At 41.6% G+C, this 70,856-nt stretch overlaps 1 protein-coding gene across 1 annotated transcript; it reads right to left on the minus strand.

Annotated features, from left to right (window-relative positions):
- Positions 1-3,031: 3,031 nt before the first annotated feature.
- LOC137090005 (uncharacterized) lies at positions 3,032-58,704 on the minus strand. The gene is made up of 6 exons (XM_067453652.1): positions 58,562-58,704; positions 57,501-57,601; positions 40,566-44,215; positions 6,480-6,507; positions 5,151-5,180; positions 3,032-4,944 (listed from the first exon to the last, which is right to left on the minus strand). Exons 2-6 carry the CDS (start codon positions 57,598-57,600, stop codon positions 4,409-4,411), a joined length of 4,344 nt encoding a protein of 1,447 aa, XP_067309753.1. The 5' UTR covers position 57,601; positions 58,562-58,704; the 3' UTR covers positions 3,032-4,408.
- Between the last annotated feature and the right edge of the window lie 12,152 nt (positions 58,705-70,856).

Below are 70,856 nucleotides of genomic sequence, written 5' to 3' on the forward strand. Positions count from 1 at the left end.
AGGCCATGTGTGAGAGGTTCGGCCCAGTGGAAGTGGACCTGTTTGCGTCTCGAGAGACGTCCGACTGTCCACTGTGGTTTTCCCTCACGCATCCAGCCCCGCTGGGGTTGGATGCCATGGTGCAGACGTGGCCGAGGCTGCGTCTGTACGCATTTCCCCCGATCACTCTGCTGCCGGGAGTCCTGGAGAGGATTCGTCAACAGGGGGTCAGCCTACTTCTGGTGGCGCCCCGTTGGCCGACTCGAGTTTGGTTCTTGGATATCATAGCTCTGCTGGCAGGTCACCCATGGCAGATTCCTCTGAGGAGAGATCTCCTGTCTCAGGCGGCGGGCACAATATTCACCCCCGGCCAGAGATTTGGAACCTTTGGGTCTGGCCCCTGAGGGGGGGGGCCAGGTACCTAGAGGCAGGCCTGTTGGCAGAAGTGGTAGAGACCTTACTCAGTTCCAGGGCTCCATCTACAAGGAGACTGTGCAGGGAGCGTGAGGTGAACCCAGTTAACTGCCCAGTGGCTTCAGTGCTGGAGTTCCTCCAAGATCGCTTCTCTGCGGGTCTAACCTCGTCCACACTCAAGGTGTACGTGGCTGCCATTGCGGCTTTCCACACACCTTTGGGTGATGGGCCTTTGGGTAGGCACCAGCTGGTTGTACAGTTCCTCCGTGGGGTTCGGAGGATGAGGCCTGTGGCTCAGTCCAGGGTTCCAACCTGGGATGTGGCAGTGGTTCTCGGAGGGCTGGCTGAGGCCCCCTTTGAGCCACTGGAGCTGGCGGAACCAAGGAACCTGACCCTTAAGGTGGCTTTTCTCCTCGCCATTACTTCTCTTAGGAGAGTGGGAGATCTCCATGGCTTGGCGGTAACGCCAACCTGCCTGGAGTTTGCCCCGAGTGGAGTGAAAGCCATCTTACATCCTAGGCCGGGCTACGTGCCTAAGGTCCCAACAAGGGTGGTCAGGTCACTGGTTCTGCAGGCATTTCATCCTCCGCCTCACGTGACCGCGGAAGAAGGGAGACTTCACCTACTCTGCCCGGTTAGGGCACTTAGAGTCTATTTGGAGAAGTCTGCACAATGGAGGAGATCTCAGCAGCTGTTAGTGTGTTTCAGCTCACCCAAGAAAGGGTTGCCTGCTTCTACTCAGACAATCAGTAATTGGATTGTCCAGGCAATAACCATGGCCTATCGGGTGCGCAGTTTGCCTTCACCCTTGGCCGTGAGGGCTCATTACACCAGAGGCATGGCCTCTTCAGTGGCCCTCCTTTCTGGGGTCCCCTTGCAGGATATCTGTGAGGCGGCTGGGTGGGCCACCCTGCACACCTTTATCAGATTTTACAGCCTGGATCTTCCTGCGACGCCTGGCGCTAGGGTGCTCCAGTCCTAGTTGTGCCCGGTCTCCGGCTTCACACTAGGGCAGGCGCTACCCTCGGTGTGGCCTAGTGGGTACTCATCCCCATTTCGTCGTTCCGACGCAGTGGGAAGTTCCCTCGATAAAGGGAACGGCTTGGGTTATGTATATAACCCTTGTTCCCTGAGAGGGAACGAGCACTGCGTCGCGCCGCCACACCTCGGCACGCCTGGAGCGCATGCTTCAGAGCAATAGCTGCCGCCATTACGCGCCGGCTGCCCTTTTATACTTCCGGGTACGCCGTCACAATGACGTCATCACGCACGCCAATCGGATTGTTCTAGTTTCTATTCAGACTTCAGAGTCGCTGATGCTTAGGGAGCATCCCCATTTCGTCGTTCCGACGCAGTGCTCGTTCCCTCTCAGGGAACAAGGGTTATATACATAACCCGAGCCGTTCTCCTCTGGCCTATTAACACACGGTGGAGGATTATTATTCTGGACACATTACAGCTCAGAAATCATATTAGATCGGAAAATTCACAATTTCAGGGTATCACGGAAGAGACGGTTTATTGAGGATGGCGTGCCGGGGAGGCAAATTCAGAGGAGAATTCAATCACCTTCAGCTTTCTGCCAAAGTCAACCCCATGGTCAGATTTAGATAAGAGACGAAACCATGGACGAAACAATGGATGAAGACGCAGCAGGTCCATCCTGTATGTGCCGACCCGTGATGTTCTGGAGTATGCGGCGTGTTTAACACAGTCAGGTTCAAATGTGGCTGCAAAAAATCCATTAAAACTCTAGCAGGGGTTTGTCAGAGCGTTGCCATTGTGCTATTGCCTTGTGGGAAAGTGAGAAATGTTAAATAAAGCAACATGGTAAAAAGATGACAATGACTTGATTTCACTCTCAATTCCCTTTTCATTCTCCAAGACATTAACATTTTTCATAACTCCATGCAGGACGTTTCTGTACATAAATGTAAGCACTGTGGCAGAAGTAATGCAATATTAAAATATGTATTCTTGTACTCTTGACACTCAAGTACTTTTAAAAGCAAGTACTTTAGTATTTTACTTAAGTAGACATCTGACTGTAGTACTTGTACTTGAGTAAAATTTAGCAAGCGGTATCTGTACTTTTACTCAAGTAATGAAGCTGTGTACTCTGTCCGCCTCTGGATATGGCCCAAGTAACCCCCCAAACAAAAGTCAAATGTTACATTGTTACGCTCGTCACTGTCAGATTGAGTGAGATGACCGATCAGATCAAAGAAGGCAGGCCGTACCGTAATTCCTACGCCTCACTTTAGCAGTGAAAGAGTGCGTCGTGAGAGGAAATAGCTAAACATTTAATATGCCAGCTGTCAAATATTGCTGATCATGAGCTGCTCGCACTTCACTACATCTTTTCCTTTCGAATCGTTTCGTTTAAAAGTGGACATTTCAAGCGTTCTATACACAGATTTCTTATGTGTGTGAGGAGAGTAGCTGCTGAGTTTGGGTTTATTTATGAGACACGCTCCAGTTCATGAGCAATGAAAGCGTGTCATGTCATGATTATAGTCTGCTATCTGCTTCTTATTTATTAAATCCAGACAATTGACCCAAGAAAGCTTTATTAAAATTAAGATACAATTAATACAAAACATTATATCAATCAATCAATCAATCAATCATCTTTATTGATATCGCTCTTCTCCAACACCGATTGTGTCAGAGCAGCTTCAGTGTTAAACAGGACAATACTGCAGCAGAATTAGATTTGGCAGATCAGGATTATAGTTTATAGGATTAAATTAGACCGTAGAAAATTAGAAGTTAATAATTAATTAATTTGATTTGTGTATTTAGTTGAATAACTTGGATCATAATTTTATTGTCCCCAGCTGAGCAAGCCAAAGGCGACATTATACTTAAAACGATGAATCTGTTGGTTTATGTTGGTTTCCAAATGGTGTTATATGGCACTAAAGTGGTTCTTTGGCTGGTAATCATAGGGGAACCACTTTAGGTGCCATATAGCACCTCAGTCATTTAAAGAACCACTGAAGCTCCAAGATTTGGTGCTATATGGCACTTAAAGTGGTTCCTCTATGATTAAGAGCACAGCAATAGTGTGTTACTGAATGATTCAGTGTTTGAATGAATCGGTTGAATCAAAGATTCAGTGACCTGTTCGTAAACGACTGCCTCATTCATGAACGAATCAGCCGTTTGAACGAACCAATGACTCAATGACTCACTCATTAAGACCTGCCGCCACCTGCTGGTGGTTTAGTTTCATGTTTAAACATTCTTTACAACGTTTCTTATTTGTGTTATATATATATATATTTAAAACAATCTCATAACATTATTTAATGCAGTTGTAATTTGTGTAAATTATTTAATTTGATTAGTATCAACCCTATAGCGTTATTCTAATTTAATGTATTGATCAAATTTAAGAATATAAAAGGAAAGCTGAAGCATGCTATATTTCAGATTAATCCTCATAAATATGAAGATTTAAACACATCAAAGCTGATGGAAATGTTCTTCTGGATATTGATATGTAACTCTGCAGATCGTCCTGATATTGTGAGTCAGAATGTAAACTGGGCAGCAGATGATAATCACGATTAGCCGACATTAACCCTAAACTAACTGAATTAAAACGCCACAGCCCATACTGCTTTCTTCTTTTTCATTATCAGAATATAGACATTAAGAGAATAAACTGTTATACAAGTACTTTTACTGTTAATACTTAAAGTACATTTCAAATCAAGTTGTCGTAGTTCTTCTACTTTCACTAAAGTAAATATGGCTCTGGTTATTTGAGCTTTTACTGAAGGGCTGAGATCCAGTCCTTCCTCCACCACTGCTGATATCCATAAACACAAACGGATACATTGATAAAAGCACATATACACACTTGCTATTGTCTATATGAGCATGACATGTTGTTTCAGTGACAGAAGTGAGCGGTAGTATTAATGTAATGAGGAGACTATAACATCTCACTGTCACTGATTATCATGAGCTCACAGCATTATGGGTAGAATCTCTCCTCAGCCTATCACAGCAGTTTCACTGATGATCCAGAATCAAACACAAACCCAAACCCAGCATAGAGCGGCTCAGTGAATGTGGCCTGGGCTGAGTGCATGAGGATCAGTGAGTCTCCAGAGACGCTGTAGAAGGACAGAGTTCCTGCTTCGAGATCCACATACACTCCTACTCTATTACCTCTACGGCTGAACACCTTTACAGGGAGACGAGTCTTTGCGTTATTGTGCCAGAATGAGTATCTGGAGGGAGAGCACTCCAAACTCCAGGACTGAGCATTAACTCCAAACTCACACTCATCACCCCATTCCTTCCTGCTGATGCTTTGATATGACACTGATATAGACACATATCCACTCCACTCCACCTCCCAGTAAGAGCGCTCACTCACTCTCTCTCTACTCAACACCTGAGAACAAAACTCAAATCTGTCCGGATGATCGGGATACGGCTGATCTGTGTCAGTGTAAGTAATCTCTCTGTTCCCCTCAGACAGAATGATCTCTTTATACGCTGTGTTCGGATCCAGAGTCAGCCGTTGGGAATCTGATGGAGAGAAACACACATCAGCATCAGGAATAATGACTCTGATCTCTTACAGCAGCTGAACTCTTCATAATCAGTATATCAGCAGCTCAGCTTAATCCTCCTTCACATCATCAGCTCTACAACTCTTCCGTCATGTTTCCTCTTCTCCAGGAAGAGCATGAACACACTCAGGAGATTATCTGCTGGAGATCTCAGTGACTTACATTGGAGGAGGTCGCTCCTGGTCACGGGATCTGTGGAAATCAACAGACATGAAGAGTGAGATTATCATATCAGAGAAAATGATCCTGCATCCATTGCTAACACACGTCCTCCAACACTGAAGATATTTAGAGAAATGTTCCTGCTGTTCTCAGAGCCCAGATCCTGACTCAAGCACTACTGAGGGTTTGACACTATTGACATGTCACCATATTTGATCTGGCTTCTGTGGACATCAACTGATCACAGATTGGACTGAAGAGAGAACACGACTCAGATTTCACTTTATTTATCATAAAGTCCTCGAATCGCTTCATAAGACTTTGATTAAACATCTAGAGATGACTTTATGTGTAAGCAGCGATACAGTATGCAATTATAATTACGGCTTTAAATGATGAGCGGCACAGTAGAAGCCAGGAGAGCCATAATCACATTTAGTGTGTGTGTGTGTGATGGGTAGGTTTAGGGGCAGTGTGTGTGTGTGTGTGTGTGTGTGTGTGTGTGTGTGTGTGTGTGTGTGTGTGTGTGTGTGTGTGTGTGTGTCTGTCTGTCTGTGTGTGTGTGTGTGTGTGTGTGTCTGTCTGTGTGTGTGTGTGTGTGTGTGTGTGTGTGTGTACAGTGGGGTTGATTAGCGTGACTGAGGAGCAGCCATAGACGTAAAGGATGCAAACAGAAATGGGGAAAGAAAAGGGCTAACATTAGCATTTCTATTCTGAAACAAGTCACGTTATATAGCCTATATAAGCTGCCATTTTTTCTGTTTAACTTTTATTAGACTCCAGGTTAAAATAAACGAAAAGGGCGTTTTTACACTGAGCACGTTTGCTGCAGTCCAAGTCCGAGCGCGATAGTGGTCCGTGTATTTTTTGATAGTTTGTTTTCCAATTTGAAATGAAATAAACAGAAACGAGAATTTTTTTTAAAAAACAGAAAAACAAGGTCTGACCAGGTTAAAAGTATAGTTTTGAAGGCTGAGTTTGTGAATATGAGCCTGATGCTTAATGTACTGGGAAATGAGCTCTGACCAGGACAGCGATATCTGCTTAAATGAAACCCTTCCAATTTCTAAAAGGAAACGAAACACTTTATTTTATTCCTTTCTAATTGATATTAAAATATTAATAGTGGCAGTTAGAGGCCCATCCAGATATATAGTTCGCTAAAGACCCGAATATATAATAATGATTGGCAAAACATTAATGCATTTAAGGATTATGTGCTAGAAAAAGTATAAAGCATTATTTATTTATTTTTTAGAAAACATAAGGTATAATATTTAACATTATACTGTTGGTGATAAAATAATTCAGAAAAAGTATATGACTCACCTTTATCTGCTCGGTTCCCTGTACTTTTCTGAAAGACAAATTTGATTCTAATTAACACCTAACATGGGTAATAATGGCATAAGTGTATAAAGCTGGGATGCACCGAATATTCAGCCACCGAAAATTTTCGGCTGAAAATGGCCCAAAAGGGCATTTTCGGTTTTTGGCCGAAATACTATTATCACTGAAACAATACGGCAGAAATGTTGTGATGACGCAAACAGAAACCTCGACCTGCACGTGCTTGTCTGAAGCAACATGTCTGCGATGTGGATGTATTTCAGTATATCTGAGAAAGTCCCACTGATAGCGATTTGCAAAATATGTAGTGCCAAAATTTCAAGAGGGGATGCATCTGCAAAGACTTTCTCCACGTCGGTTTAATTTATCACCTGAAATCCAAACATTCCAATCTATATATATATATCTATCAATACTGCTATCTCAAACATAGAGAGGCTTCTTCGTGATCTCAACTAACAGATCCTGCAAAAAAGCGAAAAATCACCCATTTTGATAAAAAACTCGCTTTTTTCTCATTTTGCTCGAAAGTAGTGCTGCCGACTTGTGTCCCTGGTTTCCGTGACGAGTTACATATGACAGAAGTGATAGAAGAGAGCCAGCTGAAGGGAATACAGTGCTTGGCCCACACACTACATCTGGCTGCGAAAGAGGGACTGTTGTCTCAACGCAGCGTAAAGTTCCCCTCTTGTTTCATGTAGTTACAGGGTAAGTGTGAATCTGCTGCTGTAAATTAAAGTGGTGTTTGTTCTCCTCTTGTTTCATGTAGTTACAGGGTAAGTATGAATCTGGGGCTGTAAATTAAAGTGGTGTTTGTTCTCCTCTTGTTTCATGTAGTTACAGGGTAAGTGTGAATCTGTGGCTGTAAATTAAAGTGGTGTTTGTTCTCCTCTTGTTTCATGTAGTTACAGGGTAAGTGTGAATCTGCTGCTGTAAATTAAAGTGGTGTTTGTTCTCCTCTTGTTTCATGTAGTTACAGGGTAAGTGTGAATCTGCTGCTGTAAATTAAAGTGGTGTTTGTTCTCCTCTTGTTTCATGTAGATACAGGGTAAGTGTGAATCTGCTGCTGTAAATTAAAGTGGTGTTTGTTCTCCTCTTGTTTCATGTAGTTACAGGGTAAGTGTGAATCTGCTGCTGTAAATTAAAGTGGTGTTTGTTCTCCTCTTGTTTCATGTAGTTACAGGGTAAGTGTGAATCTGGGGCTGTAAATTAAAGTGGTGTTTGTTCTCCTCTTGTTTCATGTAGATACAGGGTAAGTGTGAATCTGCTGCTGTAAATTAAAGTGGTGTTTGTTCTCCTCTTGTTTCATGTAGTTACAGGGTAAGTGTGAATCTGCTGCTGTAAATTAAAGTGGTGTTTGTTCTCCTCTTGTTTCATGTAGTTACAGGGTAAGTGTGAATCTGGGGCTGTAAATTAAAGTGGTGTTTGTTCTCCTCTTGTTTCATGTAGTTACAGGGTAAGTGTGAATCTGGGGCTGTAAATTAAAGTGGTGTTTGTTCTCCTCTTGTTTCATGTAGTTACAGGGTAAGTGTGAATCTGCTGCTGTAAATTAAAGTGGTGTTTGTTCCCCTCTTGTTTCATGTAGTTACAGGGTAAGTGTGAATCTGCGGCTGTAAATTAAAGTGGTGTTTGTTCCCCTCTTGTTTCATGTAGTTACAGGGTAAGTGTGAATCTGGGGCTGTAAATTAAAGTGGTGGTTGTGCTCCTCTTGTTTCATGTAGTTACAGGGTAAGTGTGAATCTGCTGCTGTAAATTAAAGTGGTGTTTGTTCTCCTCTTGTTTCATGTAGTTACAGGGTAAGTATGAATCTGCTGCTGTAAATTAAAGTGGTGTTTGTTCTCCTCTTGTTTCATGTAGTTACAGGGTAAGTGTGAATCTGCGGCTGTAAATTAAAGTGGTGTTTGTTCCCCTCTTGTTTCATGTAGCTACAGGGTAAGTGTGAATCTGCTGCTGTAAATTAAAGTGGTGTTTGTTCTCCTCTTGTTTCATGTAGTTACAGGGTAAGTGTGAATCTGTGGCTGTAAATTAAAGTGGTGTTTGTTCCCCTCTTGTTTCATGTAGTTACAGGGTAAGTGTAAATCTGGGGCTGTAAATTAAAGTGGTGTTTGTTCTCCTCTTGTTTCATGTAGTTACAGGGTAAGTGTGAATCTGGGGCTGTAAATTAAAGTGGTGTTTGTTCTCCTCTTGTTTCATGTAGTTACAGGGTAAGTGTGAATCTGGGTCTGTAAATTAAAGTGGTGTTTGTTCTCCTCTTGTTTCATGTAGTTACAGGGTAAGTGTGAATCTGCTGCTGTAAATTAAAGTGGTGTTTGTTCCCCTCTTGTTTCATGTAGTTACAGGGTAAGTGTGAATCTGGGGCTGTAAATTAAAGTGGTGTTTGTTCTCCTCTTGTTTCATGTAGTTACAGGGTAAGTGTGAATCTGGGGCTGTAAATTAAAGTGGTGTTTGTTCTCCTCTTGTTTCATGTAGTTAGAGGGTAAGTGTGAATCTGGGGCTGTAAATTAAAGTGGTGTTTGTTCTCCTCTTGTTTCATGTAGTTACAGGGTAAGTGTGAATCTGGGGCTGTAAATTAAAGTGGTGTTTGTTCTCCTCTTGTTTCATGTAGTTACAGGGTAAGTGTGAATCTGGGTCTGTAAATTAAAGTGGTGTTTGTTCCCCTCTTGTTTCATGTAGTTACAGGGTAAGTGTGAATCTGGGCTGTAAATTAAAGTGGTGTTTGTTCTCCTCTTGTTTCATGTAGTTACAGGGTAAGTGTGAATCTGCGGCTGTAAATGAAAGTGGTGTTTGTTCCCCTCTTGTTTCATGTAGTTACAGGGTAAGTGTGAATCTGCTGCTGTAAATTAAAGTGGTGTTTGTTCTCCTCTTGTTTCATGTAGTTACAGGGTAAGTGTGAATCTGGGGCTGTAAATTAAAGTGGTGTTTGTTCTCCTCTTGTTTCATGTAGTTACAGGGTAAGTGTGAATCTGCTGCTGTAAATTAAAGTGGTGTTTGTTCCCCTCTTGTTTCATGTAGTTACAGGGTAAGTGTGAATCTGCTGGCTGTAAATTAAAGTGGTGTTTTTTTCCCCTCTTGTTTCATGTAGTTACAGGGTAAGTGTGAATCTGGGCTGTAAATTAAAGTGGTGTTTGTTCTCCTCTTGTTTCATGTAGTTACAGGGTAAGTGTGAATCTGCTGCTGTAAATTAAAGTGGTGTTTGTTCCCCTCTTGTTTCATGTAGTTACAGGGTAAGTGTGAATCTGGGGCTGTAAATTAAAGTGGTGTTTGTTCTCCTCTTGTTTCATGTAGTTACAGGGTAAGTGTGAATCTGCTGCTGTAAATTAAAGTGGTGTGTGTTCTCCTCTTGTTTCATGTAGTTACAGGGTAAGTGTGAATCTGCTGCTGTAAATTAAAGTGGTGTGTGTTCTCCTCTTGTTTCATGTAGTTACAGGGTAAGTGTGAATCTGGGGCTGTAAATTAAAGTGGTGTTTGTTCTCCTCTTGTTTCATGTAGTTACAGGGTAAGTGAGAATCTGGGGCTGTAAATTAAAGTGGTGTTTGTTCCCCTCTTGTTTCATGTAGTTACAGGGTAAGTGAGAATCTGGGGCTGTAAATTAAAGTGGTGTTTGTTCTCCTCTTGTTTCATGTAGTTACAGGGTAAGTGTGAATCTGCTGCTCTAAATTAAAGTGGTGTTTGTTCTCCTCTTGTTTCATGTAGCTACAGGGTAAGTGTGAATCTGCTGCTGTAAATTAAAGTGGTGTTTGTTCTCCTCTTGTTTCATGTAGCTACAGGGTAAGTGTGAATCTGCTGCTGTAAATTAAAGTGGTGTTTGTTCCCCTCTTGTTTCATGTAGTTACAGGGTAAGTGTGAATCTGCTGCTGTAAATTAAAGTGGTGTTTGTTCCCCTCTTGTTTCATGTAGTTACAGGGTAAGTGTGAATCTGCTGCTGTAAATTAAAGTGGTGTTTGTTCTCCTCTTGTTTCATGTAGTTACAGGGTAAGTGTGAATCTGGGGCTGTAAATTAAAGTGGTGTTTGTTCCCCTCTTGTTTCATGTAGTTACAGGGTAAGTGTGAATCTGCTGCTGTAAATTAAAGTGGTGATTATTCTCCTCTTGTTTCATGTAGTTACAGGGTAAGTGTGAATCTGTGGCTGTAAATTAAAGTGGTGTTTGTTCCCATCTTGTTTCATGTAGTTACAGGGTAAGTGTGAATCTGGGGCTGTAAATTAAAGTGGTGTTTGTTCCCCTCTTGTTTCATGTAGTTACAGGGTAAGTGTGAATCTGGGGCTGTAAATTAAAGTGGTGTTTGTTCCCCTCTTGTTTCATGTAGTTACAGGGTAAGTGTGAATCTGCGGCTGTAAATTAAAGTGGTGTTTGTTCTCCTCTTGTTTCATGTAGTTACAGGGTAAGTGTGAATCTGCTGCTGTAAATTAAAGTGGTGTTTGTTCTCCTCTTGTTTCATGTAGTTACAGGGTAAGTGTGAATCTGCTGCTGTAAATTAAAGTGGTGTTTGTTCTCCTCTTGTTACATGTAGTTACAGGGTAAGTGTGAATCTGCCGCTATAAATTAAAGTGGTGTTTGTTCCCCTCTTGTTTCATGTAGTTACAGGGTAAGTGTGAATCTGGGGCTGTAAATTAAAGTGGTGTTTGTTCTCCTCTTGTTTCATGTAGCTACAGGGTAAGTGTGAATCTGCTGCTGTAAATTAAAGTGGTGTTTGTTCTCCTCTTGTTTCATGTAGTTACAGGGTAAGTGTGAATCTGTGGCTGTAAATTAAAGTGGTGTTTGTTCTCCTCTTGTTTCATGTAGTTACAGGGTAAGTGTGAATCTGCGGCTGTAAATTAAAGTGGTGTTTGTTCTCCTCTTGTTTCATGTAGTTACAGGGTAAGTGTGAATCTGCTGCTGTAAATTAAAGTGGTGTTTGTTCTCCTCTTGTTTCATGTAGATACAGGGTAAGTGTGAATCTGCTGCTGTAAATTAAAGTGGTGTTTGTTCTCCTCTTGTTTCATGTAGTTACAGGGTAAGTGTGAATCTGCTGCTGTAAATTAAAGTGGTGTTTGTTCTCCTCTTGTTTCATGTAGTTACAGGGTAAGTGTGAATCTGGGGCTGTAAATTAAAGTGGTGTTTGTTCTCCTCTTGTTTCATGTAGATACAGGGTAAGTGTGAATCTGGGGCTGTAAATTAAAGTGGTGTTTGTTCTCCTCTTGTTTCATGTAGTTACAGGGTAAGTGTGAATCTGGGGCTGTAAATTAAAGTGGTGTTTGTTCTCCTCTTGTTTCATGTAGTTACAGGGTAAGTGTGAATCTGGGGCTGTAAATTAAAGTGGTGTTTGTTCCCCTCTTGTTTCATGTAGTTACAGGGTAAGTGTGAATCTGCTGCTGTAAATTAAAGTGGTGTTTGTTCCCCTCTTGTTTCATGTAGTTACAGGGTAAGTGTGAATCTGCGGCTGTAAATTAAAGTGGTGTTTGTTCCCCTCTTGTTTCATGTAGTTACAGGGTAAGTGTGAATCTGGGGCTGTAAATTAAAGTGGTGGTTGTGCTCCTCTTGTTTCATGTAGTTACAGGGTAAGTGTGAATCTGCTGCTGTAAATTAAAGTGGTGTTTGTTCTCCTCTTGTTTCATGTAGTTACAGGGTAAGTATGAATCTGCTGCTGTAAATTAAAGTGGTGTTTGTTCTCCTCTTGTTTCATGTAGTTACAGGGTAAGTGTGAATCTGCGGCTGTAAATTAAAGTGGTGTTTGTTCCCCTCTTGTTTCATGTAGCTACAGGGTAAGTGTGAATCTGCTGCTGTAAATTAAAGTGGTGTTTGTTCTCCTCTTGTTTCATGTAGTTACAGGGTAAGTGTGAATCTGTGGCTGTAAATTAAAGTGGTGTTTGTTCCCCTCTTGTTTCATGTAGTTACAGGGTAAGTGTGAATCTGGGGCTGTAAATTAAAGTGGTGTTTGTTCTCCTCTTGTTTCATGTAGTTACAGGGTAAGTGTGAATCTGCTGCTGTAAATTAAAGTGGTGTTTGTTCCCCTCTTGTTTCATGTAGTTACAGGGTAAGTGTGAATCTGGGGCTGTAAATTAAAGTGGTGTTTGTTCTCCTCTTGTTTCATGTAGTTACAGGGTAAGTGTGAATCTGGGTCTGTAAATTAAAGTGGTGTTTGTTCCCCTCTTGTTTCATGTAGTTACAGGGTAAGTGTGAATCTGGGCTGTAAATTAAAGTGGTGTTTGTTCTCCTCTTGTTTCATGTAGTTACAGGGTAAGTGTGAATCTGCGGCTGTAAATGAAAGTGGTGTTTGTTCCCCTCTTGTTTCATGTAGTTACAGGGTAAGTGTGAATCTGCTGCTGTAAATTAAAGTGGTGTTTGTTCTCCTCTTGTTTCATGTAGTTACAGGGTAAGTGTGAATCTGGGGCTGTAAATTAAAGTGGTGTTTGTTCTCCTCTTGTTTCATGTAGTTACAGGGTAAGTGTGAATCTGCTGCTGTAAATTAAAGTGGTGTTTGTTCCCCTCTTGTTTCATGTAGTTACAGGGTAGGTGTGAATCTGCTGGCTGTAAATTAAAGTGGTGTTTTTTTCCCCTCTTGTTTCATGTAGTTACAGGGTAAGTGTGAATCTGTGGCTGTAAATTAAAGTGGTGTTTGTTCTCCTCTTGTTTCATGTAGTTACAGGGTAAGTGTGAATCTGCTGCTGTAAATTAAAGTGGTGTTTGTTCCCCTCTTGTTTCATGTAGTTACAGGGTAGGTGTGAATCTGCTGGCTGTAAATTAAAGTGGTGTTTTTTTCCCCTCTTGTTTCATGTAGTTACAGGGTAAGTGTGAATCTGGGGCTGTAAATTAAAGTGGTGTTTGTTCCCCTCTTGTTTCATGTAGTTACAGGGTAAGTGTGAATCTGGGCTGTAAATTAAAGTGGTGTTTGTTCTCCTCTTGTTTCATGTAGTTACAGGGTAAGTGTGAATCTGTGGCTGTAAATTAAAGTGGTGTTTGTTCTCCTCTTGTTTCATGTAGTTACAGGGTAAGTGTGAATCTGTGGCTGTAAATTAAAGTGGTGTTTGTTCTCCTCTTGTTTCATGTAGTTACAGGGTAAGTGTGAATCTGGGCTGTAAATTAAAGTGGTGTTTGTTCCCCTCTTGTTTCATGTAGTTACAGGGTAAGTGTGAATCTGCTGCTGTAAATTAAAGTGGTGTTTGTTCTCCTCTTGTTTCATGTAGTTACAGGGTAAGTGTGAATCTGGGGCTGTAAATTAAAGTGGTGTTTGTTCTCCTCTTGTTTCATGTAGTTACAGGGTAAGTGTGAATCTGCTGCTGTAAATTAAAGTGGTGTTTGTTCTCCTCTTGTTTCATGTAGTTACAGGGTAAGTGTGAATCTGGGGCTGTAAATTAAAGTGGTGTTTGTTCTCCTCTTGTTTCATGTAGTTACAGGGTAAGTGTGAATCTGCTGCTGTAAATTAAAGTGGTGTGTGTTCTCCTCTTGTTTCATGTAGTTACAGGGTAAGTGTGAATCTGCTGCTGTAAATTAAAGTGGTGTTTGTTCCCCTCTTGTTTCATGTAGTTACAGGGTAAGTGTGAATCTGGGGCTGTAAATTAAAGTGGTGTTTGTTCTCCTCTTGTTTCATGTAGTTACAGGGTAAGTGAGAATCTGGGGCTGTAAATTAAAGTGGTGTTTGTTCCCCTCTTGTTTCATGTAGTTACAGGGTAAGTGTGAATCTGGGGCTGTAAATTAAAGTGGTGTTTGTTCTCCTCTTGTTTCATGTAGTTACAGGGTAAGTGTGAATCTGCTGCTCTAAATTAAAGTGGTGTTTGTTCTCCTCTTGTTTCATGTAGCTACAGGGTAAGTGTGAATCTGCTGCTGTAAATTAAAGTGGTGTTTGTTCTCCTCTTGTTTCATGTAGTTACAGGGTAAGTGTGAATCTGCTGCTGTAAATTAAAGTGGTGTTTGTTCCCCTCTTGTTTCATGTAGTTACAGGGTAAGTGTGAATCTGCTGCTGTAAATTAAAGTGGTGTTTGTTCTCCTCTTGTTTCATGTAGTTACAGGGTAAGTGTGAATCTGGGGCTGTAAATTAAAGTGGTGTTTGTTCCCCTCTTGTTTCATGTAGTTACAGGGTAAGTGTGAATCTGCTGCTGTAAATTAAAGTGGTGATTATTCTCCTCTTGTTTCATGTAGTTACAGGGTAAGTGTGAATCTGTGGCTGTAAATTAAAGTGGTGTTTGTTCCCATCTTGTTTCATGTAGTTACAGGGTAAGTGTGAATCTGGGGCTGTAAATTAAAGTGGTGTTTGTTCCCCTCTTGTTTCATGTAGTTACAGGGTAAGTGTGAATCTGGGGCTGTAAATTAAAGTGGTGTTTGTTCCCCTCTTGTTTCATGTAGTTACAGGGTAAGTGTGAATCTGCGGCTGTAAATTAAAGTGGTGTTTGTTCTCCTCTTGTTTCATGTAGTTACAGGGTAAGTGTGAATCTGCTGCTGTAAATTAAAGTGGTGTTTGTTCTCCTCTTGTTTCATGTAGTTACAGGGTAAGTGTGAATCTGCTGCTGTAAATTAAAGTGGTGTTTGTTCTCCTCTTGTTACATGTAGTTACAGGGTAAGTGTGAATCTGGGGCTGTAAATTAAAGTGGTGTTTGTTCCCCTCTTGTTTCATGTAGTTAGAGGGTAAGTGTGAATCTGCTGCTGTAAATTAAAGTGGTGTTTGTTCCCCTCTTGTTTCATGTAGTTACAGGGTAAGTGTGAATCTGCTGCTGTAAATTAAAGTGGTGTTTGTTCTCCTCTTGTTTCATGTAGTTACAGGGTAAGTATGAATCTGCTGCTGTAAATTAAAGTGGCGTTTGTTCTCCTCTTGTTTCATGTAGTTACAGGGTAAGTGTGAATCTGGGGCTGTAAATTAAAGTGGTGTTTGTTCTCCTCTTGTTTCATGTAGTTACAGGGTAAGTGTGAATCTGCTGCTGTAAATTAAAGTGGTGTTTGTTCTCCTCTTGTTTCATGTAGTTACAGGGTAAGTGTGAATCTGCTGCTGTAAATTAAAGTGGTGTTTGTTCTCCTCTTGTTACATGTAGTTACAGGGTAAGTGTGAATCTGGGGCTGTAAATTAAAGTGGTGTTTGTTCTCCTCTTGTTTCATGTAGTTACAGGGTAAGTGTGAATCTGCTGCTGTAAATTAAAGTGGTGTTTGTTCTCCTCTTGTTTCATGTAGTTAGAGGGTAAGTGTGAATCTGCTGCTGTAAATTAAAGTGGTGTTTGTTCTCCTCTTGTTTCATGTAGTTACAGGGTAAGTGTGAATCTGCTGCTGTAAATTAAAGTGGTGTTTGTTCTCCTCTTGTTTCTTGTAGTTACAGGGTAAGTGTGAATCTGGGGCTGTAAATTAAAGTGGTGTTTGTTCCCCTCTTGTTTCATGTAGTTACAGGGTAAGTGTGAATCTGCTGCTGTAAATTAAAGTGGTGTTTGTTCCCCTCTTGTTTCATGTAGTTACAGGGTAAGTGTGAATCTGGGGCTGTAAATTAAAGTGGTGTTTGTTCCCCTCTTGTTTCATGTAGTTACAGGGTAAGTGTGAATCTGCTGCTGTAAATTAAAGTGGTGATTATTCTCCTCTTGTTTCATGTAGTTACAGGGTAAGTGTGAATCTGCGGCTGTAAATTAAAGTGGTGTTTGTTCCCATCTTGTTTCATGTAGTTACAGGGTAAGTGTGAATCTGGGGCTGTAAATTAAAGTGGTGTTTGTTCCCCTCTTGTTTCATGTAGTTACAGGGTAAGTGTGAATCTGGGGCTGTAAATTAAAGTGGTGTTTGTTCCCATCTTGTTTCATGTAGTTACAGGGTAAGTGTGAATCTGGGGCTGTAAATTAAAGTGGTGTTTGTTCCCCTCTTGTTTCATGTAGTTACAGGGTAAGTGTGAATCTGGGGCTGTAAATTAAAGTGGTGTTTGTTCTCCTCTTGTTTCATGTAGTTACAGGGTAAGTGTGAATCTGCTGCTGTAAATTAAAGTGGTGTTTGTTCTCCTCTTGTTTCATGTAGTTACAGGGTAAGTATGAATCTGCTGCTGTAAATTAAAGTGGTGTTTGTTCTCCTCTTGTTTCATGTAGTTACAGGGTAAGTGTGAATCTGGGGCTGTAAATTAAAGTGGTGTTTGTTCTCCTCTTGTTTCATGTAGTTACAGGGTAAGTGTGAATCTGGGGCTGTAAATTAAAGTGGTGTTTGTTCTCCTCTTGTTTCATGTAGTTACAGGGTAAGTGTGAATCTGCTGCTGTAAATTAAAGTGGTGTTTGTTCTCCTCTTGTTTCATGTAGTTACAGGGTAAGTATGAATCTGCTGCTGTAAATTAAAGTGGTGTTTGTTCTCCTCTTGTTTCATGTAGTTACAGGGTAAGTGTGAATCTGGGGCTGTAAATTAAAGTGGTGTTTGTTCTCCTCTTGTTTCATGTAGTTACAGGGTAAGTGTGAATCTGGGGCTGTAAATTAAAGTGGTGTTTGTTCCCATCTTGTTTCATGTAGTTACAGGGTAAGTATGAATCTGCTGCTGTAAATTAAAGTGGTGTTTGTTCTCCTCTTGTTTCATGTAGTTACAGGGTAAGTGTGAATCTGGGGCTGTAAATTAAAGTGGTGTTTGTTCTCCTCTTGTTTCATGTAGTTACAGGGTAAGTATGAATCTGCTGCTGTAAATTAAAGTGGTGTTTGTTCTCCTCTTGTTTCATGTAGTTACAGGGTAAGTGTGAATCTGTGGCTGTAAATTAAAGTGGTGTTTGTTCCCATCTTGTTTCATGTAGTTACAGGGTAAGTGTGAATCTGTGGCTGTAAATTAAAGTGGTGTTTGTTCCCATCTTGTTTCATGTAGTTACAGGGTAAGTGTGAATCTGCGGCTGTAAATTAAAGTGGTGTTTGTTCTCCTCTTGTTTCATGTAGTTACAGGGTAAGTGTGAATCTGCAGCTGTAAATTAAAGTGGTGTTTGTTCCCATCTTGTTTCATGTAGTTACAGGGTAAGTGTGAATCTGCTGCTGTAAATTAAAGTGGTGTTTGTTCTCCTCTTGTTTCATGTAGTTACAGGGTAAGTGTGAATCTGCTGCTGTAAATTAAAGTGGTGTTTGTTCTCCTCTTGTTTCATGTAGTCACAGGGTAAGTGTGAATCTGCTGCTGTAAATTAAAGTGGTGTTTGTTCTCCTCTTGTTTCATGTAGTTACAGGGTAAGTGTGAATCTGTGGCTGTAAATTAAAGTGGTGTTTGTTCCCCTCTTGTTTCATGTAGTTACAGGGTAAGTGTGAATCTGGGGCTGTAAATTAAAGTGGTGTTTGTTCTCCTCTTGTTTCATGTAGTTACAGGGTAAGTGTGAATCTGCTGCTGTAAATTAAAGTGGTGTTTGTTCTCCTCTTGTTTCATGTAGTTACAGGGTAAGTGTGAATCTGGGGCTGTAAATTAAAGTGGTGTTTGTTCTCCTCTTGTTTCATGTAGTTACAGGGTAAGTGTGAATCTGGGGCTGTAAATTAAAGTGGTGTTTGTTCTCCTCTTGTTTCATATAGTTACAGGGTAAGTGTGAATCTGGGGCTGTAAATTAAAGTGGTGTTTGTTCTCCTCTTGTTTCATGTAGTTACAGGGTAAGTGTGAATCTGGGGCTGTAAATTAAAGTGGTGTTTGTTCTCCTCTTGTTTCATGTAGTTACAGGGTAAGTGAGAATCTGGGGCTGTAAATTAAAGTGGTGTTTGTTCTCCTCTTGTTTCATGTAGTTACAGGGTAAGTGTGAATCTGGGGCTGTAAATTAAAGTGGTGTTTGTTCTCCTCTTGTTTCATGTAGTTACAGGGTAAGTGTGAATCTGCAGCTGTAAATTAAAGTGGTGTTTGTTCTCCTCTTGTTTCATGTAGTTACAGGGTAAGTGTGAATCTGGGGCTGTAAATTAAAGTGGTGTTTGTTCTCCTCTTGTTTCATGTAGTTAGAGGGTAAGTGTGAATCTGTGGCTGTAAATTAAAGTGGTGTTTGTTCTCCTCTTGTTTCATGTAGTTACAGGGTAAGTGTGAATCTGTGGCTGTAAATTAAAGTGGTGTTTGTTCTCCTCTTGTTTCATGTAGTTACAGGGTAAGTGTGAATCTGTGGCTGTAAATTAAAGTGGTGTTTGTTCCCCTCTTGTTTCATGTAGTTACAGGGTAAGTGTGAATCTGGGGCTGTAAATTAAAGTGGTGTTTGTTCTCCTCTTGTTTCATGTAGTTACAGGGTAAGTGTGAATCTGCTGCTGTAAATTAAAGTGGTGTTTGTTCTCCTCTTGTTTCATGTAGTTACAGGGTAAGTGTGAATCTGCTGCTGTAAATTAAAGTGGTGTTTGTTCTCCTCTTGTTTCATGTAGTTACAGGGTAAGTGTGAATCTGCTGCTGTAAATTAAAGTGGTGTTTGTTCTCCTCTTGTTTCATGTAGTTACAGGGTAAGTGTGAATCTGTGGCTGTAAATTAAAGTGGTGTTTGTTCTCCTCTTGTTTCATGTAGATACAGGGTAAGTGTGAATCTGGGGCTGTAAATTAAAGTGGTGTTTGTTCTCCTCTTGTTTCATGTAGTTACAGGGTAAGTGAGAATCTGGGGCTGTAAATTAAAGTGGTGTTTGTTCTCCTCTTGTTTCATGTAGTTACAGGGTAAGTGTGAATCTGCTGCTGTAAATTAAAGTGGTGTTTGTTCTCCTCTTGTTTCATGTAGTTACAGGGTAAGTGTGAATCTGCTGCTGTAAATTAAAGTGGTGTTTGTTCTCCTCTTGTTTCATGTGGTACAGGGTAAGTGTGAATCTGGGGCTGTAAATTAAAGTGGTGTTTGTTCTCCTCTTGTTTCATGTAGCTACAGGGTAAGTGTGAATCTGGGGCTGTAAATTAAAGTGGTGTTTGTTCTCCTCTTGTTTCATGTAGTTACAGGGTAATTGTGAATCTGCTGCTGTAAATTAAAGTGGTGTTTGTTCTCCTCTTGTTTCATGTAGTTACAGGGTAAGTGTGAATCTGCTGCTGTAAATTAAAGTGGCAATTGTTCTCCTCTTGTTTCATGTAGTTACAGGGTAAATGTGAATCTGGGGCTGTAAATTAAAGTGGTGATTATTCTCCTCTTGTTTCATGTAGCTACAGGGTAAGTGTGAATCTGGGGCTGTAAATTAAAGTGGTGTTTGTTCTCCTCTTGTTTCATGTAGTTACAGGGTAATTGTGAATCTGCTGCTGTAAATTAAAGTGGTGTTTGTTCTCCTCTTGTTTCATGTAGTTACAGGGTAAGTGTGAATCTGGGGCTGTAAATTAAAGTGGTGTTTGTTCTCCTCTTGTTTCATGTAGTTACAGGGTAAGTGTGAATCTGCTGCTGTAAATTAAAGTGGTGTTTGTTCTCCTCTTGTTTCATGTAGCTACAGGGTAAGTGTGAATCTGTGGCTGTAAATTAAAGTGGTGTTTGTTCCCATCTTGTTTCATGTAGTTACAGGGTAAGTGTGAATCTGCTGCTGTAAATTAAAGTGGTGTTTGTTCCCCTCTTGTTTCATGTAGTTACAGGGTAAGTGTGAATCTGCTGCTGTAAATTAAAGTGGTGTTTGTTCTCCTCTTGTTTCATGTAGTTAGAGGGTAAGTGTGAATCTGCTGCTGTAAATTAAAGTGGTGTTTGTTCTCCTCTTGTTTCATGTAGTTACAGGGTAAGTGTAAATCTGGGGCTGTAAATTAAAGTGGTGTTTGTTCTCCTCTTGTTTCATGTAGTTACAGGGTAAGTGTGAATCTGGGGCTGTAAATTAAAGTGGTGTTTGTTCTCCTCTTGTTTCATGTAGTTACAGGGTAAGTGTGAATCTGGGGCTGTAAATTAAAGTGGTGTTTGTTCTCCTCTTGTTTCATGTAGTTACAGGGTAAGTGTGAATCTGGGGCTGTAAATTAAAGTGGTGTTTGTTCTCCTCTTGTTTCATGTAGTTACAGGGTAAGTGTGAATCTGGGGCTGTAAATTAAAGTGGTGTTTGTTCCCCTCTTGTTTCATGTAGTTACAGGGTAAGTGTGAATCTGCTGCTCTAAATTAAAGTGGTGTTTGTTCTCCTCTTGTTTCATGTAGTTAGAGGGTAAGTGTGAATCTGCTGCTGTAAATTAAAGTGGTGTTTGTTCTCCTCTTGTTTCATGTAGTTACAGGGTAAGTGTGAATCTGCTGCTGTAAATTAAAGTGGTGTTTGTTCTCCTCTTGTTTCATGTAGTTACAGGGTAAGTGTGAATCTGGGGCTGTAAATTAAAGTGGTGTTTGTTCTCCTCTTGTTTCATGTAGTTAGAGGGTAAGTGTGAATCTGCTGCTGTAAATTAAAGTGGTGTTTGTTCTCCTCTTGTTTCATGTAGTTAGAGGGTAAGTGTGAATCTGCTGCTGTAAATTAAAGTGGTGTTTGTTCTCCTCTTGTTTCATATAGTTACAGGGTAAGTGTGAATCTGGGGCTGTAAATTAAAGTGGTGTTTGTTCTCCTCTTGTTTCATGTAGTTAGAGGGTAAGTGTGAATCTGCTGCTGTAAATTAAAGTGGTGTTTGTTCTCCTCTTGTTTCATGTAGTTACAGGGTAAGTGTGAATCTGTGGCTGTAAATTAAAGTGGTGTTTGTTCTCCTCTTGTTTCATGTAGTTACAGGGTAAGTGTGAATCTGCTGCTCTAAATTAAAGTGGTGTTTGTTCTCCTCTTGTTTCATGTAGTTACAGGGTAAGTGTGAATCTGCAGCTGTAAATTAAAGTGGTGTTTGTTCTCCTCTTGTTTCATGTAGTTACAGGGTAAGTGTGAATCTGCTGCTGTAAATTAAAGTGGTGTTTGTTCTCCTCTTGTTTCATGTAGTTACAGGGTAAGTGTGAATCTGCAGCTGTAAATTAAAGTGGTGTTTGTTCTCCTCTTGTTTCATGTAGTTACAGGGTAAGTGTGAATCTGGGGCTGTAAATTAAAGTGGTGTTTGTTCTCCTCTTGTTTCATGTAGTTACAGGGTAAGTGTGAATCTGCGGCTGTAAATTAAAGTGGTGTTTGTTCTCCTCTTGTTTCATGTAGTTACAGGGTAAGTGTGAATCTGGGTCTGTAAATTAAAGTGGTGTTTGTTCTCCTCTTGTTTCATGTAGTTACAGGGTAAGTGTGAATCTGGGGCTGTAAATTAAAGTGGTGTTTGTTCCCCTCTTGTTTCATGTAGTTACAGGGTAAGTGTGAATCTGCGGCTGTAAATTAAAGTGGTGTTTGTTCTCCTCTTGTTTCATGTAGTTACAGGGTAAGTGTGAATCTGCTGCTGTAAATTAAAGTGGTGTTTGTTCTCCTCTTGTTTCATGTAGTTACAGGGTAAGTGTGAATCTGGGTCTGTAAATTAAAGTGGTGTTTGTTCTCCTCTTGTTTCATGTAGTTACAGGGTAAGTGTGAATCTGGGGCTGTAAATTAAAGTGGTGTTTGTTCTCCTCTTGTTTCATGTAGTTACAGGGTAAGTGTGAATCTGTGGCTGTAAATTAAAGTGGTGTTTGTTCTCCTCTTGTTTCATGTAGTTACAGGGTAAGTGTGAATCTGGGGCTGTAAATTAAAGTGGTGTTTGTTCTCCTCTTGTTTCATGTAGTTAGAGGGTAAGTGTGAATCTGGGGCTGTAAATTAAAGTGGTGTTTGTTCCCCTCTTGTTTCATGTAGTTACAGGGTAAGTGTGAATCTGTGGCTGTAAATTAAAGTGGTGTTTGTTCTCCTCTTGTTTCATGTAGTTACAGGGTAAGTGTGAATCTGCTGCTGTAAATTAAAGTGGTGTTTGTTCTCCTCTTGTTTCATGTAGTTACAGGGTAAGTGTGAATCTGGGTCTGTAAATTAAAGTGGTGTTTGTTCTCCTCTTGTTTCATGTAGTTACAGGGTAAGTGTGAATCTGTGGCTGTAAATTAAAGTGGTGTTTGTTCCCATCTTGTTTCATGTAGATACAGGGTAAGTGTGAATCTGGGCTGTAAATTAAAGTGGTGTTTGTTCCCATCTTGTTTCATGTAGATACAGGGTAAGTGTGAATCTGGGCTGTAAATTAAAGTGGTGTTTGTTCCCCTCTTGTTTCATGTAGTTACAGGGTAAGTGTGAATCTGGGGCTGTAAATTAAAGTGGTGTTTGTTCTCCTCTTGTTTCATGTAGTTACAGGGTAAGTGTGAATCTGGGGCTGTAAATTAAAGTGGTGTTTGTTCTCCTCTTGTTTCATGTAGTTACAGGGTAAGTGTGAATCTGCTGCTGTAAATTAAAGTTGTGTTTGATCTCCTCTTGTTTCATGTAGTTACAGGGTAAGTGTGAATCTGCTGCTGTAAATTAAAGTGGTGTTTGTTCCCCTCTTGTTTCATGTAGTTACAGGGTAAGTGTGAATCTGCTGCTGTAAATTAAAGTGGTATTTGTTCTCCTCTTGTTTCATGTAGTTACAGGGTAAGTGTGAATCTGAGGCTGTAAATTAAAGTGGTGTTTGTTCTCCTCTTGTTTCATGTAGTTACAGGGTAAGTGTGAATCTGGGGCTGTAAATTAAAGGGGTGTTTGTTCCCATCTTGTTTCATGTAGATACAGGGTAAGTGTGAATCTGGGCTGTAAATTAAAGTGGTGTTTGTTCCCATCTTGTTTCATGTAGATACAGGGTAAGTGTGAATCTGGGCTGTAAATTAAAGTGGTGTTTGTTCTCCTCTTGTTTCATGTAGTTACAGGGTAAGTGTGAATCTGCCGCTATAAATTAAAGTGGTGTTTGTTCTCCTCTTGTTTCATGTAGTTACAGGGTAAGTGTGAATCTACGGCTGTAAATTAAAGTGGTGTTTGTTCCCCTCTTGTTTCATGTAGTTACAGGGTAAGTGTGAATCTGGGGCTGTAAATTAAAGTGGTGTTTGTTCTCCTCTTGTTTCATGTAGTTACAGGGTAAGTGTGAATCTGAGGCTGTAAATTAAAGTGGTGTTTGTTCTCCTCTTGTTTCATGTAGTTACAGGGTAAGTGTGAATCTGGGGCTGTAAATTAAAGTGGTGTTTGTTCCCCTCTTGTTTCATGTAGTTACAGGGTAAGTGTGAATCTGCTGCTGTAAATTAAAGTGGTGTTTGTTCTCCTCTTGTTTCATGTAGTTACAGGGTAAGTGTGAATCTGTGGCTGTAAATTAAAGTGGTGTTTGTTCTCCTCTTGTTTCATGTAGTTAGAGGGTAAGTGTGAATCTGCTGCTGTAAATTAAAGTGGTGTTTGTTCTCCTCTTGTTTCATGTAGTTACAGGGTAAGTGTGAATCTGGGGCTGTAAATTAAAGTGGTGTTTGTTCTCCTCTTGTTTCATGTAGTTAGAGGGTAAGTGTGAATCTGTGGCTGTAAATTAAAGTGGTGTTTGTTCTCCTCTTGTTTCATGTAGTTACAGGGTAGGTGTGAATCTGGGGCTGTAAATTAAAGTGGTGTTTGTTCTCCTCTTGTTTCATGTAGTTACAGGGTAAGTGTGAATCTGTGGCTGTAAATTAAAGTGGTGTTTGTTCTCCTCTTGTTTCATGTAGTTACAGGGTAAGTGTGAATCTGTGGCTGTAAATTAAAGTGGTGTTTGTTCTCCTCTTGTTTCATGTAGTTACAGGGTAAGTGTGAATCTGGGGCTGTAAATTAAAGTGGTGTTTGTTCTCCTCTTGTTTCATGTAGTTAGAGGGTAAGTGTGAATCTGGGGCTGTAAATTAAAGTGGTGTTTGTTCTCCTCTTGTTTCATGTAGTTACAGGGTAAGTGTGAATCTGCTGCTGTAAATTAAAGTGGTGTTTGTTCCCCTCTTGTTTCATGTAGTTACAGGGTAAGTGTGAATCTGTGGCTGTAAATTAAAGTGGTGTTTGTTCTCCTCTTGTTTCATGTAGTTACAGGGTAAGTGTGAATCTGCTGCTGTAAATTAAAGTGGTGTTTGTTCTCCTCTTGTTTCATGTAGTTACAGGGTAAGTGTGAATCTGCTGCTGTAAATTAAAGTGGTGTTTGTTCTCCTCTTGTTTCATGTAGTTACAGGGTAAGTGTGAATCTGGGTCTGTAAATTAAAGTGGTGTTTGTTCTCCTCTTGTTTCATGTAGTTACAGGGTAAGTGTGAATCTGGGGCTGTAAATTAAAGTGGTGTTTGTTCGCCTCTTGTTTCATGTAGTTACAGGGTAAGTGTGAATCTGGGGCTGTAAATTAAAGTGGTGTTTGTTCCCATCTTGTTTCGTTTCATGTAGTTAGAGGGTAAGTGTGAATCTGCTGCTGTAAATTAAAGTGGTGTTTGTTCTCCTCTTGTTTCATGTAGTTACAGGGTAAGTGTGAATCTGAGGCTGTAAATTAAAGTGGTGTTTGTTCTCCTCTTGTTTCATGTAGTTACAGGGTAAGTGTGAATCTGGGTCTGTAAATTAAAGTGGTGTTTGTTCTCCTCTTGTTTCATGTAGTTACAGGGTAAGTGTGAATCTGGGGCTGTAAATTAAAGTGGTGTTTGTTCTCCTCTTGTTTCATGTAGTTACAGGGTAAGTGTGAATCTGCTGCTGTAAATTAAAGTGGTGTTTGTTCTCCTCTTGTTTCATGTAGTTAGAGGGTAAGTGTGAATCTGCTGCTGTAAATTAAAGTGGTGTTTGTTCTCCTCTTGTTTCATGTAGTTAGAGGGTAAGTATGAATCTGCTGCTGTAAATTAAAGTGGTGTTTGTTCTCCTCTTGTTTCATGTAGTTACAGGGTAAGTGTGAATCTGGGGCTGTAAATTAAAGTGGTGTTTGTTCTCCTCTTGTTTCATGTAGTTAGAGGGTAAGTGTGAATCTGCTGCTCTAAATTAAAGTGGTGTTTGTTCTCCTCTTGTTTCATGTAGTTAGAGGGTAAGTGTGAATCTGCTGCTGTAAATTAAAGTGGCGTTTGTTCTCCTCTTGTTTCATGTAGTTACAGGGTAAGTGTGAATCTGCTGCTGTAAATTAAAGTGGTGTTTGTTCTCCTCTTGTTTCATGTAGTTACAGGGTAAGTGTGAATCTGGGGCTGTAAATTAAAGTGGTGTTTGTTCTCCTCTTGTTTCATGTAGTTAGAGGGTAAGTGTGAATCTGCTGCTGTAAATTAAAGTGGTGTTTGTTCTCCTCTTGTTTCATGTAGTTACAGGGTAAGTGTGAATCTGTGGCTGTAAATTAAAGTGGTGTTTGTTCTCCTCTTGTTTCATGTAGTTACAGGGTAAGTGTGAATCTGGGTCTGTAAATTAAAGTGGTGTTTGTTCTCCTCTTGTTTCATGTAGTTACAGGGTAAGTGTGAATCTGCTGCTGTAAATTAAAGTGGTGTTTGTTCTCCTCTTGTTTCATGTAGCTACAGGGTAAGTGTGAATCTGGGGCTGTAAATTAAAGTGGTGTTTGTTCTCCTCTTGTTTCATGTAGCTACAGGGTAAGTGTGAATCTGGGGCTGTAAATTAAAGTGGTGTTTGTTCTCCTCTTGTTTCATGTAGTTACAGGGTAAGTGTGAATCTGGGGCTGTAAATTAAAGTGGTGTTTGTTCTCCTCTTGTTTCATGTAGTTACAGGGTAAGTGTGAATCTGGGGCTGTAAATTAAAGTGGTGTTTGTTCTCCTCTTGTTTCATGTAGTTACAGGGTAAGTGTGAATCTGTGGCTGTAAATTAAAGTGGTGTTTGTTCTCCTCTTGTTTCATGTAGTTACAGGGTAAGTGTAAATCTGCGGCTGTAAATTAAAGTGGTGTTTGTTCTCCTCTTGTTTCATGTAGTTACAGGGTAAGTGTGAATCTGGGGCTGTAAATTAAAGTGGTGTTTGTTCTCCTCTTGTTTCATGTAGTTACAGGGTAAGTGTGAATCTGGGGCTGTAAATTAAAGTGGTGTTTGTTCTCCTCTTGTTTCATGTAGTTACAGGGTAAGTGTGAATCTGGGGCTGTAAATTAAAGTGGTGTTTGTTCTCCTCTTGTTTCATGTAGTTAGAGGGTAAGTGTGAATCTGCTGCTGTAAATTAAAGTGGTGTTTGTTCTCCTCTTGTTTCATGTAGTTACAGGGTAAGTGTGAATCTGCTGCTGTAAATTAAAGTGGTGTTTGTTCTCCTCTTGTTTCATGTAGTTACAGGGTAAGTGTGAATCTGTGGCTGTAAATTAAAGTGGTGTTTGTTCCCATCTTGTTTCATGTAGTTACAGGGTAAGTGTGAATCTGCTGCTGTAAATTAAAGTGGTGTTTGTTCCCCTCTTGTTTCATGTAGTTACAGGGTAAGTGTGAATCTGTGGCTGTAAATTAAAGTGGTGTTTGTTCCCATCTTGTTTCATGTAGTTACAGGGTAAGTGTGAATCTGTGGCTGTAAATTAAAGTGGTGTTTGTTCTCCTCTTGTTTCATGTAGTTACAGGGTAAGTGTGAATCTGGGCTGTAAATTAAAGTGGTGTTTGTTCCCATCTTGTTTCATGTAGATACAGGGTAAGTGTGAATCTGGGCTGTAAATTAAAGTGGTGTTTGTTCTCCTCTTGTTTCATGTAGTTACAGGGTAAGTGTGAATCTGGGCTGTAAATTAAAGTGGTGTTTGTTCCCATCTTGTTTCATGTAGTTACAGGGTAAGTGTGAATCTGTGGCTGTAAATTAAAGTGGTGTTTGTTCTCCTCTTGTTTCATGTAGTTACAGGGTAAGTGTGAATCTGGGCTGTAAATTAAAGTGGTGTTTGTTCCCATCTTGTTTCATGTAGTTACAGGGTAAGTGTGAATCTGGGGCTGTAAATTAAAGTGGTGTTTGTTCTCCTCTTGTTTCATGTAGTTACAGGGTAAGTGTGAATCTGGGCTGTAAATTAAAGTGGTGTTTGTTCCCCTCTTGTTTCATGTAGTTACAGGGTAAGTGTGAATCTGGGCTGTAAATTAAAGTGGTGTTTGTTCTCCTCTTGTTTCATGTAGTTACAGGGTAAGTGTGAATCTGCTGCTGTAAATTAAAGTGGTGTTTGTTCTCCTCTTGTTTCATGTAGTTACAGGGTAAGTGTGAATCTGGGCTGTAAATTAAAGTGGTGTTTGTTCTCCTCTTGTTTCATGTAGTTACAGGGTAAGTGTGAATCTGGGCTGTAAATTAAAGTGGTGTTTGTTCTCCTCTTGTTTCATGTAGTTACAGGGTAAGTGTGAATCTGGGGCTGTAAATTAAAGTGGTGTTTGTTCTCCTCTTGTTTCATGTAGATACAGGGTAAGTGTGAATCTGGGCTGTAAATTAAAGTGGTGTTTGTTCCCCTCTTGTTTCATGTAGTTACAGGGTAAGTGTGAATCTGCTGCTGTAAATTAAAGTGGTGTTTGTTCTCCTCTTGTTTCATGTAGTTACAGGGTAAGTGTGAATCTGCTGCTGTAAATTAAAGTGGTGTTTGTTCTCCTCTTGTTTCATGTAGTTACAGGGTAAGTGTGAATCTGGGGCTGTAAATTAAAGTGGTGTTTGTTCTCCTCTTGTTTCATGTAGTTACAGGGTAAGTGTGAATCTGCTGCTGTAAATTAAAGTTGTGTTTGATCTCCTCTTGTTTCATGTAGTTACAGGGTAAGTGTGAATCTGCTGCTGTAAATTAAAGTGGTGTTTGTTCCCCTCTTGTTTCATGTAGTTACAGGGTAAGTGTGAATCTGCTGCTGTAAATTAAAGTGGTATTTGTTCTCCTCTTGTTTCATGTAGTTACAGGGTAAGTGTGAATCTGAGGCTGTAAATTAAAGTGGTGTTTGTTCTCCTCTTGTTTCATGTAGTTACAGGGTAAGTGTGAATCTGCTGCTGTAAATTAAAGTGGTGTTTGTTCCCCTCTTGTTTCATGTAGATACAGGATAAGTGTGAATCTGCTGCTGTAAATTAAAGTGGTGTTTGTTCTCCTCTTGTTTCATGTAGTTACAGGGTAAGTGTGAATCTGGGGCTGTAAATTAAAGTGGTGTTTGTTCTCCTCTTGTTTCATGTAGTTACAGGGTAAGTGTGAATCTGCCGCTATAAATTAAAGTGGTGTTTGTTCTCCTCTTGTTTCATGTAGTTACAGGGTAAGTGTGAATCTGGGGCTGTAAATTAAAGTGGTGTTTGTTCTCCTCTTGTTTCATGTAGTTACAGGGTAAGTGTGAATCTGAGGCTGTAAATTAAAGTGGTGTTTGTTCTCCTCTTGTTTCATGTAGTTACAGGGTAAGTGTGAATCTGGGGCTGTAAATTAAAGTGGTGTTTGTTCCCCTCTTGTTTCATGTAGTTACAGGGTAAGTGTGAATCTGCTGCTGTAAATTAAAGTGGTGTTTGTTCTCCTCTTGTTTCATGTAGTTACAGGGTAAGTGTGAATCTGAGGCTGTAAATTAAAGTGGTGTTTGTTCTCCTCTTGTTTCATGTAGTTACAGGGTAAGTGTGAATCTGGGGCTGTAAATTAAAGTGGTGTTTGTTCTCCTCTTGTTTCATGTAGTTACAGGGTAAGTGTGAATCTGGGCTGTAAATTAAAGTGGTGTTTGTTCCCCTCTTGTTTCATGTAGTTACAGGGTAAGTGTGAATCTGGGGCTGTAAATTAAAGTGGTGTTTGTTCTCCTCTTGTTTCATGTAGTTAGAGGGTAAGTGTGAATCTGCTGCTGTAAATTAAAGTGGTGTTTGTTCTCCTCTTGTTTCATGTAGTTACAGGGTAAGTGTGAATCTGGGGCTGTAAATTAAAGTGGTGTTTGTTCTCCTCTTGTTTCATGTAGTTACAGGGTAAGTGTGAATCTGGGGCTGTAAATTAAAGTGGTGTTTGTTCTCCTCTTGTTTCATGTAGTTACAGGGTAAGTGTGAATCTGGGGCTGTAAATTAAAGTGGTGTTTGTTCTCCTCTTGTTTCATGTAGTTACAGGGTAAGTGAGAATCTGGGGCTGTAAATTAAAGTGGTGTTTGTTCTCCTCTTGTTTCATGTAGTTACAGGGTAAGTGTGAATCTGGGGCTGTAAATTAAAGTGGTGTTTGTTTTCCTCTTGTTTCATGTAGTTACAGGGTAAGTGTGAATCTGCTGCTGTAAATTAAAGTGGTGTTTGTTCTCCTCTTGTTTCATGTAGTTAGAGGGTAAGTGTGAATCTGCTGCTGTAAATTAAAGTGGTGTTTGTTCTCCTCTTGTTTCATGTAGTTACAGGGTAAGTGTGAATCTGGGGCTGTAAATTAAAGTGGTGTTTGTTCCCCTCTTGTTTCATGTAGTCACAGGGTAATTGTGAATCTGCTGCTGTAAATTAAAGTGGTGTTTGTTCTCCTCTTGTTTCATGTAGTTACAGGGTAAGTGAGAATCTGCGGCTGTAAATTAAAGTGGTGTTTGTTCTCCTCTTGTTTCATGTAGTTACAGGGTAAGTGTGAATCTGCTGGCTGTAAATTAAAGTGGTGTTTGTTCCCCTCTTGTTTCATGTAGCTACAGGGTAAGTGTGAATCTGAGGCTGTAAATTAAAGTGGTGTTTGTTCTCCTCTTGTTTCATGTAGTTACAGGGTAAGTGTGAATCTGGGGCTGTAAATTAAAGTGGTGTTTGTTCCCCTCTTGTTTCATGTAGTTACAGGGTAAGTGTGAATCTGGGGCTGTAAATTAAAGTGGTGTTTGTTCTCCTCTTGTTTCATGTAGTTACAGGGTAAGTGTGAATCTGCTGCTGTAAATTAAAGTGGTGTTTGTTCTCCTCTTGTTTCATGTAGTTAGAGGGTAAGTGTGAATCTGCTGCTGTAAATTAAAGTGGTGTTTGTTCTCCTCTTGTTTCATGTAGTTACAGGGTAAGTGTGAATCTGGGGCTGTAAATTAAAGTGGTGTTTGTTCTCCTCTTGTTTCATGTAGTTAGAGGGTAAGTGTGAATCTGCTGCTGTAAATTAAAGTGGTGTTTGTTCTCCTCTTGTTTCATGTAGTTACAGGGTAAGTGTGAATCTGGGGCTGTAAATTAAAGTGGTGTTTGTTCCCCTCTTGTTTCATGTAGTTACAGGGTAAGTGTGAATCTGCTGCTGTAAATTAAAGTGGTGTTTGTTCTCCTCTTGTTTCATGTAGTTACAGGGTAAGTGTGAATCTGCTGCTGTAAATTAAAGTGGTGTTTGTTCTCCTCTTGTGTCATGTAGTTACAGGGTAAGTGTGAATCTGCTGCTGTAAATTAAAGTGGTGTTTGTTCTCCTCTTGTTTCATGTAGTTACAGGGTAAGTGTGAATCTGCGGCTGTAAATTAAAGTGGTGTTTGTTCTCCTCTTGTTTCATGTAGTTACAGGGTAAGTGTGAATCTGCTGCTGTAAATTAAAGTGGTGTTTGTTCTCCTCTTGTTTCATGTAGTTACAGGGTAAGTGTGAATCTGCTGCTGTAAATTAAAGTGGTGTTTGTTCTCCTCTTGTTTCATGTAGTTACAGGGTAAGTGTGAATCTGCTGCTGTAAATTAAAGGGGTGTTTGTTCTCCTCTTGTTTCATGTAGTTAGAGGGTAAGTGTGAATCTGCTGCTGTAAATTAAAGTGGTGTTTGTTCTCCTCTTGTGTCATGTAGTTACAGGGTAAGTGTGAATCTGCTGCTGTAAATTAAAGTGGTGTTTGTTCTCCTCTTGTGTCATGTAGTTACAGGGTAAGTGTGAATCTGCTGCTGTAAATTAAAGTGGTGTTTGTTCTCCTCTTGTTTCATGTAGTTACAGGGTAAGTGTGAATCTGCAGCTGTAAATTAAAGTGGTGTTTGTTCTCCTCTTGTTTCATGTAGTTAGAGGGTAAGTGTGAATCTGCTGCTGTAAATTAAAGTGGTGTTTGTTCTCCTCTTGTGTCATGTAGTTACAGGGTAAGTGTGAATCTGCTGCTGTAAATTAAAGTGGTGTTTGTTCTCCTCTTGTTTCATGTAGTTACAGGGTAAGTGTGAATCTGCTGCTGTAAATTAAAGTGGTGTTTGTTCTCCTCTTGTTTCATGTAGCTACAGGGTAATTGTGAATCTGCTGCTGTAAATTAAAGTGGTCTTTGTTCTCCTCTTGTTTCATGTAGTTACAGGGTAAGTGTGAATCTGGGGCTGTAAATTAAAGTGGTGTTTGTTCTCCTCTTGTTTCATGTAGATACAGGGTAAGTGTGAATCTGGGCTGTAAATTAAAGTGGTGTTTGTTCCCCTCTTGTTTCATGTAGTTACAGGGTAAGTGTGAATCTGCTGCTGTAAATTAAAGTGGTGTTTGTTCTCCTCTTGTTTCATGTAGTTACAGGGTAAGTGTGAATCTGCTGCTGTAAATTAAAGTGGTGTTTGTTCCCCTCTTGTTTCATGTAGTTACAGGGTAAGTGTGAATCTGCTGCTGTAAATTAAAGTGGTGTTTGTTCTCCTCTTGTTTCATGTAGTTACAGGGTAAGTGTGAATCTGCTGCTGTAAATTAAAGTGGTGTTTGTTCTCCTCTTGTTTCATGTTGTTACAGGGTAAGTGTGAATCTGGGGCTGTAAATTAAAGTGGTGTTTGTTCTCCTCTTGTTTCATGTAGTTACAGGGTAAGTGTGAATCTGTGGCTGTAAATTAAAGTGGTGTTTGTTCTCCTCTTGTTTCATGTAGTTACAGGGTAAGTGTGAATCTGTGGCTGTAAATTAAAGTGGTGTTTGTTCTCCTCTTGTTTCATGTAGTTACAGGGTTAGTGTGAATCTGTGGCTGTAAATTAAAGTGGTGTTTGTTCTCCTCTTGTTTCATGTAGTTACAGGGTAAGTGTGAATCTGGGGCTGTAAATTAAAGTGGTGTTTGTTCTCCTCTTGTTTCATGTAGTTACAGGGTAAGTGTGAATCTGCTGCTGTAAATTAAAGTGGTGTTTGTTCTCCTCTTGTTTCATGTAGTTACAGGGTAAGTGTGAATCTGCTGCTGTAAATTAAAGTGGTGTTTGTTCTCCTCTTGTTTCATGTAGTTACAGGGTAAGTGTGAATCTGCTGCTGTAAATTAAAGTGGTGTTTGTTCTCCTCTTGTTTCATGTAGTTACAGGGTAAGTGTGAATCTGCGGCTGTAAATTAAAGTGGTGTTTGTTCTCCTCTTGTTTCATGTAGTTACAGGGTAAGTGTGAATCTGGGCTGTAAATTAAAGTGGTGTTTGTTCCCCTCTTGTTTCATGTAGTTACAGGGTAAGTGTGAATCTGCTGCTGTAAATTAAAGTGGTGTTTGTTCTCCTCTTGTTTCATGTAGTTACAGGGTAAGTGTGAATCTGTGGCTGTAAATTAAAGTGGTGTTTGTTCCCCTCTTGTTTCATGTAGATACAGGGTAAGTGTGAATCTGGGCTGTAAATTAAAGTGGTGTTTGTTCCCCTCTTGTTTCATGTAGATACAGGGTAAGTGTGAATCTGTGGCTGTAAATTAAAGTGGTGTTTGTTCCCCTCTTGTTTCATGTAGATACAGGGTAAGTGTGAATCTGGGCTGTAAATTAAAGTGGTGTTTGTTCCCCTCTTGTTTCATGTAGATACAGGGTAAGTGTGAATCTGGGCTGTAAATTAAAGTGGTGTTTGTTCCCCTCTTGTTTCATGTAGATACAGGGTAAGTGTGAATCTGGGCTGTAAATTAAAGTGGTGTTTGTTCCCCTCTTGTTTCATGTAGATACAGGGTAAGTGTGAATCTGGGCTGTAAATTAAAGTGGTGTTTGTTCTCCTCTTGTTTCATGTAGATACAGGGTAAGTGTGAATCTGGGCTGTAAATTAAAGTGGTGTTTGTTCCCCTCTTGTTTCATGTAGTTACAGGGTAAGTGTGAATCTGCTGCTGTAAATTAAAGTGGTGTTTGTTCTCCTCTTGTTTCATGTAGTTACAGGGTAAGTGTGAATCTGCTGCTGTAAATTAAAGTGGTGTTTGTTCCCCTCTTGTTTCATGTAGTTACAGGGTAAGTGTGAATCTGCTGCTGTAAATTAAAGTGGTGTTTGTTCCCCTCTTGTTTCATGTAGTTACAGGGTAAGTGTGAATCTGGGGTTGTAAATTAAAGTGGTGTTTGTTCTCCTCTTGTTTCATGTAGTTACAGGGTAAGTGTGAATCTGCTGATGTAAATTAAAGTGGTGTTTGTTCTCCTCTTGTTTCATGTAGTTACAGGGTAAGTGTGAATCTGGGGCTGTAAATTAAAGTGGTGTTTGTTCTCCTCTTGTTTCATGTAGATACAGGGTAAGTGTGAATCTGGGGCTGTAAATTAAAGTGGTGTTTGTTCTCCTCTTGTTTCATGTAGTTACAGGGTAAGTGTGAATCTGGGTCTGTAAATTAAAGTGGTGTTTGTTCTCCTCTTGTTTCATGTAGTTAGAGGGTAAGTGTGAATCTGTGGCTGTAAATTAAAGTGGTGTTTGTTCTCCTCTTGTTTCATGTAGTTACAGGGTAAGTGTGAATCTGCTGCTGTAAATTAAAGTGGTGCTTGTTCCCCTCTTGTTTCATGTAGTTACAGGGTAAGTGTGAATCTGGGGCTGTAAATTAAAGTGGTGTTTGTTCTCCTCTTGTTTCATGTAGTTACAGGGTAAGTGTGAATCTGCTGCTGTAAATTAAAGTGGTGTTTGTTCTCCTCTTGTTTCATGTAGTTACAGGGTAAGTGTGAATCTGCTGCTGTAAATTAAAGTGGTGCTTGTTCCCCTCTTGTTTCATGTAGTTACAGGGTAAGTGTGAATCTGGGGCTGTAAATTAAAGTGGTGTTTGTTCTCCTCTTGTTTCATGTAGTTACAGGGTAAGTGTGAATCTGCTGCTGTAAATTAAAGTGGTGTTTGTTCCCCTCTTGTTTCATATAGTTACAGGGTAAGTGTGAATCTGCTGCTGTAAATTAAAGTGGTGTTTGTTCCCATCTTGTTTCATGTAGTTACAGGGTAAGTGTGAATCTGAGGCTGTAAATTAAAGTGGTGTTTGTTCTCCTCTTGTTTCATGTAGTTACAGGGTAAGTGTGAATCTGGGCTGTAAATTAAAGTGGTGTTTGTTCTCCTCTTGTTTCATGTAGCTACAGGGTAAGTGTGAATCTGCTGCTGTAAATTAAAGTGGTGTTTGTTCTCCTCTTGTTTCATGTAGTTACAGGGTAAGTGTGAATCTGCTGCTGTAAATTAAAGTGGTGTTTGTTCCCCTCTTGTTTCATGTAGTTACAGGGTAAGTGTGAATCTGCCGCTATAAATTAAAGTGGTGTTTGTTCTCCTCTTGTTTCATGTAGTTACAGGGTAAGTGTGAATCTGGGGCTGTAAATTAAAGTGGTGTTTGTTCTCCTCTTGTTTCATGTAGTTACAGGGTAAGTGTGAATCTGGGGCTGTAAATTAAAGTGGTGTTTGTTCTCCTCTTGTTTCATGTAGTTACAGGGTAAGTGTGAATCTGGGGCTGTAAATTAAAGTGGTGTTTGTTCCCCTCTTGTTTCATGTAGTTACAGGGTAAGTGTGAATCTGCCGCTATAAATTAAAGTGGTGTTTGTTCTCCTCTTGTTTCATGTAGTTACAGGGTAAGTGTGAATCTGGGGCTGTAAATTAAAGTGGTGTTTGTTCCCCTCTTGTTTCATGTAGCTACAGGGTAAGTGTGAATCTGCTGCTGTAAATTAAAGTGGTGTTTGTTCTCCTCTTGTTTCATGTAGTTACAGGGTAAGTGTGAATCTGGGGCTGTAAATTAAAGTGGTGTTTGTTCTCCTCTTGTTTCATGTAGTTACAGGGTAAGTGTGAATCTGGGGCTGTAAATTAAAGTGGTGTTTGTTCTCCTCTTGTTTCATGTAGTTACAGGGTAAGTGTGAATCTGTGGCTGTAAATTAAAGTGGTGTTTGTTCTCCTCTTGTTTCATGTAGTTACAGGGTAAGTGTGAATCTGGGGCTGTAAATTAAAGTGGTGTTTGTTCCCCTCTTGTTTCATGTAGTTACAGGGTAAGTGTGAATCTGCTGCTGTAAATTAAAGTGGTGTTTGTTCTCCTCTTGTTTCATGTAGTTACAGGGTAAGTGTGAATCTGGGGCTGTAAATTAAAGTGGTGTTTGTTCCCCTCTTGTTTCATGTAGTTACAGGGTATGTGTGAATCTGCAGCTGTAAATTAAAGTGGTGTTTGTTCTCCTCTTGTTTCATGTAGTTACAGGGTAAGTGTGAATCTGCTGCTGTAAATTAAAGTGGTGTTTGTTCTCCTCTTGTTTCATGTAGTTACAGGGTAAGTGTGAATCTGCTGCTGTAAATTAAAGTGGTGTTTGTTCCCCTCTTGTTTCATGTAGCTACAGGGTAAGTGTGAATCTGCTGCTGTAAATTAAAGTGGTGTTTGTTCTCCTCTTGTTTCATGTAGTTACAGGGTAAGTGTGAATCTGGGGCTGTAAATTAAAGTGGTGTTTGTTCTCCTCTTGTTTCATGTAGTTACAGGGTAAGTGTGAATCTGGGGCTGTAAATTAAAGTGGTGTTTGTTCTCCTCTTGTTTCATGTAGTTACAGGGTAAGTGTGAATCTGGGGCTGTAAATTAAAGTGGTGATTATTCTCCTCTTGTTTCATGTAGTTACAGGGTAAGTGTGAATCTGCTGCTGTAAATTAAAGTGGTGTTTGTTCTCCTCTTGTTTCATGTAGTTACAGGGTAAGTGTGAATCTGCTGCTGTAAAATAAAGTGGTGTTTGTTCTCCTCTTGTTTCATGTAGTTACAGGGTAAGTGTGAATCTGCTGCTGTAAATTAAAGTGGTGTTTGTTCTCCTCTTGTTTCATGTAGATACAGGGTAAGTGTGAATCTGCTGCTGTAAATTAAAGTGGTGTTTGTTCCCCTCTTGTTTCATGTAGTTACAGGGTAAGTGTGAATCTGGGGCTGTAAATTAAAGTGGTGTTTGTTCTCCTCTTGTTTCATGTAGTTACAGGGTAAGTGTGAATCTGCGGCTGTAAATTAAAGTGGTGTTTGTTCTCCTCTTGTTTCATGTAGTTACAGGGTAAGTGTGAATCTGCTGCTGTAAATTAAAGTGGTGTTTGTTCCCATCTTGTTTCATGTAGTTACAGGGTAAGTGTGAATCTGCTGCTGTAAATTAAAGTGGTGTTTGTTCTCCTCTTGTTTCATGTAGTTACAGGGTAAGTGTGAATCTGCTGCTGTAAATTAAAGTGGTGTTTGTTCTCCTCTTGTTTCATGTAGTTACAGTCTAAGTGTGAATCTGTGGCTGTAAATTAAAGTGGTGTTTGTTCCCATCTTGTTTCATGTAGATACAGGGTAAATGTGAATCTGGGGCTGTAAATTAAAGTGGTGTTTGTTCCCCTCTTGTTTCATGTAGTTACAGGGTAAGTGTGAATCTGTGGCTGTAAATTAAAGTGGTGTTTGTTCTCCTCTTGTTTCATGTAGTTACAGGGTAAGTGTGAATCTGTGGCTGTAAATTAAAGTGGTGTTTGTTCCCATCTTGTTTCATGTAGATACAGGGTAAGTGTGAATCTGGGGCTGTAAATTAAAGTGGTGTTTGTTCCCCTCTTGTTTCATGTAGTTAGAGGGTAAGTGTGAATCTGTGGCTGTAAATTAAAGTGGTGTTTGTTCTCCTCTTGTTTCATGTAGTTACAGGGTAAGTGTGAATCTGGGGCTGTAAATTAAAGTGGTGTTTGTTCTCCTCTTGTTTCATGTAGTTACAGGGTAAGTGTGAATCTGGGGCTGTAAATTAAAGTGGTGTTTGTTCTCCTCTTGTTTCATGTAGTTACAGGGTAAGTGTGAATCTGTGGCTGTAAATTAAAGTGGTGTTTGTTCCCATCTTGTTTCATGTAGATACAGGGTAAGTGTGAATCTGGGGCTGTAAATTAAAGTGGTGTTTGTTCCCATCTTGTTTCATGTAGTTACAGGGTAAGTGTGAATCTGGGCTGTAAATTAAAGTGGTGTTTGTTCCCCTCTTGTTTCATGTAGTTACAGGGTAAGTGTGAATCTGCTGCTCTAAATTAAAGTGGTGTTTGTTCCCCTCTTGTTTCATGTAGTTACAGGGTAAGTGTGAATCTGCTGCTGTAAATTAAAGTTGTGTTTGATCTCCTCTTGTTTCATGTAGTTACAGGGTAAGTGTGAATCTGCTGCTGTAAATTAAAGTGGTGTTTGTTCTCCTCTTGTTTCATGTAGTTACAGGGTAGGTGTGAATCTGGGGCTGTAAATTAAAGTGGTGTTTGTTCTCCTCTTGTTTCATGTAGTTACAGGGTAAGTGTGAATCTGCAGCTGTAAATTAAAGTGGTGTTTGTTCTCCTCTTGTTTCATGTAGTTACAGGGTAAGTGTGAATCTGCTGCTGTAAATTAAAGTGGTGTTTGTTCTCCTCTTGTTTCATGTAGTTACAGGGTAAGTGTGAATCTGCAGCTGTAAATTAAAGTGGTGTTTGTTCTCCTCTTGTTTCATGTAGTTACAGGGTAAGTGTTAATCTGCTGCTGTAAATTAAAGTGGTGTTTGTTCTCCTCTTGTTTCATGTAGTTAGAGGGTAAGTGTGAATCTGGGGCTGTAAATTAAAGTGGTGTTTGTTCCCCTCTTGTTTCATGTAGTTACAGGGTAAGTGTGAATCTGCAGCTGTAAATTAAAGTGGTGTTTGTTCTCCTCTTGTTTCATGTAGTTACAGGGTAAGTGTGAATCTGCTGCTGTAAATTAAAGTGGTGTTTGTTCTCCTCTTGTTTCATGTAGTTACAGGGTAAGTGTGAATCTGCTGCTGTAAATTAAAGTGGTGTTTGTTCTCCTCTTGTTTCATGTAGTTACAGGGTAAGTGTGAATCTGGGGCTGTAAATTAAAGTGGTGTTTGTTCTCCTCTTGTTTCATGTAGTTACAGGGTAAGTGTGAATCTGCAGCTGTAAATTAAAGTGGTGTTTGTTCTCCTCTTGTTTCATGTAGTTAGAGGGTAAGTGTGAATCTGCTGCTGTAAATTAAAGTGGTGTTTGTTCTCCTCTTGTTTCATGTAGTTAGAGGGTAAGTGTGAATCTGGGGCTGTAAATTAAAGTGGTGTTTGTTCTCCTCTTGTTTCATGTAGTTACAGGGTAAGTGTGAATCTGGGGCTGTAAATTAAAGTGGTGTTTGTTCTCCTCTTGTTTCATGTAGTTACAGGGTAAGTGTGAATCTGCTGCTGTAAATTAAAGTGGTGTTTGTTCCCCTCTTGTTTCATGTAGTTACAGGGTAAGTGTGAATCTGCTGCAGTAAATTAAAGTGGTGTTTGTTCTCCTCTTGTTTCATGTAGTTACAGGGTAAGTGTGAATCTGGGGCTGTAAATTAAAGTGGTGTTTGTTCTCCTCTTGTTTCATGTAGTTACAGGGTAAGTGTGAATCTGGGGCTGTAAATTAAAGTGGTGTTTGTTCCCATCTTGTTTCATGTAGTTACAGGGTAAGTGTGAATCTGGGGCTGTAAATTAAAGTGGTGTTTGTTCTCCTCTTGTTTCATGTAGTTAGAGGGTAAGTGTGAATCTGCTGCTGTAAATTAAAGTGGTGTTTGTTCTCCTCTTGTTTCATGTAGCTACAGGGTAAGTGTGAATCTGGGGCTGTAAATTAAAGTGGTGTTTGTTCTCCTCTTGTTTCATGTAGTTACAGGGTAAGTGTGAATCTGGGGCTGTAAATTAAAGTGGTGTTTGTTCTCCTCTTGTTTCATGTAGTTACAGGGTAAGTGTGAATCTGTGGCTGTAAATTAAAGTGGTGTTTGTTCCCCTCTTGTTTCATGTAGTTACAGGGTAAGTGTGAATCTGCGGCTGTAAATTAAAGTGGTGTTTGTTCTCCTCTTGTTTCATGTAGTTACAGGGTAAGTGTGAATCTGGGGCTGTAAATTAAAGTGGTGTTTGTTCTCCTCTTGTTTCATGTAGTAACAGGGTAAGTGTGAATCTGGGGCTGTAAATTAAAGTGGTGTTTGTTCTCCTCTTGTTTCATGTAGTTACAGGGTAAGTGTGAATCTGTGGCTGTAAATTAAAGTGGTGTTTGTTCCCCTCTTGTTTCATGTAGTTACAGGGTAAGTGTGAATCTGCGGCTGTAAATTAAAGTGGTGTTTGTTCTCCTCTTGTTTCATGTAGTCACAGGGTAAGTGTGAATCTGCTGCTGTAAATTAAAGTGGTGTTTGTTCTCCTCTTGTTTCATGTAGTTACAGGGTAAGTGTGAATCTGCTGCTGTAAATTAAAGTGGTGTTTGTTCTCCTCTTGTTTCATGTAGTTACAGGGTAAGTGTGAATCTGCTGCTGTAAATTAAAGTGGTGTTTGTTCTCCTCTTTTTTCATGTAGTTACAGGGTAAGTGTGAATCTGGGGCTGTAAATTAAAGTGGTGTTTGTTCCCCTCTTGTTTCATGTAGTTAGAGGGTAAGTGTGAATCTGCTGCTGTAAATTAAAGTGGTGTTTGTTCCCCTCTTGTTTCATGTAGTTACAGGGTAAGTGTGAATCTGGGGCTGTAAATTAAAGTGGTGTTTGTTCTCCTCTTGTTTCATGTAGTTACAGGGTAAGTGTGAATCTGCTGCTGTAAATTAAAGTGGTGTTTGTTCTCCTCTTGTTTCATGTAGTAACAGGGTAAGTGTGAATCTGCTGCTGTAAATTAAAGTGGTGTTTGTTCTCCTCTTGTTTCATGTAGTTACAGGGTAAGTGTGAATCTGCTGCTGTAAATTAAAGTGGTGTTTGTTCTCCTCTTGTTTCATGTAGTTACAGGGTAAGTGTGAATCTGCGGCTGTAAATTAAAGTGGTGTTTGTTCCCCTCTTGTTTCATGTAGTAAAAGGGTAAGTGTGAATCTGTGGCTGTAAATTAAAGTGGTGTTTGTTCTCCTCTTGTTTCATGTAGTTACAGGGTAAGTGTGAATCTACGGCTGTAAATTAAAGTGGTGTTTGTTCCCCTCTTGTTTCATGTAGTTACAGGGTAAGTGTGAATCTGCTGCTGTAAATTAAAGTGGTGTTTGTTCTCCTCTTGTTTCATGTAGTTACAGGGTAAGTATGAATCTGTGAAAAAATCTGTGAATCTGAAAATTATCTGTTACAGGGTAACTGATAATTTGCCCCATAATTGAAAAATATTTACAGTATAAATAATTTGTTAATTTTCCTGATAGTTACCCCTTTATTCCCCCAAAATTACATATAATTCCTTTATACCTACACGTACTTACTTTATAGTTACACTATAGGTACTGAAAGTTATGCGGTAAATTTGCTTTAATTACGCAGTACTTTGTAGAATTTTATTTTCGGTGACGGTACTTTCTGGGCCGTAATATAAAGTGTTACCAATAGTTGCATCATTTGTAATTGATTTATTTTTTAAAACTTTAATGTTAATTTATGAAATTGCAATGCCTTGATTTTAGTAAAGTTAGTACACAGTCATAGCCATAAATGCAATAGTACTAATAATTGGCATAATTTCTTTCTGTGTTTTGGTTTTCAGCCTTGGTTTCCTCTTTTTCGGTTTTCGGTTTCAGCCAAGAATTTTATTTTCGGTGCATCCCTAGTATAAAGTATACCTCATAACCCTCTCTCATGAAACTGCATATATCTCTAATCAATCATTTAAATGTATTTGATCATACCTCTGTGGTGACTCTGATCACGTCACTGTCTCTGGTGTAGTTGAGTTTCCCCATCGCCGCACATTTGATCTCATACTCCGTCTCTGCTCTCAGATCAGTCAGAGTAACTGAGAGTTGACCCTTCAGCACAGGTTCAGATGTCCAGACTGTGTCCTGCTTTGGTTTATACAGTAATCTGAGCTCCACTGTAGCAGGACATGATGGAGGAACCTTCAGAACCACAGTATGACCTTGGACCTCTTCAATGATCGGACGGGCTGGTTTGGATGGAGGAGTGAAGCAAATAGCTTCACCACATCCATGTTCATACAGGAGAATGCAGGAACCCAGATGATTCTCAATTTCCTTTGAGGAGACAATAAATTTAGTGGACTGACTGTCATGTGACGTCATCAGTTCCTTAAACATGGTTACATTTTCTTTTATTTTCTGCCTGATGTGTCCAGAGAGCCATGTCAATGTTCGAGGAGTAGTTCCTGGATTCTTCCACTTTGTTTGAGCTTTCATGTAGTTCTCTTGTTCAGAAAGCAGCTCGTCTGGCTGTTCAAGGGAACTAAAGGTGTAGCAAACCACATTCTCCACCTTAATATCTGACAGCACTGTGTCTAAACTCGTGTTCACTTCAGCTCCAAAGCACAGTAATTGTTGAAGAAACTCCCCAACTGTGTTTATTTCTTTTTCTTTCGCTTTGATCCACTCCTTAAGATCCTGTGTGTTAAATGGAGACTCGCCGTGAGCTTGTAGAAGACTGGTCAAAGCACAAGTCTCTTCTTCACAAGCTTGAACTGACCGGATCAGCGATTGACTTCTCTTGTTGAAATTTTGCCTGTAGATTTGGCAGAATTGCTTCATATCTTCAATCTTCTTGCGGAATGCAGTAAATACATTTATCCTGGTGTCTTTCAGAAGTTCACTGCACTTGTTTTCAGTAAAGCTCAGATTTTCAATGACCGAGTCTGTTGCCAAGAGGAGCTTCTTCTCAATGACCCTCAGATGGATCACGTCACTGTCTCTGGTGTAGTTGAGTTTCCCCATCGCCGCACATTTGATCTCATACTCCGTCTCTGCTCTCAGATCAGTCAGAGTAACTGAGAGTTGACCCTTCAGCACAGGTTCAGATGTCCAGACTGTGTCCTGCTTTGGTTTATACAGTAATCTGAGCTCCACTGTAGCAGGACATGATGGAGGAACCTTCAGAACCACAGTATGACCTTGGACCGCTTCAATGATCGGACGGGCTGGTTTGGATGGAGGAGTGAAGCAAATAGCTTCATCACATCCATGTTCATACAGGAGAATGCAGGAACCCAGATGATTCTCAATTTCCTTTGAGGAGACAATAAATTTAGTGGACTGACTGTCATGTGACGTCATCAGTTCCTTAAACATGGTTACATTTTCTTTTATTTTCTGCCTGATGTGTCCAGAGAGCCATGTCAATGTTCGAGGAGTAGTTCCTGGATTCTTCCACATTGTTTGAGCTTCCATGTAGTTCTCTTGTTCAGAAAGCAGCTCGTCTGGCTGTTCAAGGGAACTAAAGGTGTAGCAAACCACATTCTCCACCTTAATATCTGACAGCACTGTGTCTAAACTCGTGTTCACTTCAGCTCCAAAGCACAGTAATTGTTGAAGAAACTCCCCAACTGTGTTTATTTCTTTTTCTTTCGCTTTGATCCACTCCTTAAGATCCTGTGTGTTAAATGGAGACTCGCCGTGAGCTTGTAGAAGACTGGTCAAAGCACAAGTCTCTTCTTCACAAGCTTGAACTGACCGGATCAGCGATTGACTTCTCTTGTTGAAATCTTGCCTGTAGATTTGGCAGAATTGCTTCATATCTTCAATCTTCTTGCGGAATGCAGTAAATACATTTATCCTGGTGTCTTTCAGAAGTTCACTGCACTTGTTTTCAGTAAAGCTCAGATTTTCAATGACCGAGTCTGTTGCCAAGAGGAGCTTCTTCTCAATGACCCTCAGATGGATCACGTCACTGTCTCTGGTGTAGTTGAGTTTCCCCATCGCCGCACATTTGATCTCATACTCCGTCTCTGCTCTCAGATCAGTCAGAGTAACTGAGAGTTGACCCTTCAGCACAGGTTCAGATGTCCAGACTGTGTCCTGCTTCGGTTTATACAGTAATCTGAGCTCCACTGTAGCAGGACATGATGGAGGAACCTTCAGAACCACAGTATGACCTTTGACCTCTTCAATGATCGGACGGGCTGGTTTGGATGGAGGAGTGAAGCAAATAGCTTCATTGCATTCACTTTCATACAGGAGAATGCAGGAACCAGGATAATTCTCAATTTCTCTAGAGGACACAATGAACTTGGCAGGTTTACAGCTGTCTTTTGAATTGATTAAGGTCTCAAACATCTTCAAGTTTCTCTTCATGCTCTTTTTGATCTCATCAGTGAGCCAAGACTTTTGCTTTGAATCAGGGCTGTTCTGAACAGTTTCTCCTTTTGTTGAAAGATTCAGATAGGCATTTTGGTTAGAAAGAAGCATGTCTGAGCAGTCCAGTGATGTGAACGTGTAACTCACAAGATTTTCATCTTCCAGGCCCATCCAGACGGCATCTACATTGAGCTCTACCTGTGCACCAGCATCCTTCAGCCGTCTGAGGACTGATTTAATGATCTCAGACTCTCTTTCTCTCTCTTTCAGCCATTCTGTGAGGTCACTTGCTCTGAATGGAGATAAATCATTTTCTTGTAGAAGATCATTCAGTGCAGTTTCCTGCATCACTTCTCCACGGATGTTTGGCAGCAGAGAGTGCAGTCTCTTCACCAGTCTCAACTTGTATGTGCAGCAGTTTTTCTTCATTTTCTCTATTTGATCATAAAATGCAGCAAATGTCCGAGCAGGAGAGTCTTCCATTAGGTCACAACATTTCATCTCAGCTGTATTTAAACTCTCAATGACTGATTCTGTCTTTGTGATTAGATGAATGCTGATGTCTTTAAGAAGTTTTGATTCTCTTGAGTTAAGTTTTTCCAGAGGATAAAGCCAAACTCTTAGTGGAACAGCCAGCTTTTGGTTTTCTTTCAGCAATGTTGGAAGTTCAGCAAAAATTGTCATTGAATCTTCAAAAGAGGTCGGGTTAGACAGCAGCTGGAAGTCGCCATAAAATGTACAAGAAAATTTTTTGACTGCGTTTTTCTGATTGTCATCCATCTTCAGATTGACATTTGCATTCACTGAAACACCCTTCAGTTTCTCAAAGGCTACTTTTAATTCTCCTTCCACAGTGGTTTTGTCCTCATCTGATTCAACTTTTCTGTCAAAAATGAAATAGGCGTTTGCTCCGTAAAGCACTCCTGTCACTACATGTGTAGCTATATCATTATAATTGTCAGGCATATTTTGCATGCTAGGCAAATGGTTAATGATCAGTTCTTTGAATTCACAGGTTGCATTATAATGTAGCGTCAGTCTCTGCTGTATGAAAGACTTCTTGGTGTCTTTGAGATATTTTGCTGCTCCACTAACCTCGATGAGTCCACCTAAAACACTCAGGCTCATCCCACCATCAATATTGAGTAATTCAGATTTGTCCTGAATGGAGTCTGAAGCTGAGACTGTGAATCTTGTATTAACTTGGGGACGAGACGAAATAAACGGATTCAGCTCTATTTCCCAAGGTCTGATCCCTTTAAAAGAAAAAACAATATTGAGAAACAATATTGAGTCTGCAAATCACATAAACACTCCACACAGTACAACAACCGTGCGTGTCGGTGAAAACACTCGTTTAAACAACATACACACCAGGACATTCGACTGCACATCATGTTTTTTACAATATTGATAATTGCAATCGTATGGCATATCAACAACCTTCCTGAGTAATCATATTATCCACTTAAACTCCGTGGACCTGTACAGGGTCCGGAATGACATCGTCATGTATATATTTTCAATGTTAAATGTCTGTGGAGGAGCTCTGGCCTCATACGTGGCACCATTTGAAAGCTTAGAGTCCCGACTTTCTGGAGATTTGCATCACTTTGGCATTTGTTTTACACAAAGTAATGTATTAACACTAAATTACTCTGGTGCCATTTCCGCCAGGATTTGGCCGACCCAAATTGAAAAGCCTGGCATACACACATACAGTGGTCTCTAGGTTCAAAATGTTGGTGTCATTTTACAGGAAACCCTTTAGAGTTACATAAAACACTGCTAAAAAAAACATGTTAGTATATGTTGTCTAAGCTGTAATAACCCCCCAAAAAAGTAGGCGCTTTTTGATTTTTTTTTTTATAAATTCGTTTTTGAAAGTGTGTAGCTCAGGCCCTGTGTGCTCTAGGTTCCTTCGGAAATCCCAAAAATGGTCCTGGTGTTTAAGAGGTTAAATCAGTTCAGCACAACAATGTAGCTCACTTGCAAAAGCTAATATCTCTCCCAAAACTGTGAACTCATGTGACAGGTCAAGCCTGTTTACATTTATTTTTGGTTTATTTGTCGTCTTTCAATGGTCGTGTGCTTCAAATGGGAAGACACGGCCATTGAGCACACCTGTGCTGCGCAATTACTGCGGTGTGTTTGTGGCTTTATAAAAAGCACATTGAAGTGATGTTGCTTGGGCAGAAAAGGTCTTTCAACTTTGTTTCTTGTTGTTTTTCCCTGGTGAGTCGCCTGTTTTATTCCTTTTTCCCAGTTGTAGATCACTGTCTAAATATGTGTTTGCTACTAGGGATGTGTGTGTATTTGGTGTGTAAAGCATTAATGTCAGACTGTATGATAATCAGACGCTCAAGAGAACATGTCCAGAGTTCTACATCAACCATTTGACTCAAAGTAACAAACACTCAGCAACTTTCAAGTAGTAATTTTCATGCAAATGCTGTTGGTGGTATGTTTTCTAATTCATCACTACTCCTCAATCCTGTGTTCATTAGTGTCCATAGCCTTCCATGAATTTGTCTGTGGCCTAACGTGGTCTCTATCCAGGTGGCCTATCGTAGCCTTCATTAAGGCTTTGTCTCTGTAAAAGGAAATATCTCAAAGCACATCCATGCACCCCCAGTCATTCTACACTGGGTTTCCCATATCAAGAAGGTAATGACCGTCCTACAGAACTGCAGACCATCTCATCGGTATACCAGATATTAATTCAAGGTCATGTGCTGCTACAACAGCAGCTGAACATGGGATTTTATGATGGTCAAGACGGTCTTCAACATTCGAATCCTACAGGATGCTCAAACCATTCAGGCATGTTCAGTAAACTCTCCCGTAATTGCAAAGGTAAAACTAAGGTTAACAATGTGTCTTAACAAGCATTAGGGAATTTCTCAGCTTTTCATTATCCTACTCCTGACTCCTAATACTTAAATCTTATGTGGTAAATATACTATCTACATAGACTTCTCGTCATGGTGGCAGTCCGTACAGCATACACAGCTTTTGCAGTAGCCTAACAATTCCTCTGTTTATTGATTTAATACCTTTGTCAATATTCATATCTATTTTATGTTCATTGGTCATATTCTAAGTAATCCTCATGCAAATACTAGGCTTTGTCTCGAGTTGCTGATCAAGGCTTAACATATGGCTGTTCAAAGCTTTCATCTACACGTGGCCATTAAGGCCGATCAAGGCTAGTCGGTGGCCAATCATAAGCCTTCCACGGTTATAATTCTCAGGCTCAATTTATGGTTCAATGACATCTGTCTTTTGATGTTTCAGGAATCGGAGCATTCATGACGAGTGAGTATACAATTCTTTCAAAACTTCTTTTGGGGTGGGTGGGCCCTGTCAAAGTAGAAATGCAGAATGTTTCCTGTGATGGGTAGATTTAGGGGCAGTGTGTGTGTGTGTGTGTGTGTGTGTGTGTGTGTGTGTGTGTGATGGGTAGGTTTAGGGGTAGGGGCAGTGTGTGTGTGTGTGTGTGTGTGTGTGTGTGTGTGTGTGTGTGTGTGTGTGTGTGTGTGTGTGTGTATACTCTGTATTTGCTGTATTGCTTGGTGTTTTAATTACTAGAAGGAAGATACATTTCGTTTCTGCACTTATTCCTTTTATTCATAATTTTGTTCCGGGAGCTACTCACAAATTGCACTTTAACCAGGACAGTTTGAAGCGCGCTGTACGCAATCACCAGCCGTTATTAAATAATAATTGTTGGCTTTTAGCACAGGTAGTGAGTGATAGTTTGGTTTCGATTTGAGTCGTTGGCAGACCGTTGCGTTGATTAATCTTTGGGATAATTATAAAAGCGTCCACACCTGCTATCCCTCAAGCAGTGATCAGTGTGTATTTAATAAGCGTGTCAGCGCTGTCGCGGTAGCGACAGCGCGGTTCTCTCTCTTCTCACAATGTGCTTTCAATACATACCCACTATTTCTACCCCTCGCTCCACTATCAGACGCAGACGGCAGCGCAACACTGCTAATCTGCGTCCTATTCCTTCCTCTACTAATATCCCTCCCTCCTTTTCTCTGGGTCTATGGAATTGTCAGTCAGCTATAAACAAAGCTGACTTCATTCCAGCCTTCGCCACTCATTCCAATCTGAATATCTTGGCCTTGACTGAGACCTGGATCCGTCCAGAAGACTCAGCAACTCCTACTGCTCTCTCTAACAATTTCTCCTTCTCACACACCCCTCGCCACACTGGCAGAGGTGGAGGCACAGGTTTTCTTATCACAAACAATTGGAAATACTCAACCCACACCTCTCTCTGTAATAACATCTCATTTGAATACCATACTATTACAGTTACAGCTCCTGCTAAAATCCATCTTGTAGTCATTTACCGCCCTCCAGGTCAATTGGGCACCTTTGTTGAGGAACTAGATGTGCTGCTGTCCTCATTCCCTGAGGATGGCAGCCCACTTGTAATCCTTGGTGATTTCAACATCCACCTGGACAAACCGTATGCTACAGATTTTCACTCCCTTCTATCCTCATTCGATCTCAAACTTCTTACTACCTCACACACACACGAATCTGGCAACCAACTTGACCTCGTCTACATACGCAACTGCACTACAGAAAACACTTTGGTCAAACCCTTACACTTCTTGGATCACTACTTCATCACTTTTAATCAACATCTCACTACTCTTATGCTTCCACCTCCTCTACCAGTTAGTTTCAGACGAAACCTGCGTTCTCTTTCTCCCTCTCACCTCTCCTCCGTTGTGTCATCCTCTCTTCCGTCACCCACACAATTCTCCTCTATGGATGTCAACACTGCAACAGACACTTTATGTTCCACTTTAACCGCTTGTCTAGATACTATCTGCCCTCTGTCTTCTAGGCCAGCTCGCGCTACTCCCTCTAACCCTTGGTTATCTGATGTTCTTCGTGAACACCGGACCAAACTTAGGGCAGCAGAGAGAAAATGGCGCAAATCAAACGACCCATCTGACCTGAGTAAGTACCAATCTCTGCTCATTTCCTTCTCACAGGACACCCATACAGCTAAATCCTCATATTTCCACAACAAAATCAACAGCACCTCAGGCTCACGCACACTTTTCAGAACTTTCACCTCTCTCCTCTGTCCCCCTCCACCACCTCCCACCACCTCTCTTTCTGCAGACGATCTTGCCAATTTTTTCACAAACAAAACCACACTCATCAGCAGTCAGTTCACACCTCCACACAGACACACTTTTGAATCAGCCACATCCACAGCCAAACATCTTCTCTCCTCCTTCTCTACACTCACTGAGGACGAAGTATCTAAGCTTCTCCTCTCCAGCCATCCCACTACCTGCCCTCTAGATCCCATCCCCTCACATCTTCTACAAGCCATCTCCCCTACACTCTTACCAGCACTCACACACATCATCAACACATCTCTCTCCACCGGCATCTTCCCCACCACATTCAAGCAGGCTCGGGTAACCCCACTGCTTAAAAAACCCACATTAGACACATCACTTGTAGAGAACTACAGACCTGTTTCTCTCCTACCATTCATTGCGAAAACACTTGAAAGAGTTGTTTTCAACCAGGTCTCATTTTTCCTCTCACAGACTAATCAACTGGACGTAAACCAGTCAGGCTTCAAAAAGGGCCACTCAACTGAGACGGCATTACTGTCAGTTACTGAAGCCCTGCGGCTGGCTAAAGCTGCATCCAAATCATCAGTCCTCATCCTCCTTGATCTGTCTGCTGCCTTTGACACTGTGAATCATCAGATTCTTCTGTCCACCCTCTCATCACTGGGCATCACAGGGACTCCACTCCACTGGTTTGAGTCCTATCTCACAGGTAGGTCTTTTAAGGTTGCCTGGAGAGGAGAAGTATCCAAAACACATCAACTGACCACGGGGGTTCCTCAGGGCTCAGTGCTTGGACCTCTCCTCTTCTCCATTTACACTACATCACTGGGACCCATCATTCAGGCACATGGTCTCTCTTATCATTGCTATGCTGATGACACACAGCTCTACCTCTCATTTCAACCAGATGATCCCACAGTAGCTGCACGAATCTCAAACTGTCTGGCGGACATCTCGGCATGGATGAAAAAACATCACCTGCAGCTCAATCTAGCAAAGACTGAGCTGCTTGTTTTCCCTGCTAACCCCACCATACAACACGATTTTACCATCCAGCTAGGTTCATCTTTGATTACTCCTTCAGGGTTGGTCAGAAATCTTGGAGTAATCTTTGATGACCAGCTGTCCTTCAAAGACCACATCTCGAAGACGGCTCGGTCATGCAGGTTTGCATTGTACAATATCAGGAAAATCAGACCGTTCCTTACGGAGCATGCAACACAGCTTCTTGTCCAAGCCCTGGTCATTTCTAGACTTGACTATTGCAATGCGCTTCTGGCTGGACTTCCATCTTGTGCAATCAAACCGCTGCAAACGATCCAGAACGCTGCAGCACGTCTTGTATTCAATGAGCCCAAAAGGGCTCATGTCACACCTCTATTTATCTCTCTGCATTGGCTACCACTCGCTGCCCGGATCAAATTCAAAGCCCTGACTCTTGCTCATGGATCTTCCACAAGCTCAGCACCCGCATACTTCGACTCACTCCTACGCGTCTACACACCCACCAGAAGCCTTCGCTCAGCTAATGAGCGAAGGCTTGTGGTACCATCACAGAGAGGCATGAAATCCCTCTCCAGAACTTTTTCTTTCACTGTTCCGGGTTGGTGGAACGATCTTCCGTCCTCCATACACACAACAGAATCACTCACTTCGTTCAAAAGACAGGTAAAAACTCATCTCTTCCATGAGCACTTAATCTTACATTTAAAAATAAAAAATTCTTTCCCCCTCTATTTCTCCTTTCTTCTTTCCTTTTCTGGTCTTTGCTACTCTGAGCAGTGTACAAATCTTGGTATTTAGGGCACTTTTTGTGTTTCGTTGCCTCTTCTTGACGGATCGCTTCCTGTTCTCCTGAGTTGTAAGTCGCTTTGGATAAAAGCGTCTGCTAAATGCATAAATGTAAATGTAAATGTGTGTGTGTGATGGGTAGGTTTAGGGACAGGGGCAGTGTAGGGGGATAGAATGTACAGTTTGTACGGTATAAAAACAATTACGTCTACGGAGAGTCCCCACAAAGATAGTGAACCAGACGTGTGTGTGTGTGTGTGTGTGTGTGTGTGTGTGTGTGTGTGTGTGTGTGTGTGTGTGTGTGTGTGTGTGTGTGATGGGTAGGTTTAGGGGTAGGGGCAGTGTGTGTGTGTGTGTGTGTGTGTGTGTGTGTGTGTGTGTGTGTGTGTGTGTGTGATGGGTAGGTTTAGGGGTAGGGGCAGTGTGTGTGTGTGTGTGTGTGTGTGTGTGTGTGTGTGTGTGTGTGTGTGTGTGTGTGTGTGTGTGTACCAGATCTGTGCAGGCCTAATGTTGGAGATGGACATTTCTGACAGACTTGAAGATGCTTTTCGGTGGCCTATAGGTCACTGTGATGTAATTCTAGTTATGAAGCGACGACTTGTCTACATAGTTTGGCGATATGTGCTCCTATCTGTCTATGTGTGGAAAGTTGCTTACGTTGCGTTTTATCTGAGCCAGACATCAGAATGACGTGGATAGACCTTGAAAACAGCCCCTGAATTGGGACACAGCTAATAATGCTGCCTTCACGTGCTATCAGAATTATCGTAAATACGAGTTTCCTAAGTTAAAATGGCACATTTGGCACACACACGCCTGCCATTTCAAAAATTTGAATGGGATGAGCTCGTAATCACGATTTAAGAAGTGGGAATCATCAAATTTCTAAGCTAGCGTGACTGAGTGGGGGCGGAGCTAATTTTACATTCAAGCTATTTTAAGGAATGAATAATTTTTGACAAGGAAAATCCTTTTAAAGGTAATTTTGGTGATCAAAGATGAGTTTTAAATGATTGACTCCTGGGCGACTCTTCCCGAGATCAGTCCAGGAGAGACGGACAAGGTGAGGCAAATTTATTACGAACAAGATAAGGCTGTTTAGGTATGCTCATGAAAACATTCCCATTAAAACATTGCAAAATGTGTTTTCTCAAATTATCCTATTGAACAGGAGTTTATCTTTTTTCACTAGACTAATGTATAAAATTAAGAAATGGTTTAAATGTTTGTCTATAATAAGTAAATTTGATGTGATTCTCTGTCCCTGCTGACCTGACACCTTTTATTGGCGCGTCAGATTCAAATGTCACTTTCTGTAACCATAGCTGTTATTTTGGGACTTAAAACTAAAAACTTTGTTTTTTGTTCTACGACCTATAGGTTAAATATTTTATAATCATGAATTACATTTTACAGAATAAATTGACTGACATGAATGCACTACAGCATTTAATAAATGTATAATTATCAGATAGATCCAACTTTATTGCTGAAAATATTAACAGGGTAAAGCATACTATATATGAAAAACGTTTATTACAAAAGTGTTAGTCTTTTTTTCAATGTCTGAAATAAATACATTTTATATTTTAAAAGCTCTGAAAAAAAAATCCAGTTGCCAGAACTTTGCCGTAAAAAAAAATATATATATATCGACAGTAACGTTTAGGCTTTACGGGACAGCACCATATAATTAAAAGGCTTATATTGTAATAATTATGTCTAAGCTATCAAAACAAATTTCATTAACTAAAACCGATTGAAATACTAATATCTGTGATGTATCTTTGATATATACTGACAACCACCAATCACAGTGGAGATAAGAGTCACATGATGAATCAAAACTCATCGCACGCAGCATAATACTCATTTAGAGAAAGTGCACAGTGTCATTCACACAAGCACTAAAAACCATTAAAACCTTTAAAAATGCAATAAACATTAATTTAACAACATTAGATGTAACATTAAACCCTGATGTACATAACTGATTAGAAAAAAACTCAGACGATATAGTTATTTTAAATGTGAAGTGAATGGACTGCATTTATAAGTGTCACGCAGGGAATTCTGGGAATGGCAATTTATAGTTTTTCACTGTAAATTACACAATGAATTGTTCTTTTTCATGTCCAAAAGCTGTAAAATTAAATTAAATGCAAGGTAAGATCTATTACAGTTATTCATCTTAGTATGGAAACTTCCTGTTAACCAATGAACTGTTTTTCACAGTGGCATTTTTACGTTCTTTTACCATTAAAATCAAAAAAAAAAAAATACAGTGTAGAAAAAAAATTCACTCAGGATTTGCTAGTAAAATTCACAAACAATTATAAAGAAACAGAAAGAAACACATTGAATTACGCACAACGTTTTGAAGTAGAAAAACTGAAATAGCATTTTCATGTAAAATGCACATTAAAGTAACAGAGTAAAATCTGGGTTATTGGAACTTTGATAAATATATATGTTTGTAAATCTTAATTCAGTCTAAAGATATTAATTTAATCTAAGCACTGTAAAGCCTAACAGTTATATGTACTAAATAAAAATGAGTTCACTGCACTTAAATATTACTGAACGTTACGTGGACACAATGACAGGACTCAAATTGAATGAGTCATATAACATTTCTAGTTCCCAGCATGATAATTAGATAATAATTGTATTACTAAGTGATTAATTAAGTGATTATTGAGCATTAGTGATGAACACTTGATGATAATGATCAGAATCACTGAAGGGCAGATAAACTACAAATGACTTCAGCCACATCCTTAGATGAAATCAAGACATTACATCTCTGAAGATTTTAGCAGAGGATGATTAAACAACTTCACAAACAACATTACCAGCTTCACACATTACTAACCAGACGGACATTATTTTTGTCATTTATGTTTTAATGAAAATAACTGTTTCATTTGAAGTCACCATGATGGAGATGAACAAATTTTGATATTAATTCCACTATTGTATTGTTATTTTTATTATTACACCATATTTAGTTCAATTACATGTGAAGTAACTGTAATTAAATTACACAAAAACTAAGAGTAATCCCTTACTTAACTTATTCAAGGGAAAAGAAATTAAATTACAGTAACTAATTACTTAGTAACTAGTTACACCCAAAACTGATCATAACTTAATCACTTAATTTCTTGATTGCATTGAGTATCTTCTTTTTAGTGAACTATTGGTTTGTAAAATTAAAAAAATAATTAAGGTAATCGATGTTCTCAAATGTAATCAGTTGATTTCACTTACTGGATTTGACTGTGTGTGCTATTGTGAGTTAGCAGTAACTCCAAGCACTCTGAGTTCATTTAAAGTTTGTAATGTCAGCTGTTTTGATCAATATAGGGGAGCTATGGCAAGTATCTGAATGCAGTGTAAAGTTTAATTGTATATTAAGAAATATCCTTGTTTTAGTGGACTTGATTCAAATAAGTTCAGAGTACTCATAACGTCTCGGTTACGTATGTAACCCTCGTTCCCTGAGGAGGGAACGGAGACGTAACGTCAGTGACTGACGAATGGGGGTTTCGCCTAGAAGCCAGTAATCTTCAAGAGCTAGAAAACGCCCAATGGCAGTGCCAATGCTATGGGCATGCGAGATTTCCATACGTAACTCCGCCTACCCATGTGGGGATTGTGGGATTACAAATTTATAAATTGTTATATCAAGGTTCCAATGTAATAGTATACTAACAGTTTATATGTACATAATGCTTTACAGTTTGGAGTTACAGACTGACTACATTCTAGGGAGATCAAGCTAATCAGTCTTTTGTCTTTATGCACTTCCTGATCTATAAGCAACATTGTCAGAGTGATCACATTTGCATCTATTCGTCTGATTGGTACTGTTATGCTGATAGGATTAGGACTGGTGGTCTTATTGGCACTGTTATGCTGATAGGATTAGGACTGGTGACCTGGAAATGTATGGGGTGTGTCCCTTTTATCTGGGCGGCATGTGCATTCCTTTGTTTAGATTGTCTCCTCCTCTACTGTGTAAATCCCTCCCCCTGAAATGTGGATAAATTACAATGTATACTGTTTAGAATTAGACTTGGACGACTGCAGCCACAGACGGCACGTGTGTTTCTCAATAAAGAGGAACGCCTGCCCGAAAGATATACCCAAGCTCTCCTGGTCTTCACTTCTGAGTTTCCAACAGTATATAAGGAAGTAGCTGGCATGATCGCATTATGTTGACCTGCTGAGGAGCCAAGGCTGAACTCTCGGCCGTTCCAGCGGTACAGCGGATGTGGCAGAGGGACGTTACGTCTCCATTCCCTCCTCAGGGAACGAGGGTTACAATACGTAACCGAGACGTTCCCTTTCACCATAATGCCTACCCGTAGGGAGGACTTAGGAATATCAATCAATCAATCAATCAATCAATCAATCAACTTTATTTATATAGCGCTTTTACAATCACGATTGTGTCAAAGCAGCTTCACAGTGTCAAACAGGATAATATTGCGACAAAATTAGATTTGGCTGTACAGTCGTACTGGAGAAAACAGTGATGTTATCAGCTTATTTTAATTTATCATATAGCAACAATGTTGGCAATGTTGGAATACACATATGACCCGCTAAGGGCTGCATACGGAAGATCACACGGGTACCAGCCGCAGGTGGATTTTTAAACCCAGGAGGTGGCCAGCTTGCCAAGGGAAGACACCCACTCATGGAGGCTTACATTGGAAATACACATGTGGGGGTCACCCGGAGGGGAACCATGCACATGGGGCACCTGGCCGGACAAGAGTGTCTGGGCTAGTAAAGGGCAGACTTACTGACATCTGCGTCGACAGTGCTGGAGGAGCTAAGGGCTTTCGGAGAAGCTCATGTGAGGAGAATATTGCACGTATCCAGTCCGTGGAGTGGAATGGCAAGCAAGCGAAGACTTGGAGGAGGCAGACCCAGCCTTGGCACTGCTCTGTCCAGTACGGACAGAGTGGAGTGTGCCCTGACCCCAAGGGGGCATGGGCGCCCCTGCTGCTGGTATGCCAAAACAATGGTGTCCACTATCCAGTGAGACAGCCTTTGCTTTGAGAGAGCCTTCCCTTTCAGCTTCCCACCATAAGAGACAAAGAGCTGGTCTGAGGTCCTGAAACACCGCGTCCTGTCTACGTAAGCGTGGTGAGCGCGTACTGGACAGAGCGGTGCCAGGCTGGGTCTGCCTCCTCCAAAGGCAGCGCTTGCAGGTTCACCACCTGCTCTCAGAACGGATCGGTGGGAACCTTGGGCACATATCCAGGCCAGGGTCTCAGGATCAAGTGAGAGTCACCCGGGCTGAATTCCAGGCACGATTCGTAAATCGAAAATACCTGCAGGTCCCCAAACCTTTGGATGGAGGCCAATGCGATCAGGAGCGCCGTATTCATAGACAAGAACTTAACATCTACTGACCGCAAAGGCTCAAATGGGGCCCTCTGCAGTGCACTTAAAACTACTGAGAGGTCCCAAGAGGGTAAGAGAGGAGCAAGAGGAGGATGTCTTTCTTTTTTTCCTCGCACCCCTCAGGAACCTGATGATCAGGTCGTGCTTACTTGCCGGTTTCCAGTCCAAGAGGTCATGATAGGGATAGCGATAGCAGCCACATTAACCTTAAGGGTGGAAGGAGACAGCCTTCGATCCAACCCTTCTTGGAGAAATGACAGCACCGACCCTATCGGGCATTTCCAGGGGTCTTCTGGGCGAGAAGAATACCAACTGACGAAGAGGTTCCACTTCAACGCATAGGTCTGTCTCTTGGACTCAGCCCTAGCGGAAGTGATGGTAGCCACCACCGGAGGTGGTAGGGTACTCAAACCTGCCACGTCCCATCCAGGAGCCACACTTGGAGGCTCCAAGATCGGGACGCGGGTGCCACAGGGTGCCCCGTCTCTGAGAGAGGAGGTCCTGTCTCAGAGGAATCGGCCAGGGAGGGGCTGTCGCAAGGAGCACCCTTGTTCTGGAAACCAGGTCTGGCCGTGCCAATAGAGGCGACCAACATGACCTGCTCCTTGTCCTCCCTGACCTTGCACAAACACGTGCAAGAAGGCTCACTGGGGGGAACGCATACTTGCGTAGGCCCTGCAGCCAGCTGTGCGCCAGTGCATCCGTGCTGAGCGTGCCCTCGGTCAGGGAATAGTACAGGCTGCAATGGGACGAGTCATGGGAGGCAAACAGATCGACCTGTGCGTCCCCAAACTGATCCCAGATCAGCTGGACCGACTGGGGATGGAGTCTCCACTCCCCAGGGATTGGCTGAAACCGCGAGAGCTCGTCGGCTGCACGGTTCAGGATCCCCGGGATATGGACAGGACGAAGGGACCTCATGCGCTTCTGACTCCATAACATGAGATGGCAGGCGAGTTGGGACAGGCGGCGGGAGCGTAGACTGCCCTGGTGGTTGAGGTACGCTACAACGGCCGTGTTTTTCCGACCTGACTAGAATGTGTTGACCCTTCAGCAACTCGAGGCAATTGACATGCAGGAGGCTCTGGGGTCCTGTCCAGGAGCCTGTGGCAGCATGTCCATTGCACATGGCACCCCAACCCATAGTGGAAGCATCTGTTGATACAACAACATGCCTGGAAACTCCTTCTAAGGCAATACCTGCCCGTAGAAAACTGAGGTTCGACCACTGGGTGAGTGTCTGTCTGCAGGTCCGAGTCACTGAGACCCGGAGCGTGCCAGACTGCCATGCCCACAGCACCGCCCTCAGGTCACCCTGGCCACCAGCCAAAGTACCACCTCTCTCGGAGATGGTAGATCAGGGTGTGGCAGAGGGGACTCTCTCTCTTTATCATTGAGTCTCGACCACAGCATCGCAATGGTCATGTTCCCGCAGAGGGAACACAGCACATCCACAAACACTGTCCAAACGTGCTGGGCCCAAACACGTCGAGCAGTGAATGCGTCCCAAAGACAGCAACAGATATCGACCGCACCCGGAAGTGCGCGGGCAACACGTCTTGAAAAAGACGTGCCACACGCAAGCTCTTTTTGTGAGAGGAATCTCTGCAGAGTGCCGAAGCGCCCAGGGAAAACACACACAGCTGTTGCAGATCACTGCACAGATCAGCAGGCAGGCAATGTGAGATCGCTGGAACGCGCCGTACACCAACACCCTGGAGAACCGCTCGTCTCGAAGACTGAAGAGAGGACTTCAGAATTCAGGCTTGCCGGAGTGAAGAGATGCTCTTGGCTCCGAAGCAAGACATAATGCGATCATGCCAGCTACTTCTTTATATACCCATGTGGGTAGGCGGAGTTACGCATGCAAATCTCACATGGCATTGGCACTGCCATTGGGCGTATTCTAGATCTCGAAGATGATTGGCTTCTAGGCAAAACCCCCATTCGTCAGTCACTGACGTTACTCGGAGAGACTGAATGAAAGGGAACTATTTTTATGATCTCATGCTTGTTTTATTTCTATTTATTAAACAATTGATGAAAACATGGCTTGTACAGATTATTAACGTCCAACCATCAAGGTAACTTTCCTGACAAACCAAAATGTTTTGGGATTGTCCTGAGAACGTTCTGGGAACCAAAATTGTATTAGATTATGCACCTGCTTTCAAAAAAAGGGCACATTTATATATTTTGTTACCTGCTAGTAATACATCTTTTCTGCAGTCATACAGCATGCCCAACTCAAAGGATCTCCCAAGAGCTGCTGTTTTGATCACATTCACTCCAACTGATTCCATGCTAAAGACAATCCAATGAGAAAAACAGGTCAGTGAGCTTACAGTGACTGTATGGGAACTAACACACACTCAATGCTGTCGACATGCGATATAAAGAAATAATAACTTTGTACCAATTGGCTTTGGTACCGGGTGTCTTAGATGCACAGTTTAAATATAAAGCTGTTGAATGCTGTTTAATATAAACTCAACACTGCTATAAAAAAGTCAAGATTATGAGATATTAACACGTTCTAATAGCCCTGCGTGTCTGTAACACGTATTGTATTTGTCGTGCTATTTATACACAGAAATTACTTTTTGCGTGCATATGGTAAGCACTGTTAAGAGTTGATAGCCTACCCTTTTTATTTTTTAATCCGTGAGGGAAAAATGCAGAATTGCAAGATGTAAACTCAGATTTCAATGGAAAAACAGTCAGAATTGTGAGATAAAACGGCGCAATTTATTATTATTTTATTTTGATCATGGGTCTGAAACAAGCTTCCATTTTAAAGATAGGGCACCATATTAAAATGATTTTAGTTTTACCTGTATTTTGAATGACGTATTTCATTGTGTTGTGTTGTTGAGGCGATACATGGATGCAATACAGTGCTTTAATTTTTCTAACATCGCTTTTCTGTAAACATTCGCCATAATTAAGCTCTCGCTCTTTTTATTTTACATCATCATGTTTACAGTTAATATTAGTGCTGTATTTTTCATAAAATCTTGGCATGTTTACAGACTTTATCTCTTCATCTCTGACTTTCAACATGTCATTATATAACTTTTTTAGCATAAAAGGTTCTTTGGAGTTGAACTTATATGCTAAAAAGGTTCTATCATGACAAGAAAGGCACTTAAAAAGGGTTCTATCTAGAAACGTTTAGGGTTTCCAAATACGTAGCGCTGACAGACCCTTTTACGGCTCTATATAGAGCCTTTTCTTCTAAGACTGCATGTATTCTGCACTCACCTTCTCTGTCCTTCAAAGCGCTTCCTTCAGTTTATCCTGTGGAAGAGCAGATGAGCTTGTCTTTAGACCAATGAATAACAGTAAGACATTGTTTAAATGTTTCTCTTGAATTGAATCTGATATTGTGTTCTTCCCCTGTTGACCTGCGACGGAGTCTTATAGCTGGACGAGCTTCACTTTCTGTTCCGCTTTAAAGGGTTTCTTCACTCCAGAAGCAGGATTAGAGAGTACTCACATCCTCATAGATGTTATTTTAAAACCTTTATGTCACGCTTTCATTTCTGTGCAGCGTTTACTGGAAATCGTGTCCTTTCTGGTTAACTTACCACAGAGGTCTTCAAGAGGTTGAAAACCTCTGACTTAACCGCTTGTTGATTCTATATCATCATGTTCATAATACAGTCTTGGCATCACACAGAATCAAATAGCAAACAAATATATACAATATATTCGTTATATTAAAACCAATTAAACGAACTGCACTTTCTGAACAAATACAGTGCCTTTTCCAATGCTTGAGATGTAAGTCAGTTTAGTTTGATGGTGTCATGAACTGGCATTTTTCATGTTCTTTTAAACTTAGAGACACACACCATCATGCATTTATTCAAAAATATACTCTAAAAAATGCTGGATTAAAAACAACCAAAGCTGGGTTGAAAATGGACAAACTGAGCAATGTGGTTGTTTCAGCTCAGCGGTCGAGTTAAAGGTTTGCACATCCTGCTGGGTAGTTTTATTTAACTCAACTATTGCTTAAAAACGATTGTATTGCTGGCTTAAAATTAGGCCAGAGGATGTTGGAAATTAACATTTATTAGGTTAATATGCTTAATAAATTTACATTATTAATAAGTTTAATGGATAATAATTAAACAAACAACCATTGCTAAATAAATGTTCACCTTTAGTTTATTACTGTGTTGCCTCCAGTAATTGTGTTTATTTTTGTTTCCAACCTGTTTTAAATTAATTTTAAGCCAATCATTTTAAACAATAGGTGGGTAAAACAATAAATAAAACTACCATCCGGTTGGCCTAACATTTAACAACCCAATCACTGTGCTAAATTAACCCAATCACTGGGCTAAATCAACCCAATCACTTGGCTAAATCAACCCAATCACTGGGGTAAAACAACCCAATCACTGGGCTAAATCAACCCAATCACTGGGCTAAAACAACCCAGTCACTGGGCTAAATCAACCCAAAATCACTGGGCTAAATCAACCCAATCACTAGGCTAAATCAACCCAATCACTGGGCTATATCAACCCAATCACTGGGCTAAACAACCCGATCACTGGGCTAAACAACCCAGTCACTGGGCTAAATCAACCCAATCACTGGGCTAAATCAACCCAATCACTGGGCTAAATCAACCCAATTACTGGGCTAAATCAACCCAATCACTGGGCTAAATAAACCCAATCACTGGGCAACCCAATCACTGGGCTAAATCAACCCAATCACTGGGCTAAATCAACCCAATCACTGGGCTAAATCAACCCAATCACTGTGCAACCCAATCACTGGGCTAAATCAACCCAATTACTGGGCTAAATCAACCCAATCACTGGGCTAAATCAACCCAATCAATGGGCTAAATAAACCCAATCACTGGGCTAAATAAACCCAATCACTGGGCAACCTGATCACTGGGCTATATCAACCCGATCACTGGGCTAAACAACCCGATCACTGGGCTAAATCAACCCGATCACTGGGCTAAACAACCCGATCACTGGGCTAAACAACCCGATCACTGGGCTAAATCAACCCAATCACTGGGGTAAAACAACCCAATCACTGGTCTAAATCAACCCAATCACTGGGGTAAAACAACCCAATCACTGGGCTAAATCAACCCGATCACTGGGCTAAATCAACCCAATCACTGGGCTAAACAACCCGATCACTGGGCTAAACAACCCGATCACTGGTCTAAATCAACCCGATCACTGGTCTAAATCAACCCGATCACTGGTCTAAATCAACCCGATCACTGGTCTAAATCAACCCGATCACTGGTCTAAATCAACCCGATCACTGGGCTAAACAACCCGATCACTGGGCTAAACAACCCGATCACTGGTCTAAACAACCCGATCACTGGTCTAAATCAACCCGATCACTGGGCTAAACAACCCGATCACTGGTCTAAACAACCCGATCACTGGGCTAAACAACCCGATCACTGGTCTAAACAACCCGATCACTGGTCTAAATCAACCCGATCACTGGGCTAAACAACCCGATCACTGGTCTAAACAACCCGATCACTGGTCTAAATCAACCCGATCACTGGGCTAAACAACCCGATCACTGGTCTAAACAACCCGATCACTGGTCTAAATCAACCCGATCACTGGGCTAAACAACCCGATCACTGGTCTAAATCAACCCGATCACTGGGCTAAACAAGCCGATCACTGGGCTAAACAACCCGATCACTGGGCTAAACAACCCGATCACTGGGGTAAAACAACCCGATCACTGGGCTAAACAACCCGATCACTGGTCTAAATCAACCCGATCACTGGGCTAAACAACCCGATCACTGGTCTAAACAACCCGATCACTGGTCTAAACAACCCGATCACTGGGCTAAACAACCCGATCACTGGGGTAAAACAACCCAATCACTGGGCTAAACAACCCGATCACTGGTCTAAATCAACCCGATCACTGGGCTAAACAACCCGATCACTGGGCTAAACAACCCGATCACTGGGCTAAACAACCCGATCACTGGGCTAAATCAACCCAATCACTGGGGTAAAACAACCCGATCACTGGGCTAAATCAACCCGATCACTGGGCTAAACAACCCGATCACTGGGGTAAAACAACCCAATCACTGGGCTAAATCAACCCGATCACTGGGCTAAAACAACCCAATCACTGGGCTAAATCAACCCGATCACTGGGCTAAATCAACCCGATCACTGGGCTAAACAACCCGATCACTGGGCTAAACAACCCGATCACTGGTCTAAACAACCCGATCACTGGGCTAAACAACCCGATCACTGGGCTAAACAACCCGATCACTGGGCTAAACAACCCGATCACTGGTCTAAATCAACCCGATCACTGGGCTAAACAACCCGATCACTGGTCTTAATCAACCCGATCACTGGGCTAAATCAACCCGATCACTGGGCTAAACAACCCGATCACTGGTCTAAATCAACCCGATCACTGGGCTAAATCAACCCGATCACTGGGCTAAATCAACCCGATCACTGGGCTAAACAACCCGATCACTGGTCTAAATCAACCCGATCACTGGGCTAAATCAACCCGATCACTGGGCTAAACAACCCGATCACTGGTCTAAATCAACCCGATCACTGGGCTAAACAACCCGATCACTGGGCTAAACAACCCGATCACTGGGCTAAACAACCCGATCACTGGGCTAAACAACCCGATCACTGGGCTAAACAACCCGATCACTGGGCTAAATCAACCCAATCACTGGGCTAAACAACCCGATCACTGGGCTAAATCAACCCAATCACTGGGCTAAACAACCCGATCACTGGGCTAAACAACCCGATCACTGGGCTAAACAACCCGATCACTGGTCTAAATCAACCCGATCACTGGGGTAAAACAACCCAATAACTGGGCTAAACAACCCGATCACTGGGCTAAATCAACCCAATTACAGCCCCGGCTAGAGAGACGTTTAGCACGTGTCAGCTGCGCTTTTAGCCCCGGCTAGAGAGACGTTTAGCACGTGTCAGCTGCGCTTTTAGCCCCGGCTAGAGAGACGTTTAGCACGTGTCAGCTGCGCTTTTAGCCCCGGCTAGAGAGACGTTTAGCACGTGTCAGCTGCGCTTTCAGCCCCGGCTAGAGAGACGTTTAGCACGTGTCAGCTGCGCTTTTAGCCCCGGCTAGAGAGACGTTTAGCACGTGTTAGCTGCGCTTTCAGCCCCGGCTAGAGACACGTTTAGCACGTGTCAGCTGCGCTTTCAGCCCCGGCTAGAGACACGTTTAGCACGTGTCAGCTGCGCTTTCAGCCCCGGCTAGAGACACGTTTAGCACGTGTCAGCTGCGCTTTCAGCCCCGGCTAGAGACACGTTTAGCACGTGTCAGCTGCGCTTTCAGCCCCGGCTAGAGGGACGTTTAGCACGTGTTAGCTGCGCTTTCAACCCCGGCTAGAGAGACGTTTAGCGCGTGTTAGCTGCGCTTTTAGCCCCGGCTAGAGAGACGTTTAGCACGTGTCAGCTGCGCTTTCAGCCCCGGCTAGAGACACGTTTAGCACGTGTCAGCTGCGCTTTCAGCCCCGGCTAGAGGGACGTTTAGCACGTGTTAGCTGCGCTTTCAGCCCCGGCTAGAGAGAGGTTTAGCACGTGTTAGCTGCGCTTTCAGCACCGGCTAGAGAGACGTTTAGCACGTGTTAGCTGCGCTTTCAGCCCCGGCTAGAGAGACGTTTAGCACGTGTTAGCTGCGCTTTCAGCCCCGGCTAGAGAGACGTTTAGCACGTGTTAGCTGCGCTTTCAGCCCCGGCTAGAGAGACGTTTAGCACGTGTAAGCTGCACTTTCAGCCCCGGCTAGAGAGACGTTTAGCACGTGTTAGCTGCGCTTTCAGCCCCGGCTAGAGAGACGTTTAGCACGTGTTAGCTGCGCTTTCAGCCCCGGCTAGAGAGACGTTTAGCACGTGTAAGCTGCACTTTCAGCCCCGGCTAGAGAGACGTTTAGCACGTGTCAGCTGCGCTTTCAGCCCCGGCCAGAGAGACGTTTAGCACGTGTTAGCTGCGCTTTCAGCCCCGGCTAGAGAGACGTTTAGCACGTGTTAGCTGCGCTTTCAGCCCCGGCTAGAGAGACGTTTAGCACGTGTTAGCTGCGCTTTTAGCCCCGGCTAGAGAGACGTTTAGCACGTGTTAGCTGCGCTTTCAGCCCCGGCTAGAGACACGTTTAGCACGTGTCAGCTGCGCTTTCAGCCCCGGCTAGAGGGACGTTTAGCACGTGTTAGCTGCGCTTTCAGCCCCGGCTAGAGAGACGTTTAGCACGTGTTAGCTGCGCTTTCAGCCCCGGCTAGAGACACGTTTAGCACGTGTCAGCTGCGCTTTCAGCCCCGGCTAGAGAGACGTTTAGCACGTGTCAGCTGCGCTTTCAGCCCCGGCTAGAGACACGTTTAGCACGTGTTAGCTGCGCTTTCAGCCCCGGCTAGAGAGACGTTTAGCACGTGTTAGCTGCGCTTTCAGCCCCGGCTAGAGACACGTTTAGCACGTGTCAGCTGCGCTTTCAGCCCCGGCTAGAGAGACGTTTAGCACGTGTTAGCTGCGCTTTCAGCCCCGGCTAGAGAGATGTTTAGCACGTGTCAGCTGTGCTTTCAGCCCCGGCTAGAGGGACGTTTAGCACGTGTTAGCTGCGCTTTCAGCCCCGGCTAGAGAGACGTTTAGCACGTGTTAGCTGCGCTTTCAGCCCCGGCTAGAGAGACGTTTAGCACGTGTCAGCTGCGCTTTTAGCCCCGGCTAGAGAGACGTTTAGCACGTGTTAGCTGCGCTTTCAGCCCCGGCTAGAGACACGTTTAGCACGTGTCAGCTGCGCTTTCAGCCCCGGCTAGAGGGACGTTTAGCACGTGTTAGCTGCGCTTTCAGCCCCGGCTAGAGAGACGTTTAGCGCGTGTTAGCTGCGCTTTTAGCCCCGGCTAGAGAGACGTTTAGCGCGTGTCAGCTGCGCTTTCAGCCCCGGCTAGAGAGACGTTTAGCACGTGTCAGCTGCGCTTTCAGCCCCGGCTAGAGAGACGTTTAGCACGTGTCAGCTGCGCTTTCAGCCCCGGCTAGAGAGACGTTTAGCACGTGTTAGCTGCGCTTTCAGCCCCGGCTAGAGACACGTTTAGCGCGTGTCAGCTGCGCTTTCAGCCCCGGCTAGAGAGACGTTTAGCACGTGTCAGCTGCGCTTTCAGCCCCGGCTAGAGAGACGTTTAGCACGTGTCAGCTGCGCTTTCAGCCCCGGCTAGAGAGACGTTTAGCACGTGTCAGCTGCGCTTTCAGCCCCGGCTAGAGAGACGTTTAGCACGTGTCAGCTGCGCTTTCAGCCCCGGCTAGAGACACGTTTAGCACGTGTCAGCTGCGCTTTCAGCCCCGGCTAGAGGGACGTTTAGCACGTGTTAGCTGCGCTTTCAGCCCCGGCTAGAGGGACGTTTAGCACGTGTTAGCTGCGCTTTCAGCCCCGGCTAGAGAGACGTTTAGCACGTGTTAGCTGCGCTTTCAGCCCCGGCTAGAGAGACGTTTAGCACGTGTTAGCTGCGCTTTCAGCCCCGGCTAGAGAGACGTTTAGCACGTGTTAGCTGCGCTTTCAGCCCCGGCTAGAGGGACGTTATAACTAATCCTCTGTCTCTCTAACAAAGAAAACAGCTACACAAATTTTGATGGAGGATTCAACTGTATTACTTCACACATGGTTATATCAATAAAGAGTTCCTTTTCCAAACTCGTTTGCTGATTAAGTTCATTTGATGTACAAATACATGACAATGGACCCTTTTTACATAATACTTGAATAACCCCTATTGGAACAGACCTTCTCCAAATAATTAAATAAACAACAAACAAACAAAACAAAAAACAAATCAATCAATAACCCAAAACAGAAATCACAGAAAGTCTCGTCCGCAGGAAAATACTTAAGGATTATACTTGAAGCTTAAAGCTCAGACATGTATTGTAAGAAATGTCCCATATGCCTTGGCACATCAGTCTCTTCCTCAATGATAGCCCATCCACATTATTCCCATAGCACATGGTGATGAACACGGAAAGAATGCCCATAATCAAGAATCCTTCTATAAAAGAAAATACAAACATTCATTCAATCAACCCACTTTAAATGGGGTTCACGGCAATCTCAAGGCATAATAACAGTTACCTCATGACTAAATTTCACATATAACATTAAGCATGAAATAAAGTTATTCAATATACATCATTCAGTGGTTATAATCAAACATTACTTACAATTGAGCATCAAACAACTAGGTTTCCCAACAAGGATGTTTCAAGGCCAAGAAGGAACACAAAGCACACCATGCTGTCCTCTGTCTTACTCTACTACTTCCTCATCTTTTAACCATACCAAGGGAGCACTCTAGGACCCCCTGGTGGTGAGGATGAAAAATACAACCACTAGAACCTTGTACAGTTCATGACACTGTTACATACCCTTCTCCTCATTGGAAGGCTTGACATAACCATGGAAAGGCTTCAGGTTCTGTACATGAAAGATGTCTGAATGATCAGGGTCATCCAAAAATGCAACAGAACAATTAACTGGACCCAAACATTTTATAATTTTAGCTGGACCCTTCCACTTAGGAGCTAGCTTAGACATAAACCCTTCGCTGGCCCGTGACAAGGGATGAGAGCGCACCCATATTAAATCCCCAACCTGATACTGAGCATGTTTTCTACGAAGGTTATAATAGCGCCCTTGCTTCCTCTGAGCTTGCTCTACATTCTCTTTCACCGACTTCAGCAGGTTCTCGTATCGTTCCAGCACTGCATAAGCAGGATTACTGGGATCAGGTGGACTTGACAGGGCTCGCTCTACTGGTCCTTTTAGTTTTCGCCCTAAAGCGATTTCGGCAGGTGTAAACCTAGTGGATTCTTACCAAGCTGTATTTATGGCAAACCTAAATTCTGCAAGCCAACGATCCCAATGACGATGATGTTCGTTGACATAAGAGGCTATCATAGTTTTGAGCGTACGGTTGATGCGCTCTGTGAAATTAGTTTGTGGATGACTGGCAGTGGTAAGTTTTTGAGTTACCCCCCATTGCTTGCATACTAAATTCAAGAGGTGTGAGGTAAATTGCACTCCTCTGTCAGAAACCAAATAGACTGGAGTACCCCAACGAGTGAAAATTTCATCTACCAGAATGTGAGCTATTTGTGGGGCTTTGGCTACCCGTAGAGGAAACAACTCAACCCATTTTGAGCAGTAATCTACTATCACCAAAAGATGCTCATTTTGCCTGGGACTCTTAGGAAAAGGTCCCATTAGGTCCACACCTATCATATATCCAGGCTCCACCACTGGGGTACTCTGCAAGTAACCAGACAACTTGGAGATTGAGGGTTTGTACATCTGGCACACTTGACACTCTTTACAGTGCTTCCAAACATCGGAGCGTAAACTGGGCCAGTACACCATATCAAGCAATCTCAAAAGGGTTTTGAGCCGCCCAAAGTGACCACTCAATGGATTGTCGTGAGCATATTTCAAGAACTCTTTGCGCAAACCTTCTGGTACTACCAGCTGAAACTTCTGCCCCTCTTGTCCATCTGGCACACTACGAAATAAAAACCCATTCCTTACAACATAATGGATTCTTAAGGGATCGATATCTGTTTGCGTGAGAGCCTTATCAGTCAGTTCCTTTATTTCAGCATCCTCTTGCTGAACTTTTGCAATTTCCTCCCAATCCACTGGTAGGCTTGAGGGTGTTACAGTTGAACTTGCAGTCTTCATTTGCCTCACCATGTTCAAATTTGCAGGGTCTTCCAGACTCCTGGATAACGTATCTGGGACCACATTGCATTGTCCTTTCCGATACTTAACTGTAAATTCAAACTCCTGCAACCGTATAGCCCACCGGGTCAATCTTGAAGAGGGTTTGGGGTGATTAAAAACCCAAGTCAATGCTGAGTGATCGGTTATAACTTCAAAGGGTCTACCCTCTAAATAAGGCCGCCACTTCTCCACAGCCCATAGAACAGCACAGCACTCCTTCTCAGACACAGAGTATGCTTTTTCAGCTCCCTGAAGTAAACGGGAAGCATAAGCAACAACGTGTTCTTCTCCTTCTATGTCTTGAGTCAAAACTGCTCCCAGTCCTTTCTCACTCGCATCTGTCTGCACCTTAAATAGCCTAGAAAAGTCTGGGGAAATCAGGACAGGAGTTTGAGTTAGATCATTCTTAATAGTTTCAAATGCTTCTTGACAGGCTTCTGTCCAAGCCCAAGTGGCTCCTTTCTTCTTTAAAGCATGGAGAGAGGCTGCTTTCTCTGAAAATCGTGGTACAAATCGGTGATACCAGCCAGCAAGTCCTAAAAACCGTTGCACCTCCTTCAAGGATTGAGGCACTGGAAACTGACTCACTGACGCTATCTTAGCAGGATCCGTCTTAATGCCTTCCTCTGAGATCATATAGCCTAGAAAAGTTAAAGACCTCTGCATCATATTGCACTTTTTAAGGTTTAAAGTCAAACCAGCTTGATTGAGGCACTGGAAAATTTGACTTAGGTGCAACAAGTGCTCACTCTCATCCTTTGAGTATACCACAATATCGTCAATGTATACAAAGCAGCATTTTCCCTTGATTTCTCTCAGTACACATTCCATTAAACGCTGAAAAGAAGCTGCAGCGTTTTTAAGACCGAATGGTAGGCGCAAGAATTCAAATAGCCCTGAGGATGTCACAAAAGCAGTTTTAGGCATGCTTTCTGGCTCCATCTCCACCTGCCAATATCCACTTTTGAGATCTAAAGTGCTGAAAATTCTGGCTCCATGTAAAGATCCCAAAATATCCTGGATTTGGGGCATCGGGTAAGCATCCAAGTACGTTTTTGAGTTAAATCCGCGGAAGTCTACACAAAACCTAGATCCACCATCTTTTTTAGGAACAATAACAACAGGAGAAGCCCATGATGAGTTTGAAGGTCTAATTATGTTATTGGCCAACATCTCCTTAATCTCTTTGTCAATGAATTGTTGTTTCGCCACAGATACACGGTATGCTCTCTTACGGAGAGGAACTTCATCTACAGTATTGATGCAGTGTTTGATTACTGAAGTGTGTCCTACCTCATTCGTGCAAACCATAGGCCATTCACTCATCAACTTCTCCAAATGACTCTGGAATTCTGAGGTGGTATCAGCTTTGAAGGCTAGTTGTTGAACAGCTGATGAGACTTCTGATGTTATTTCTCTACCAGGCAAAGCAAGATAAAAGGAAACCACATAGTTGGTAAATGACTTAGATGGCAAAAGGGGAAACTTCTCACTTTCACTTTCCTCTTGGGATATTATGCCATACTGGGCCCTTCGGAAATCCAGCATAACCCCAGCAGAAGTTAAAAAATCCATACCCAGAATTATTGGTACTGTCAGATCTGAATCTCTAAGCACATACAATGTCAGTTTGAACTTTTGCCCCTGCAGCTCACATTCCCAGTTAGACATGCCCATGGAAGAATGCATCTGACCATTGGCTAACATGAATGTCTGTCCTTTGCTTGGGTTCCACTGGTCTTGTCCTTTTATCTGGTTCCAACAGGACTCTTGAATCAGAGACAGGGTGCTCCTTGTGTCCACCATTGCCTGAAAGTACCGACCTCTTAGTAATATGGGTAAAGTCACCATTTTCAACTCAGCCTGACTAGGAAATGAAACCGACTGAACTACTCGGGTATTAGCATGGGTTGACCTATGGATGGTATCTTTCTCACTAGGAGATCTTTTCTTCTGCATCTCAGAATTGGCATGGTTCCAATATCGTTTGGATTCCTCAAAATCTCTTTCGATTTGGGTCCCTATCCTTACCAATTCACTGACGTCTCTCACCGTTCCTCGCAACAGGCTCGCAAGACGAGGATTGCAGTTTCTTAGTATGGCTTGCACCATTTCTCTCTCGTGCATGTCCTTCTTCCATCTTAGGCACAATGCTCTATAATGGAATGCAAAATCACGTATACTCTCCTTAGCCCCTTGTTTCCTCTCCAGAAGCCTTCTTTCAGCCTCAGCCTCATAATCGTCATTTAAAAATGAGCGGAGAAAGATTGTTTTAAACTGTTGCCATGTCAATACCGTTCTTTTCTCGGCCAACCACCAATCTTTCGCTGTGCCCTTTAATACTGAAGTAAGTGAAGCAAGAATTTCAGAGTCACTCAGAGGTCGAATGGCCAAATATTCTTCACATCGTTCAATAAAAGACACAGGATCGGTGTCTGCTTCACTTCCAAAATGGGGAAACTCTACTTTAACAGGGGGCAAATAGGTGGGTGCAGGTACAGTTTCAGTGTTGACGGAAAAGGGCTGAGATGCATGGGTCTTCCTTCCACCTTGCCGTGAAATGGGTGTGTACTGATCAGGAGCAGATGTAACAACTGGAGTTGATGTTACTGGTACCCAGGACCTTATCTTGTTATCAATCTGCAGATCTCTCCTTTTTAAGCAGTCAACCATAGATTTTCCCAGATCTTGTATACTCAGTTCTAACATTTTTTTAACTCTGTCACACTCCCTCTCGATATGGTATGTCAGCTTTTCCTCCAGAGATCCACACTGAACCTCAAGATCTACTTGAGAACAGCACTGGCTTACCTCCTGAATACAGTCAGCACTGCATTTCTCCAGGTTAACAACTCTTCCTTTTAATTCCTCTATTGCTGCCTGTAGGGATAAGTTTAAATCATCTCCTTCCTTTTCTTCAGGTGGTAGGGGCGTCGTAGAGCGAGGTTGTGGATCTGCATCTACAACGGAATCATCCTCTTCAGAATTAATATACAGCTCACTTAAAGTATGTATGAGTTCTTTAACAGGTTCTCTACGAGTCACAAATGGACCAGCTGTAAAATCAGGGTTGGGCATACTCTCATCCCTCTCATCAGGATTTAAGTCTTCCATTTCTTATTTTGCACATCAAAGTAGTTAAGAATAAATACAGTTTTGTCCCTGTTCGGGCGCCATCTATAACTGATCCTCTGTCTCTCTAACAAAGAAAACAGCTACACAAATTTTGAAGGAGGATTCAACTGTATTACTTCACACATGGTTATATCAATAAAGAGTTCCTTTTCCAAACTCGTTTGCTGATTAAGTTCATTTGATGTACAAATACACGACAATGGACCCTTTTTACATAATACTTGAATAACCCCTATTGGAACAGACCTTCTCCAAATAATTAAATAAACAACAAACAAACAAAACAAAAAACAAATCAATCAATAACCCAAAACAGAAATCACAGAAAGTCTCGTCCGCAGGAAAATACTTAAGGATTATACTTGAAGCTTAAAGCTCAGACATGTATTGTAAGAAATGTCCCATATCAATCAACTTTATTTATATAGCGCTTTTACAATCACGATTGTGTCAAAGCAGCTTCACAGTGTCAAACAGGGTAATATTGCGACAAAATTAGATTTGGCTGTACAGCCGTACTGGAGAAAACAGTGATGTTATCAGCTTATTTTAATTTATCATATAGCGACAATGTTGGCAGATCAGTATTATAGTTTATAGAATTAAATAAGACCTAATTCATATATTTTAT

Source organism: Pseudorasbora parva, chromosome 2 (genome assembly GCF_024679245.1).
Source record: "Pseudorasbora parva isolate DD20220531a chromosome 2, ASM2467924v1, whole genome shotgun sequence".
NCBI lineage: Eukaryota > Metazoa > Chordata > Actinopteri > Cypriniformes > Gobionidae > Pseudorasbora > Pseudorasbora parva.

Coding starts and splice junctions, on each gene's coding strand:
- LOC137090005 (XM_067453652.1), bottom strand. CDS start 57,600: ATGGAATCAGTTGGAGTGAATGTGATCAAAACAGCAGCTCTTGGGAGA. Junction 5,181..6,479: donor AGGGAACCGAGCAGATAAAG/GTGAGTCATATA, acceptor TGATTTCCACAG/ATCCCGTGACCAGGAGCGAC. Junction 4,945..5,150: donor CAGGAGCGACCTCCTCCAAT/GTAAGTCACTGA, acceptor TCTCTCCATCAG/ATTCCCAACGGCTGACTCTG.